At 34.8% G+C, this 72,089-nt stretch overlaps 3 protein-coding genes and 1 non-coding gene across 4 annotated transcripts; 3 read left to right on the top strand and 1 right to left on the bottom strand.

Moving 5' to 3' along the window:
- Positions 1–9,082: 9,082 nt before the first annotated feature.
- LOC133799900 (uncharacterized) lies at positions 9,083–9,733 on the bottom strand. The gene has a single exon (XM_062237890.1). It carries the CDS (start codon positions 9,731–9,733, stop codon positions 9,083–9,085), a length of 651 nt encoding a protein of 216 aa, XP_062093874.1.
- Positions 9,734–10,299: 566 nt separating this feature from the next.
- On the top strand, positions 10,300–52,358 carry LOC133799901 (FH protein interacting protein FIP2-like). Its single transcript, XM_062237891.1, has 7 exons — positions 10,300–10,400; positions 11,343–11,367; positions 50,639–50,704; positions 51,182–51,337; positions 51,555–51,638; positions 52,145–52,191; positions 52,301–52,358. Exons 1-7 carry the CDS (start codon positions 10,300–10,302, stop codon positions 52,338–52,340), a joined length of 519 nt encoding a protein of 172 aa, XP_062093875.1. The 3' UTR covers positions 52,341–52,358.
- Positions 10,852–10,958, top strand: LOC133803046 (small nucleolar RNA R71). Its single transcript, XR_009877777.1, has one exon. It is a non-coding gene; the product is annotated as a small nucleolar RNA R71 (small nucleolar RNA).
- Positions 52,359–54,775: 2,417 nt separating the features above from the next.
- On the top strand, positions 54,776–56,611 carry LOC133801776 (5'-3' exoribonuclease 4-like). The gene is made up of 5 exons (XM_062240029.1): positions 54,776–54,903; positions 55,117–55,221; positions 55,316–55,391; positions 56,184–56,266; positions 56,431–56,611. The coding sequence occupies exons 1-5, from the start codon at positions 54,776–54,778 to the stop codon at positions 56,432–56,434; spliced, it is 396 nt and encodes a 131-aa protein (XP_062096013.1). The 3' UTR covers positions 56,435–56,611.
- Positions 56,612–72,089: the final 15,478 nt, after the last annotated feature.

Here is a 72,089-nt window from a genome sequence, read left to right on the forward strand (position 1 = left end):
GTTAGCCTTGGGATTGCTTTTCCAGAACATGTAGAAGCACTAGAACGCTGCTCCTTCATATTTCTCCATGTTGCGCTCGTTGGCCTCCTCAAGGTCAGAAACCTCCTTGCGGCTAGTCTCCAACTCTGATTGAATCTTGTGGGCTTCTCGGCAGTAATTTTAGCAATAGAGTCCTCTTTCTTCTTCAACTCTTCCTCAAGTTTGGAAATCTTAGCCTCCACTTCTTGCAACCCCTTGGCATGCTTGGCCTCAGCTGCCTGGTGCTTCTCGACTAGCCTCCCCTTAACCGCCTTGATTTCTTCAGCCTATTTGGCAACCATCTCCTTTGAGCGACGCCAACCGGTGCTCACGGTTAGAATCCCCTGCGATCAAAAAATAAAAATAAAGAGTTTGTTAGTATCTATCAGAGGGATGAACAAATCAAACTGTAATGGAACCAACAACTTACAGTGAGTAGTTCGGACATCCCACGATTGAGGAGCTGGTCGACCAACATGGTGGGAGCGTTTCTGAAAGTCTCCAAACAATGCCGGTGTCTGGACAACTTCTTCAGTCAGTCACTGGCCGAAGTACAGGTGGAGCTCAAGATCACTTCAGCCACAGTTTTATCTGGTTGGGCGGCAGAGCTTGGGTTGGTAGCAACTGGAGGATTCTGATCGGTAGTTGCAGGGGGACTCTGGTCAGTAGGCCCTGGAGGGGGAGTTGTCTCTTTTGTAGGAGTTGGTGCAGGAGGGTCTTCCGTTTGAGCCCTCTTTATAGATGGGTCGCTGCAGCCTTCTCCATCCTTGCGCCTGTTCGACTTTTTCCTGCTCGCAGGCGTGGTGGTGGTAGGATTGGTGTACAGGTCGAAAGCTCTCTCAGCAGGCATGTTTGCAAGGAGGGAAACATACGAACAATAAAATGGTATAATTATAAGTGTTGGCTGAACCAAAGAAATGAAAGCAAAGGAATTATATGTAAAATACTTGAGCTACACCTACTGGTCGCTACAATATTTACTGTACTACTGCTACACTCACTCTCTGGCATGAAGAAGTTTGAATTTAAATTAGGTGTGTATTTAAAGTTGTCGTCCCCGTCAAATTAATGTCAGGGAATGGGCAAGCTATCTAAGAGTGAGAAGTCAGTATCGTTCTCATTTGAAGACTCAATAATGGGCGCGGGGTGTTCAGAAACCTTCTTTTTGCCCTTTCCTAAAGGAGCCGGAGCAGTGGTTGTTCGCGGGGCGCTGGTAGGTTCGTTGATGGTCACTCCTGTTGCCCTCCTCCTCGGGGGTTGTGACACATCTTGGTGTTGTTCGGTGGTTTCTCCACCAGTGGCACTACCCTCTGTTGATGCCCTCACATCTAGGTGAGGTGCCGAAAGGCCGACCAGCCATAAATTAGCCTCTATGACCAGCTCTTTGACGCTTTTTTCTATATCGGTCATGCTGGCCAAAGATGTTGCTCGTATCTCCATCTCTGGAGTAGGAGTTGTCGGTGCCATGGACTTGAAGGGTATGGAAGTTTTAAGGGAGATACAGAAGAGCTAAAAAAAATTGAATAACTAAGGAATAAATGATTTACCTCCTTATGTGAAGGCCAGGTTGTTGGCGACCAGGTCAGTTGTTAAAAAGTACTCCTGGAAGTACTTTCCTACGTTGGACTTCTAGGTAGTCTCACTTAGGAAGGTGCGAGCAGATTCCTAGTGGTAAAAATGGAAGAACCTCCCCACATATCGTGCATGAAAATCTGTGAGCAGAGAAGGGGGGATGAGAAACAACGGCCAAAAGACCAAGAAGTGTGAAAGTTGGAATAACGTTGCTCGTGTATAAAAGTTAAGCTTTTATAGGACCAACAACATTCTAGCAAAAACATTGAAATCTAAGCGAACAGTTTGGAGAACGTATTAAAATGCAGAGAAAAACTTTTCGACTCTGAAGGGGCGGGAAAAACCCAGTTTTTACTACAAGCTTAAAAATTTAATTTTTACTTCGATTTTACGCCCTAAATTAATAATCCTAACTACCAAACTGATTCCTAACCCCTGCAAAGTCTTATTTTCCTTATCATATTAGGCTCAGATCTACGTGCCCTTTTTACCTCAAATTATTTTTTTTCAAGAACAACAGATATGAAACAGATATTATATGGCATCTTAGTGACTGAAAGGTTTGAGAAACTTACTTGGATGAATGTTGGGGTAAATTTCTGAAACGCTAAGTCAAATGCCTAGGCGGAAGCTCCGTAAAAATGTGAAGGATATCTGAATTTCTGGGCTTTCCGTGTCTTGTTCTTCGGTGTTCTTGAGGAGAGAGTAAAAGGTAAAAAGTAATTTCGAAGGGGTACTTATTTTGAGCAAGGAACAGTTACCTAGGCAATCATAAGGGGTAACTTCCCAAGGCATGGGTAAGTGTAATAGTAGTCAGACCACTTTTGGGAAACTGCAATGATGTGATTGGTTGCCTAAGTTTACTTTATGCTGGTCGCAGTAAAATAAACTTGGGTCAAATGTTTACCCAAAAAATGGCTCCTGATGACATGGCAGGACTGGCTGGCACGCGGCGATTTTACCTAAAACGAATCCTGTTCCACGATCGACCATAGAATCATTAATTCGTCAAGTCTCACATTTAGGTGCGACCAATCTGGTTGCATGCTTTCATTTACTTCCTTTTGGATATGCAATCTTGTAATAATTGCATTAATTATATTTTCCTTTATTACCTTAATACGTGAATCTGATTGTAATTAAGGCCCATCGACCCATGTAACCTTCTTGAGTCTATAAATAAGGATGAAAGGACTCAAGGAAGGGACTTTTGAACTTTTAATCTTGGTACACAAAGAGAAGAATATAATGTGATTATTCGCCGAAATTGTAATCTTCCCAAGGCTTGTGAAACTCATGAACCCTAGTTCATTGATTACAGTGTTGGGATTTAATATCAATAAGAACACTAAGTGGACGTAGGTCATTGCCATCCATTGGGGCCGAACCACCATAAATTGTTTGTGTTGTTTGTTTTCCATTTGATTCTCTTCTTGTTTTCTGCTCATTTTCTATCGTTTATTTGACTCCGTGTCGTTCACCAATTTAAGGGTCAACACTACTAATTAATTAAATCCAATATAATTTCGAAAATAGATATTTAATTTATTATAATTTCGAAAATTATAAGTAATTAATTATTTAACTTAATTTCAAAATTAATTTAATTATTTAATATAATATTCAAAATTATATTATAATTAAATATTAATTACAACTAATTTGAAATAAATAAATTAATCACTATTATCATATAATTGCATATTTGGCCGAGGAACAAATTTCTTCTTAAATATGTCTTTTAACAATTTTTCCCTTTATATCAACTCTTGCCTTGAATAGTGTTGATAGAGTCGTTGTGGGGACTTATGGACCTACAATTCCAAGCTCCAATAAATTCGAGATTATTAATTAAACTCTTTAATTAAATAATCTTAATTTATTAATCTCATGATTACTCCACTATAAATATGAGACTGCACTATTATAATTATAGACATTTCATTTACTGAGTACTTTATAATGATAAAGCATCCATTGATATAATCTTTGCATACAAATTAACTCTCTAATAATGGTTCATAATTAACCAAGAATAAAATTACCGTTTTACCCTTTTAATTATATCTTATTTCCTTAAGTACCATCGACTTTTCTAGTGAAGGTTAATTCATAACCAAATTATGAATTTGAATTCAATAACCTTTCAGTCCCAAAAGTCAACCATTAAGAGAACCACTATTCAATCTCTTATGAGAAGGTATAGATTCCTTATCTGTATACTATGTCCCCAACCATTTACATTAATGAGTTCCGAAAAGAAAAGTTTCTAGCCTGATCATTCCGACAAACCCTAACGAGTGAATCAAAGAACTCATATAACATAAACAAAAGTTCATAGTAACTTTAGGATTAAGATGTATTTTTAAATGATCATCAGTTGATATATTTAATTAATACTTCGAAACAATATTTAACTAAGTATTAATAAACACATCTGGTCCAGTTCTATATATTCTTTAATATATAAAGTACCTCCACTAAAGTGTCCTACTACACTGGTGATCTGGATCTAGATCACATGTATTCATAATACTAGTGGACCGTACTTACAGTAATTAATCTATAGATTCCATAACCTTATTTTACTGCAAACTATTCAAGTTCATTTATCTCAAACACAATCCTCCCATACAATTACGTGTTTGAGATTACATATATGAACTTAGGAATTTTTCTGATATTTACGTAATATTATCATAGAATAATATAGTCCATAAAATATATGCATAAAAAATTCAATTTATTTATTTATTTCATAAAACAATGTCTACTACATATGCTTTCAAGGCACAATTCCCAACAATGTTGACATTCTTACCCGTCATCAGAGCATACATCAAAAGTACTCTATCCTTAGTCATGTCAGACACATGACTTATCAGCATAAACCGAGCAAACACAAAGAAAGCCCAGAACCTTTCCTCGATGCTCAACTTACACGAAGAAATACTCTTTGGCAAAGAACCAAAGATATTCCACGGAACTCCTTCAAAACATAACTTTTCAGCCACAGCATCATAGTCTATGTATCCTTTCAAAAATTGTGAATACTCCTCATCTTGCTCTCTTATATGTGGCACATTAAACACCTTATTAATTGATACAGTGGTGAATGGCACCTGCTTGCCTCTAACAAATACTTTATCATTGTGCTTAGCCTTCAAATTTGCATAAAATTCATAAACCAATGATATGTTCGCCTGGGCCAGTTTAGTAACAAATTTGTCCCACTTCCAAGCCGCTAGATTTTCTCTAACCAACTCAAAAATTTGATGATCAAAGGGTTCAGATTGAAATTCCACCCCTCTTTCAAGAATCAAAGTCTTTCTTACAAACCTCTCATAATGTTCTTGAGCTGAAAAATCAATAAATCTTGTTTCGTCAAACTCCTGCTATGGTATGTCCTCCCTTTATTGAGATGCAGTAGCTTTTCCTTTACCTTTATCCTTAGACTTCCGGTCCTTACTCTTAGGAGCCATAGTATCTATATACTCAACACCACAAAACCCAAAAAAAAATGTCAGCAGCACCTCCCCTTAAATTATATACTTTCCTTCTTCTAAATCACCCTATAAATCCAATATCATAGAACAAAATACCCAAACACCAGGGATCACAGCAGCAAAAACCAATTTCTACCCAAAGACAAGCAAAATTTGAACCCACCCCCAAATGTAGAAATAATCTTGAAACAAAAAGAAGTGAAAACACTTACTAGCCTTTGAAATAGCCTTCCACATGCTTGAATGACCAAAGTCCCTTGAAGATTTGAAATTTCTTCAAGAAATTTGAAATTTTGAATTTTAGGGTTCAAAACTTTGATTTGGAAATTGGTTTTGATGAAAAGGAATAGATTAATGGGTAATAGGGCTGAAAAAAGAGAAAGGATGAAGAAGAAAGATGGTAAAGTATGGTGAAATAGCTTGGTGTATGCTTTAATGGATGATAGATGGCGGCAGGGGTCAGTTTAAGTAGATAGAAAACGGAATGGGAGAAGAAGAAAATGCAGTTTGGGGAAAATTTTTGAAACCCTTACTTTTTTAAGTTTCTGAAGTGTTAGGGCGCTGTAGTGCCACTTGTATAGCACTGTAGCACTACTTGGCTATTTAATCATCTTGTGGGTTCTTGAAGTAGAGTCATAGCGCTGCCTTGATAGCGCTGTAGCGCTATCAATTCTGGAAACTTCAACAAATTAGCACGCCATAGCACTTGTTTTCAGCGCTGTAGCGCTATATCCTCGACAAATTGACCCCAGCCTCTGCTTGTAGTGCTTAGAATATGGCGCTGTAGCGCTACATGCTCCTCCACTTTAAACTTTTTTTCACGTTTTTCACGGTTTATAAGTTACATCAGAATTTTTCCAAATTAAAACTAAAAATAACTAAAACAAAATCCCTAAAAACATTGTTCCAAACAAAACAAAAACAAATAATATAAAATAAAAAAAAATTAAACATAGGAGTGCCTCCTAAGAGCGCTGTCTTTAACATCTTTTAGCCGGACTCTTGGTTTCTTTCAATTCAGAGTGGTTCCATAATCACCACTGACTTGCATTTTTCCATTGGGCCTTCCAAATATTGTTTCAATCTCTGACCATTCACCTTAAAGTGTCCTGTTTTCTCGCTATGAATTTGCACCATTCCAAATGGAAATGATGCAATAACTGTGTATGGTCCTGACCATCTCAACTTCAATTTATCGGGAAAGAGCTTAGGTCTATAATTAAATAGCAGTACTTTGTCTCCCGGTTGAAAATCCTTCCTAAGTATTCGCTTATCATGAAAGGCCTTTGACTTGCCTTTGTAAATCCTTGCATTCTCATAAGCTTCATTTTGAAATTCATCGAGCTCGTTCAACTCCATAAGCCTATTTTGTCCCACCATAAAGAGATCAACGTTTAACCTTTTCACAGCCTAGTAAGCTTTGTGCTCAAGTTCCACCGGTAAATGACGTGCCTTACCAAACACCAATCGATACGGTGACATACGGAACAAAGTTTTGAAGGCTGTGCGATATGCCCACAGTGAATCATCAAGCTTTTTCGATCAATCCTTCCTCGATGTATTTACAGTCTTTTCCAAGATGCTTTTAATCTCTTGATTTGACACTTTAGCTTGACCATTTGCAAGTGGATGGTAGAACAACGCCTTTCGATGATGAACTCTGTAACGAGCACATAGAGTAGTAAATGACTTGTTGCAAAAATGACTTCCTCTATCACTAATAATTTCTCTTGTAGTACCAAACCAGGTAAAAATATTTTTGTGAAGGAATTTAAGTACCTCTTTACCATCACAAGTAGGAGTTGTTGCAGCTTCTACCCATTTAGAAACATAGTCTACTGCAAGCAGAATGTACTTGTTATTATAAGATGACGGGAAAGGTCCCATAATGTCTATTCTCCACACATCAAACAACTCAACTTCCAGAATACCAGTCATTGGCATTTGATCTCTTCTTGATATATTACCGGTCCTTTGATAACGATCACCTCTCTTGACAAAGACATTAGCATCTTTAAATAACGTCAGCTAATAAAACCCACATTGCAGAACTTTTGCTGCTGTTCTTGTTCCTTCAAAATGACCTCCACAATGCAAAGTATGACAATGAGTAATAATGGAAATCTTTTCTTCTTCTGGGACACATCTTCTAATCACTTTGTCAGCACAATGATGAAAAAGAATGGGCTCATCCCAATAATAATGCTTAACTTCCGAATAGAACTTTTTAAGATGCTGCCTTGACATGTCAAGAGGCATAACCTTCGCTACCAAATAATTAACATAATCCGCAAACCATGGTAGCTTTTCTTCACTGTCTGTCAAAAACAATTGTTCATCCGGGAAGTTTTCATCAATTTATACGTTTTTCTTATTAGGATCTTCTTCTAATTCCAATCTAGATAAATGGTCTGCAACTAGATTTTCTGTCCCCTTTTTGTCGCGAATTTCCATATCAAACTCTTGCAATAATAGGACCCATCGAATCAAGCGGGGCTTTTCATCCTTCTTGGTGATAAGGTACTTAATTGCAGAATGGTCTGTGTAGACAATAACCTTATTACCAATTAAATATGGCCTGAACTTATCAAACGCAAAAACAATTGCAAGTAATTCCTTCTTAGTAGTTGCATAGTCTAATTGAGCATCATTCAAGGTCCTACTAGCATAATAAATTGTTTGGAATACCTTTTCAACTCGCTGTCCCAGAACCGCTCCAACTGCGTAATCACTCGCATCGCAAATCAATTCAAAGGGAAGTTCCCAATTCGGTGGTACCACAATCGATACAGTGATCAATTTCTCTTTCAAAGTATTGAATGCACTTTTACAAGCATCATCAAAATTAAATTGTGCTCCATTCATTAATAGTGCAGATAGGGGTTTAGAAATCTAGGAGGAATCTTTAATAAATTTTCGATAAAATCCAGCATGCCCAAGAAAACTCTGAACACCCTTAATTGAAATTGGAGGAGGCCAGTTCTCAATAGTTGATACCTTCGCACGATCTATTTCTATGCCTTTGCTCGAAATCTTATGGCCCAAAACAATTCCTTCACTCACCATAAAGTGACATTTTTCCTAATTCAGGACCAAATTAGATTCTTCGCATCTCTTTAACACCTTCTCCAAATTCTATAAACACATATCAAATGAAGGGCCAAAGACTGAGAAATCATCCAAAAATATTTCAATGCTCTTCTCTACCATATCAGAAAATAGTGATATCATGCATCACTGAAAAGTAGCAGGATCATTGCATAATCCAAATGGCATTCTACGAAAAGCAAACGTACCATAAGGACAAGTAAAAGTTGTTTTCTCTTGATCTTCGGGAGCAATAGGTATTTGGTGATAACCAGAATACCCATCTAAAAAACAACAGAAGTGATGGCCCGATAGTCTATCGAGCATTTGATCAATAAAAGGCAATAGGAAGTGATCTTTCCTTGTTGCCTTGTTTAGTTTCCTATAGTCAATACAAATTCTCCACCCCCTCACTATACGAGTTGGAATTATCTCATTATTCTCATTTTTGACTACTGTCAATCCCCCTTTTTTTGGAACCACTTGTACTGGGCTCACCCACGAACTATCCGAGATTGGATAAATAACACCAGCATCTAACCACTTCAAAATTTCTTTTCGAACCACCTCCTTCATAGCAGGATTTAGCCTCCTTTGAGCATCAATGCTAGCCTTACTGTCCTCCATGAGAATACGATGCATAACAGTAGAGGGGCTATTTCCTTTATATCAGCCATACTCCAACCAATGGAAAATTTATGAGCTCGAAGTATTCTTAATAATTTTTCCTCTTCAACAATAGATAATGAAGTATAAATTATAACAGGGAGAGTATCATTCTTACCCAAATAGGCGTATTTAAGATGTTCTGCTAAAGTTTTCAATTCAAGTACTGGTGGTTTCTTTATAGATGGTAGTGGTCTCTCCGGCCCTTGTCCAAGTTCCTCATATTTCTTCTTTTAAATAGGTCCAGCAGAATTTAGCCAATTTACATATTCAATAACCTCAATGCCATCACAGTCTTCCACTCCTTGTGAAATAAGGCTCATCTCAAGCGAATCTTCAATAAGTTTTCTCGTTGACAATTGTTCCTCAATTACATTCACACTAAAGAAACTATCACTTGCTCTAGGATACTTCAAAGCCTTGAACACATTAAATACAACATCATCACCCTGCACTCTTAGCCTCAACTCTCCTTTTTGAACATCTATCAAGGCTTGACTGGTGACTAAAAATGGTCTTTCCAAAATAATTGGAACATCTTCATCTTCCTCCATATCAAGAACAATAAAATCAGCAAGAAAGACGAATTTTCCCACTTTGACTAGAATGTCTTCGATAATCCCTCGGGGGTATGTCAATGAACGGTCGGACAGTTGTAGAGTAACCGTAGTGGGTCTAGCTTCCCCCAAACTGAGTCTTCTAAATATGAACAGTGGCATTAGATTAATGCTTGCACCTAGATCACATAAAGCCCTCTCACAATGAAAATTCCCAACGGTACAAGGTATAGTGAAGCTGCTTCGATTTCTCAACTTTTGAGGAAGTTTCTTTTGAATTATTGCACTGCACTCTTCTGTCAATGCCACAGTTTCATAATCCTCCATTTTTCTTTTATTAGACAATATCTCCTTCATAAACTTCACATAACTATGGATTTTTTCAAGAGCTTCTGCAAAAGGAATGTTAATGTGAAGTTTCTTAAATACTTCGAGAAATTTGGAGAATTGCTTGTCAAGATTTGCCTTTCGGAATCGCTGAGGGTAAGGAATCTTGGGTGTAGACTCGGTGTGTTTTGACTTCTCTGTATTTGGAAGGTCTTCAGTAGCCTCCTCTTGTACTGGATTAGTGACATGTTGATCTTCAATCTTCTTACACTTGTTTTCTACTGTAGGCCCCTCATACTTAGTCCCAATCCTCAAAGCTTGACATTGCTCCTTGGGATTCACCACAGTTGAGCTAGGTATAGCCCCTTGATTACAATTCGCCATTAACTTTACAAGTTGGCAAACTTGTATTTCTAAGATCAGAATAGAAGATCCGATTTCTGTCATAAATTGGCTCAATGAATCAACGGATACCTCTGGTTTAGTCATTTGAGGCGGTGGTTGTTGGTGTTTCAGTATTTGTGGCCTTTGAGTATCATAAAAGGGTCTTGGGTTTAGCCCATAAGATGGTCTATGTAGAGGATATTGAGGTGGATTTGGATGATGCTATGGTTGGTGCCCTTGATTATTACTCCACGAAAAATTCGAATGGTTCTTATATGCTGGAGTATAAGTGTTAGGGTATGGGTTGTTTCGATTGCATTGGGAAATTACCAATGGATTGAACCTCTTAAAGAGGGATATCATCTACTAAATAAGAACTCGTCGCTGGACATTGCTAAAAATGATGAGGGCCTCCACATATCTCACAAATGATAGGAGCGGGTTATAGTTGCATCGCTTGAGCTGAAATGTTGTTTTGTTGTTGCATTTGTTTCGTTAGCAAAGCAATTTGACCAGTGAGCATAGCAATATGATCAACTCCTAGAACTCCTACCAACTTCTTATTTTCTCGCTCAGATGGCCAATTATAATTAATCATGGCCATCTCCTCTAAAAGCTCATAAGCTTCGTTAGCGCTTTTGCTCATAAATGCTCCACCTGCTGCTGCATCAATTATTGTCCTTGTGTTTCCCCTTAGTCCATTATAGAAAGTATGCACCAAAATCCATTTCACTATACCATGATGTGGACATTTTTGAAGTAGCTCTTTAAACCTTTCCAAAGCGTCATATAACGATTCCCCCTCAAATTGACAGAAATTATTTATTTCACCTCTAATCCGGGCTGATTTAGCGGAAGGGAAATACTTAGTGAGAAATTTTTGAGAAAGATCTTCCCATGTCACAATGGATTGAAAGTATAACATAACTCCAAAATGTTGGTAATACGGAGGTTCAGATCCTCATTAAGTAGCCCCCCAAACTGAACGAAATTCTGAACCATTTGTATAATCGAAGGCTTGATCTCAAAATTGTTCGCCTACACAGTAGGTGGGTGAATACTAGAATGTACCCCTGTAACAGTAGGGAGTACATAGTCCCTCAGGGGTAAGTCTACCTCAGTTGCAGCGTTCCGCACATTACCCTAATTCAAATTGTTATTAGCAACATTATTGACGTTCTGGGCCATCTTTTCAAGTCTTTTCTTTTTTCGTTCGATTTTGCAGGTCTTCTAAATCTCAGGATCAACAGGTACTAGTATTTTCGAACCCTTACGTCGCATAAAATAGGTCACCTAAAATTGAGAAATTTAAAAGCAAATCGATTTAGAAAATGTTAAATTAAAACCAAAGTAGATTGAAAAACAATTATATTTGATATTGATTATTAGTGCCTAGCAACGGTTCCAAAAACTTGATCTGCAAATTCTACACGCAAGTATAAGTGGTCATGTCAAGTAATAAATTCTATAAGAATAGAGATCGTCCTACAGAGACTATTAACCAATTACAAATAATTGCATTTCAAATTCTATTTGGTGATTAAAATTAAGATGAATAATTGAAATTAAAATGAATAATTTTAAACTACAAACACAATTAAAATAATTATAAAAAGAACAATGAATCAACGAATTAAAAATCAATAATAAAAAGCCTATGAATTAATTTCATCAAATTTTCATTCTATTAATTTTACTAATCAATTCTAAATCTCTTGTTCCTATTCTAGTAGCAGGTTAACATAAATCGATTCCTATTCTTTTTAAAGATATAAGATCTCAGCCTATATGCAGGTTTTCTACATTTCTGTGATAAACTTAAACATATAGAAGGCATTAAGCATGGAAACCTAATTACTACACAAGTCATACAAGTACTTTCGTCCAATATGCAACCTATGTCTATATAATGATAGCATATTCAATTCTCATATTTTTAATTTTGAATCAAAACCATTAAGTCAAGTAAACAGTGATAAAGTATTTACTAGCTTTAAACAAACATCATATAGATTAGAACAGAGAAAAAGTATCAATAGAACATCATAATAAAATTAAATTGAAATTCAAGAGACTACATTAATCCCTAGATAAAGGATTTATTTCATAGATGACATGATGACAATAAAATTCAGATAATTGTTTATAGAAAATAACCTAAAGAATTTAGATGAAAAAGAAATCTGTGAAGTCATAAACAAGAAAAAGAAATCTAATTACAATAATCACAACAGTCTTTTCTAGATCTAAGGTTTATAAAACTAAAACTGCCTCCTAAATTCGCAGATTAATGTCCCTTAAATATTTTGCCAATGCTTCTAAGTGAAAAGACCGTTTTGTCCTTCTAAAAGTGGCATCAGATTTGAAAATCGCGTCGATAGTGCTGTAGCGCTAGGTTTTGAGCGCTGTTAACAGTGCCAAATTGCCTCAAAAATTGATGTACTAGCGCTAGGACGCTAATCTTCATAGTCTTCAAGCGTTGTACCACTAGTTTTGAAGCGTTGTCACGCTAATTACATAAACAAATGGCTTTAAAGTTGTCTTTCTTGCGCTGTAGCGCCATTATGATAGTGCTGTAGTGCTATTCACAAAAACATTACTTGGACTTCTTGCACCCAAATGACTCAATTTTCTCCAAAATAACTCCATTTTCTTCCACTTTTACTTCATTCCACTCTTTTCACCATCTTAGCATCAAAAACCTGAAATGTGAACAAACAAGCATAATTCTGCAAAAAAATAGCCCTAAACTAATGAAAACCTTCGTAAAAACTAGACCATAAACGAGCTTAATACTCGTTTATCACTCACATGTTTTAATTTCATGATTATTTGTTTAATATAAACTTCTATTAAGTCTTGAACATATAGATAATCATATTTATAGCGATGTAATCACAATGAAATATAAATATGATTATCTATTGAAACATAAGTTAGTCCTAAGATTAGTAAGTGCACAAGATTTACACTAACTTGCCAATCTACTATATGATCTACTTACACATTGTAGTGTTATGTTCTTTCCAGAACATTAGCAAAGTAGATAAGATTGGATGTATTTGTTACATCGGACTGGACCGATATTGATAGTAGATAGGATAAGTAAAGATATCGTTATTATCTATTCTAGTCATATCACATAGTTGACCATAGGTCAATTCAATCTCAAATCTGAGTGGTTAGTATTCTAACTGATTGTATTATTGGAGTTCTTTGACTTGTTCGTTACCTGCTTACCTTATGGACTAACCCATACTTACATCTTGGGAACTTGGTAGAACAATTGATTGGGAATGTTAATCATAGATATGAACATCTATAAATTCTAATGAAGAAGTAAAACGATGGTTTCCTTTTAGTTTGGTTTAAGGAGCTAAATGATAGAGATCTAATTTCAGTAATTAATATTAGTTTACTGAAAATATGATTTACAAGGAATTAAGTGTTTTAAGAATAAAATACAATGAGGGGTAAAACGGTATTTTTAGTCCCATCTCATTATAGACCGTCTATAGAGGAATGAGTGATAATTATGGTTGTAACAATTGATAACTAATAACATATCTATATTGGTTATAGAATGTTCTATGAATTCAAGAGTGCAATTCTGAGTCTTAAGTGGAATCACGAGGAATTAATAAGTTAATAAATTTATTTGTTGAATTTATGATAACTTATTCGAGCTTGATTTCATAGGCCCATGGTCCACACTGTACCTATGATAAAATCATCTAGATAGTCTAAATTAATTCATTTAATTATCAATTAGAATTATCAAAGTTGACCAGATCAATTTTGATAGTTTCACAGAGGTATAAAATCTAAAGAAGAAAAGAGATTTTAGGGCAGATTTATTAATTAAGACAAATTGGTTCCTAAATTAATAAATAAGTTTTAATCAAGGTTCATATTTTAAATAATTAATTTGATAAAAGATTAAAATAATTATTTAATTAAATAATCAATAGAAAATAATCCGGATCTTGTTTTTAAGTCGAACGAGCTTATAATTAAATGAGAAATTTCACGGGCCTAAATCCCATAATAATTTCGACCTAATGGCTGATATTATTTATTATTTTATGGATTTTTTAATTAAAATAAATGACTTAATTGAGCCTATAAAAGGAATGCTTTGTGAGAGTTGAAAACATTTGATTGAGCCGATATGACTGATGAAAAGAAGAACAGAATATCTATTCTTGATGCTCTGGGTTTTAGATTCTCTCTACAGCAAAAGTCCTTTTCTAAGCCTCTAAATTCTCTTCTCTTATTTTCTTTATATCTATCTCTTGTGTTGAGAATTGTCCACTCTAGTCTAGGTGATTTTAAGGATACTTTAGAAGGCTGTGAAGAAATTTGAAGATCGGTTCACTTTCTTGGTGATACCCTAAGAAAGAAAGGATACAATGGTTATAGAAACTAAAGGAAGGATTAATATATTCTGTTGCGTATATTATAAGTGTTCTTATCATTACCTTTATTTAAATTCAATTATAGAAACATGTTCTACGTTGTCTTATATTATTTGTTTAATATAAGATTTACATGAAAATAAACAAGATCATGTATAAGTTTTTCCCAACAACTAGCCTCAGAGCCTTCGGTAATCTTTATTTTCATGCATGAACATGATAAAATTGAATTATTTGATGTGTTGAGTAATTTGATGGATTTTTTGTTTTTTATGCTGCATATAAAATTTTATGTGATTATTAGCATATTTGGGTTATTTTGTTTTGTTTTCTTTGCAAATAATTGTTATATAAATACTTTATTTGATGTAAAACATCGTAATAATTATTTAGATAACGTGTATGTACTAAAAAATTACACAAAATTTTATAGAAAATTTGTTTGGGCTGTGGTCGCGACTTGTGTATCAACGACTAGTGCCCCGGCCACCATTAACCTTTTGGCCGCAGGCAGAACGCGAAAAATGCCCAAAATCATCCTGTGGTCGCGGCCACCAACTTTCACTGGCTGCGCCCTGTGATAAATTTTTTCTTAAAATTTGAATTTTGAATGTATTTTTTAATGGGTTAATACAAAAATATCATATTTTTTATATTATTTAAATATATCTCTTTTGTAATACGATATTTTTGTTGTTTGATCTTTAAAAAATAGATATTTTCAACAAAGATTCAAATTCAAATTTAAAAATAGGTTAACTAATTAATTTTACATAATTTAATATATTAAAATATTAGAATTAAGTTATTAGATATTAAAGATCTTTTTTAAATACTTGATATTCTTTGAAATCTTTTCTTTGAAAATAAAATATCTGATTACTCTTTTGATTTAAATATTTTGAAATTTGAAAATTTGTTGACTAGATATTTTTATGGATATTTAAATTTGTTTAATTGTTAAGATGTTTTTTCAAAAAGAGCTAGTGATATTTGTTGGAAATTTTATAACTAGTTAAATTTTTTAAAAATATCACGTTTTGCAAAGAAATTAATAAAATATATTTTTACTAAATGGGATTTAAATTAACTTTTGTAAATTGTGGATAAATTCTATTTAAATTAAAATAATATTTTTCAAAATGGCCTAAACTATGTTGGCTGTTCATAAATGAAATTTAAATTAACTTTGGTTAATTGTTGATAAACTTTATTTAAATTGACTTATTTATTTTTTGCAAAATTTAATTAATTCGAATTTTGGATAAAATCGAGAAAATTAATTGTGGTAATTTTGCAAATGAAATAAATTGTGGTATTTTTGCATAAATTCATGGGCTTGCTCATATAGTAACATGATTAGGCCCATCTAATTATAACATGTTTGTTTGCACTATGTGGTATTTTTTCAATTGGGGTTAAATGCATATAGTCGCCCATATGTTTGCTTAATATGTGGATTTTGCTAAATAAAACATTCATAAAATGATAGGATTTATTTGGGCCCATTAAAAAATGTAAAATTTAAATTCCTTTCTTGTGGGTGGTTCCACTTGTAAAGGCTTATTTGCTTTGCATGACTAAGTGGGCTTAATAAATTAATAGCAATTAATAAGATGAATGTTTAAATTTCTATCTTTTGGACCTTGTATGGTAGTATGGGGGCCTTAGTAGTGAGAACAACATACTGGACTCAGCCCTCCTTCATAGAAGCCTAATTGTTAAAGCCTATTTTCCTGAGTTGGACTTAATTGTATATGTTTATTATAATAGTTAAACCTAAATAGTGATTAGCAACAAATTAATTCTAATTTAATTGAATTTGTTTCAATGTGACCCTTTAGAATTAATAGAAAATTATAGGACTTTGGTTTTAAAAATTTAATTTTACAATTTTTTGGAGAATCATAGTCATTAATTTTAAAAAATTAATAATAAAATTACTATTTTTATAATGAGCTGATTTAAAAAAATTATATTCGATCTCCACCATTGGTTTAACAAGGTCAATAACTTAATGGGACCTAGAGACGTTTTGATTCGTCCCCCTGCGGAAGGTGTTCATTAGTTATTTTGACATGGTTAGATTTTGAAATATAGATAATTATAGGTCAAATTCTACTAGACTCACCCCTACGGTGACTACTAGGTTTAAATCTATGATTATCGAAAAGGTAGGTCTAGCTCATAAAATAAGAGATTCTTTTTCTTATTTTGATCAAATAGTAGGTTGTTAATAATGGTGTCCATTATTAAATGAGTTTACAACTATATTTAACTAATGGTATTTGTAAATGTGGAATTTTTTCCCTGTGAATTCTATTCACAAGTGAAGCTCTATACTACGAGACATCTTGAAAGGGCATCGCATGATGGTGAGGGAGTTGGGGTAAGAGAGTCACCCTCACTAGGCGAGGGACTTCGGCCACTTGCCAAGCTTCACCCTCGCTATGCGAAGGTCCCCAGCTGGCCATCCGCGTGCGCCCCATTCCAGCAGGCATCAAGCCTCGTCCACACTCGGAGGAAGAACGTCAGCCTCGCTATGCGAGGGTGAGGGCTGTGTTGAGGTGTCCGTGCTCCTAGCCTCGCGACGCTGCACCTCAGAGGAAGAACGTCAGCCTCGCTATGCGAGGGTGAGGGCTGTGTTGAGGTATCCGTGTTCCTAGCCTCGCGACGCTGCGCTCGGAAGGAGGAGAGGCAGCCTCGCTATGCGAGGGTGAGGGGTGTGTTGAGGTACCCGTGCTCCTAGCCTCGTGTCTATGCGATCCGCATAGGCCGGCCCTGACCCTCGGCACCTCGACTTCTCAGGACATGCATAGGATGAAGCCTCCTTGGCACAGGCATGAGATCACTTAGGGGAATCTTGTTGATATGCCAAACGAACATGGAGCATTGAACGGGAATTGATGAGGACCACCGAGTACGGAACACGTGCGCTGACACGGGGTGTACGGTTATGGAGAGAACAGAGGCACGACCCTATGATCTGCGTCTGAGGAGTAGTGGCAGTACGGACCTGTACGAAGAGTGGTGAGACCACTTGGACACCCCCGACCATGCGCCAGAGCCGACAATACTATGTCCAAGGCCACGACTCTGACACCATCAGGGTAGACACCACTATGCCCTGAGCCACTACTTTATCAGAGTACCTATGTACGTCCCAGTGGTCTGGGACTTGTTTGTATCCTGGGCCAATAGAGCCTCCCCTATAAATAGGCTCCAACCCCTCAGGCTAAGGGGTTGGAAAACTGAATGTAAAAATGAGACTTATGAAATATATGCTTCTGGTTCTCATGCTTTCCTGAGTTTTCTCCTGTTGTTTAGAGTGCTTTATATCTAATTCATAGCTTCTTATAGTATAAAGATTGAAGTTTTCTAGCCATCAATCGTTGACGAGTTCTTACCGTCAACAGTTTGGCGCCGTCCGTGGGAACGTAAGCACCAAGCTACTGTTCTGCCATTACTTCCAGCAAGGAAAAATGCCGAGACGTTCGAAGCATCTCAAGGAGCCTCGAGAGGTGGAGGTCCACCTTACCGGAGTCCAGCTGAAGGCCTCCATGAAGGATCCACCTCCACCCCGAGACGTAGACCCCCCAAGGGACCCTGAGGTTCACCAGAATGACAAGGAGGCCTCGTCTCCAGCCATCCCGCCCGGTGAGAATCCTCCAAGGACAACTACTGCACCACCCGGGAACGCCAACGAGTTCCCTCCTCCCAAACCACCGAAGGTACCGAACTCCGGCCGGCAAGACCCGGGCCCCTCAACGCACAGACGCGATAAGCAACCCCGGGTCCATTCCGTGAGCTCGAGTTCTAAATCTCGTTTCTATGAAGAGGAGATTCGTGAACTGCACTGTAAAAACCAAAGACTGGAGACTACCCTGGAGAACATGCAGGAGGTGCTGAATGACCTGTTGCAAGGTAAGTCAAACGTGACCCTGCCCAAGAGGAAAGAGAAGGGTCGGGAAACCACTGTCCCAGTAGACGACGGAAGAACCAGATACTCCACCAGTAACACCCCCAGGAGCCAAAGCAAGGGAACAATGGTGGCTCTCGCAACGACGTCGAGGTCACCTCAAAGAGGACGCCCTCAGACCTACGAGAGGAGCTCAGCAAGAAGAGGGCGAATAAGAGAACTACCCCTCCTACTGTCCCCCGGGACGGCAAAGGAAAGGAAGATGTCAACCCATCCATGTTGAGGGACTCCCTGAAGAAGAGGAGGCAAGACCTCGATACGGAGATGAAGAGCCTGCGGAGTAAGATTGTCACCGTGTCTGGAGGGCAGAGCCTTGAGGAAGAGTTCGACTATGAATCGCCTTTCACCAAAGAGATCCAAGCCATTCGACTCCCAGCCAACTTCAAGGAGCCTCATATGACCCCGTATGAAGGAAGCACCGACCCCAAGTACCATCTAGACGCATTCAATGACTTAATGAAGCTGAGGGGGATAAGTAGCGGGGCTAGATGCCACTGTTTCACAGTCACGTTGAAAGGGCCCGCATACAAATGGTTTAAGAGACTTCGACCGGGGTCCGTCAGGTCTTGGCAACAATTTTCAGACGAATTTCTCCAGCAGCATCATGCCGTCCGTGACTATACAATGCCAGGAACTAGCCTAGCCAATGTAAAACAGGGCGAAAATGAGAGCCTAAAAAACTATATCCATAGGTTCAATATGGAAGCGACCAAAGTGGGGAGCCTGACCCGCAGAGAGTTAAAAATGGACATCACCGCCGGGGTGCTTCCGGGAAGCAAGTTGTGGGATAATATGCTCAAGAGGGAAGTCACAGATCTAGATGACTTCTACGAGAGAGCGCAGAAGTATATTCGTGTAGAGGATGGTCACGCGAACTTAAAGGCGGGAATGGGCGAGTCCCCTGCACAGCCCCTAACCAATGAAGGGTCAAATGGCGCGGAACATCTAAGGAAATACTACTCGTAAGACTTCCACTCCCAACACAGGCAGTAGCTGTGTTTAGTTTGTCGCAGGATAGGCTATCTCAGTAGACGAGAATCAAAGAGGTTACCTACATAACCCCCAAGTAAATGTAAGCCCTCTATATGCATGTCGTTGTAATCTGATTACTATAAATGAAAATGTTCACAACTTCACATGTGATTTTTTTCTTTTTCATGCGAGCATCAACCGAACTGCCTGCTGAATTAAATCTCACCAAGCACTTGGGGGGTAGGACAGGAGGCATGAGCAAAAAAAAAAAATTCTCTCTTATATTCAAAAGGATTAGCTACCCTTATGAATATCAAAGGAACGGTCTAAAAGGATGACCTCTAACTAAAGGCCGACACCCCAAGAGGTGAGGCCGTAAGGAGGGAATCGCCCAATAAGTCTAGATCGGCCATTAAGCCGGCTAGCCAAAAAGGGTCTTACAAGTGACCCTTGGAAAAAATAGTACTATGTATAAGGATGAGAAGGACGCTTCTCGCAAAAAAATAACAAGCGCGCGCAATGAATATAAAAGGACCCCAACAGCCCAACGGGTTAATGTGTCCTTACAAGTATAATCAAGGTGCACCGGAAAGATTATCGCCATCAGATCAAAGAAAAATATGTGATCCATGAACAACGACAATAAGAGGGACCTACTAGAGCACCTCAAGAGCTTTGGAGGAGGATAGAACCCTTGAACTCGTGAAAATAAGTTGGAGAGCATGCCGCTAGGCTACGCAGATCTTGGTGTGGACAAGTGGCTTCGAAACTTGGGATCTGCGATTGAGGATGATTAGTCCTTACGCAACCTTAGGAACTTACGTGGATCCCCCAAGTATTAGGTGGCTATTGTGTTTCTTCAAACACTAAGAAGAAACACAACTCCAAGCCACACTTCGGGCTTCTTCGAGCGACGTTGGAAAAATTTCCAAGGCTAAGTCCCCCAAGGCTGGCCGTGCGTGTCAAGCAAGAAAAATAGAGAGAGTCTACAAACACACTTAAAAGTGTACTTATAGACTCGGGGGGAAGTGTAAATGTGGAATTTTTTCCCTGTGAATTCTATTCACAAGTGAAGCTCTATACTACGAGACATCTTGAAAGGGCATCGCATGATGGTGAGGGAGTTGGGGTAAGAGAGTCACCCTCACTAGGCGAGGGACTTCGGCCACTTGCCAAGCTTCACCCTCGCTATGCGAAGGTCCCCAGCTGGCCATCCGCGTGCGCCCCATTCCAGCAGGCATCAAGCCTCGTCCACACTCGGAGGAAGAACGTCAGCCTCGCTATGCGAGGGACCCTCGCTATGCGAGGGTGAGGGCTGTGTTGAGGTGTCCGTGCTCCTAGCCTCGCGACGCTGCACCTCAGAGGAAGAACGTCAGCCTCGCTATGCGAGGGTGAGGGCTGTGTTGAGGTATCCGTGTTCCTAGCCTCGCGACGCTGCGTTCGGAAGGAGGAGAGACAGCCTCGCTATGCGAGGGTGAGGGGTGTGTTGAGGTACCCGTGCTCCTAGCCTCGTGTCTATGCGATCCGCATAGGCCGGCCCTGACCCTCGGCACCTCGACTTCTCAGGGCATGCATAGGATGAAGCCTCCTTGGCACAGGCATGAGATCACTTAGGGGAATCTTGTTGATATGCCAAACGAACATGGAGCATTGAACGGGAATTGATGAGGACCACCGAGTACGGAACACGTACGCTGACACGGGGTGTACTGTTATGGAGAGAACAGAGGCACGACCCTATGATCTGCGTCTGAGGAGTAGTGGCGGTACGGACCTATACGAAGAGTGGTGAGACCACTTGGACACCCCCGACCATGCGCCAGAGCCGACAATACTATGTCCAAGGCCACGACTCTGACACCATCAGGGTAGACACCACTACGCCCTGAGCCACTACTTTATCAGAGTACCTATGTACGTCCCAGTGGTCTGGGACTTGTTTGTCTCCTGAGCCAATAGAGCCTCCCCTATAAATAGGCTCCAACCCCTCAGGCTAAGGGGTTGGAAAACTGAATGTAAAAATGAGACTTATGAAATATATGCTTCTGGTTCTCATGCTTTCCTGAGTTTTCTCCTGTTGTTTAGAGTGCTTTCTATCTAATTCATAGCTTCTTATAGTATAAAGATTGAAGTTTTCTAACCATCAATCGTTGACGAGTTCTTACCGTCAACAGTATTTTTGACTCTCGCCAACTAGGACAACGATATCATAGGATAGTTAAAAACCTAAAGAAATAAAGATATGATTATTTTGATATTTTTTCCATATCATACATATTTATGGTATATGCTGTGCTATTTCTAGAAATTAGAGTGAATAGAAGTTTAATTGAGCAAAAGTAATTTATTTCTATTTTATTGATAATTGGTAGTTTTAAGTATGGTTGTGTCTACTCCAATCATTTATTAACTTTCTATGGAGAAACTCACTGGAGAAAACTTCCTTATGTGGAAGCAGAATATCAACATAGTGTTGATTGGTGACAACGCCAAGTTCGTCATGACCGAGGAATACCCAGAAGTTCCAACTGAAAGAGCTCCTTAGTCTGTAAGAGATAAATAAGAGCGTTGGCAGGCGGCTAATCACAAGGCACGTCACTACATGTTGACTAGTATGTTCGAGACTGTCAAGACGACCTTCAAAATCATGGATCAGCTCCAAGACATGTTTGGTGCAAAGTCTGTGCAGACTTGTTTTGAGGCCATCAAGAAATATGCCAATGCTCAGATGGCACCGTCTCCACACGTTCGTGATCAACTCAACTATGGTCTGACGTAGTGATAAACGAGTTTTAGGCTCGTTTAGGATCTAGTTTTTAGGTAGGTTTTCATGAGTTTAGGGCTATTTTATTGTAGAATTATGCTCGTTTGTTCATGTTTCCGGGTTTCCATGCTAAGTTGGTGAAAAGAGAGGAATGAAGTGAAAGTGGAAGAAAATGGAGATAATTTGGAGAAAATCGTGTTTTTCGGGAGCAATATGTCAGAGGTGTGATAATGTCAATAGCGCTACAACGCTAGCAAAGAGGCTCTATAGCGCTAGGAAGGATGTGTTAAACTCTGATTGAATCTGCTAATAGCGCCACAGTGCTACAAAGCAAGCACTACAACGCTATCAAGACCAGAAGATCAGCGCTACAGCGCTAGTGAAACAATTTTTAGGGTATTTTGGCTCTGATTATAGCGCTACAACGCTCAAGACATAGCGCCACAACGCTATCAACGCATTTTTCATATTTTTAGCCACTTTTTGAAGGGCAAAACGGTATTTTCACTTGAGAACCTTGGAAAACTATTTAAGGAACATTATTCTGGGATTTTTGATAAGCAGTTTTAGTTTGAAAAACCCTAGATTTAGAAAAGGCTACTGTAATTGGATTTATTTTTCATCTGAATTCTTTAGGTTATTTTCTATGAATAATTATTTGAAGTTTATTTTCATCAAGTTATCTATGAACTAATTTCTTTTATCTAGGGATTAATGTAGTCACTAGGATTTCTATTTAATTTTATTATGATATTATATTGATACTTCTTCTGTATTCTAATCTATGTGATGTTTGTTTAATGCTGGTAAATACTTGATCACTATTTACTTGGTTTAATGGTTTTGATTCAAAATTCGAAATATGAGAATTTAATATGCTATCATTATATAGACATAGGTTGCATATTGGACGAAAGTACATGTATGACTTGTGTAATAATTATGTTTCTTTGCTTAATTCCTTCTATATGTTCAAGTTTATCACAAAAATGTAGAAAACTTGCATATAGACTGAGATCTTATATCTTCAAAAAGAATAGCTATCGATTATATTAACCTGTTATTAGAATAGGAAGAAGAGATTTATAATTGATTAGTAAAATTAATAGAATGAAAATTTGATGAAATTAATTCCTAGGCTTTTTAGTATATATTTTTAATTAGTTGATTTATTTCTTTGCTTATAGTTATTTAAATTATGTTCATAATTTAGAGTATTCATTTTAATTTTAATTATTCATTTAAGTTTAAATTCACCAAATAGAAAGTTAAAGAACCATTAGTGGTATTTGGAAAATTGTATTCGTGGGAACGATACTCTACTTATTATATACTACATGAATCAATCATGTATACTTGCGTGCTAATTTTCATAGATCAAGTTTTTGGCGCTGCTGCCGGGGATTTAATTTCCAATATCACAGTTAATTGTTGTTTGTTCTAATTTGGTTGTTTTATTTTATTTTATTTTTGTTTAACATTTATTTGGATTAAGGTTCTATTGTGTTTCATAAATTTTTGGTATATGCGAAGAAATAGACAAAATGAGATTATACCAATAGATGTGGAAATTGAAAATACGTGTAGACCGAAGCGAAGGGCAAAGAAAAGATTGGAGTTTACCATGGCTGACAATTTGGGAAATGGTGCTAATAATGTTACAGACGTTCCAAGGGAGCAAGGACCAAGAACTTTGAGAGATTATGTACTTCCTACTGTTACAGGAGTGCATTCATGCATCAAACCTCCAACCATTGCTGCAAATAATTTTGAGATTAAGCCAGCAATTCTTCAAATGGTCCAATCAACTGTTCAGTTCAGAGGTATGCCAACGGAGGACCCCAATTTACACATAGCTAATTTTTTGGAGTTATGTGCTACGTTCAAGATGAATGGGGTGAGCGATGATGCTATAAGATTGAGGCTATTCCCATTTTCACTAAAGGATAGGGCGAAGAGTTGGTTGATATCCTTACAGGCGAATTCTATCCCTACATGGGAGGAGTTAGCTCAGAAGTTCCTTGCTAATTTCTTTCCTCTGGCAAAGGCTGCAAAACTAAGGAAGAGCTCGCTTGAAGTTTGGAAATAAATATTTAATTTTGAAAGATGTATATTTTAATACGGATTTTAGTAGAAATTTAATTTCAGTTTCCATGTTGCAATTAGAACAATTTGTTATGACTTTCACAAGTTCTAATATATCTATTTCTTTCAATGGATCACTATTGTGTATCGCATGTTTGGAAAACAAGCTTTATATTCAGTGACCTAATGAACCCATCGCTCTTAATACTAAGTTTTTCAAAGTAGCGAAACCTAAGACCAATAAACTTTAAAAGAGCGATAATGATAATGTGATGTATTTATGGCATTTGAGACTAGGTCACTGGGTATGATAGAATTCAAAGACTTACAAAGGACGAGCCTTTGAGGGAACTCACCTTAGGTGAATTACTTGTCTATAAATCTTGTCCAAAAGGCAAACTGACCAAGCGTCCATTCTTTGCAAAGGGTAATTGGGCCAAAAAAACTACTTGGACTTATTCATTAAGATGTTTGTGGACCTTTGAATGTACAAGCCAGAGGTGGATTTAAGTATTTTGTCACTTTCATTGACGATTACTCTAGATGCTCATGTCTTTCCCTAATGCATAGGAAATTAGAAACATTTTCAAAGTTTCAGGAATTCCTAGCTATGGCTATAAACCAATTAGGTAAATCATTAAAGATCTTGTGATCTGATAGGGGTGGAGAATATTTGGATATGCAATTCTAAGATCATTTAATTTAACTTGGGATTTTATCACAACTTACTGCCCCAGGGACTCAGCAACAAAAGGGTGTAGCGGAACGCCAGAACAAAACTTTATTGGAAATGGTTAGATGCATGCTTAGTTACTCAACTTTGCCAACTTCATTCTAAGGACATGCAATTGAAACTACAAATGACATTCTAAATGTTGTACCATTCAAATCAATCCCCAAAACACCTTTAGAATGCTCGAATGGTCGTGAGCCTAGTTTATATCATTATAAAATCTGGGGGTGTCCCGCCCACGTCCTGAGGAAAAAGGAAGGAAAGCTAGAACCGCGAACCAAAGTTTGCATATTTTTTGGCTATCCTAAAGGCACTCGGGGTTGACTTTTCTATAATCATTCAAAAAAGAAAGTGTTTATTTCTACGAATGTTACTTTTCTGGAAAATGACTATGTCTGAAACATCAAATTGTGCAACAAAGTATTTTTAGAGGAGATGGTTGAAGAATTGACTCAAACCAATGTTTCATCAACCGACCGATGTCCAACCGATGTCCAACCGATGGTTGAAATTCCCACTCTTCATGTCCAACCGATGCAAGTCGATTTAAATGAAGAAAGTACCACTGTTCCTGAGCAAACAATCACAAAGCCTCGTCATAGTGGGAGTGTTTCTAAGAACCCAGTTCGTTATGGTTTCGATTGTGAAACAAATATGGTTGTTGGTGACACTAGTGGTGACGATCAATTGTCTTTCAAACAGGAAATTGCTAGCCTTGAAAAGGAGGTTTGGCTCGAAGCCATGAAATAGTAATTGGAGTCCATGTACTCAAATTCCGTCTAGGATTTTGTGGAAGCACCTAGTGACTTTAGGGTCATTGGGTGCAAGTGAATCTACAAGAAGAAACTAGGTGTTGATGGAAATATCGAAACTTATAAAGCTCGATTAGTTGTAAAGAGTTATACCCAAAGAGAAGGCGTGGACTATGAGAAACTTTTATTCCAATAGCCATGCTCAAGTCCATTTGCATCCTACTATCCATAGCAGCTACTCTCGACTATGAGATCTAGCAAATGGATGTCAAAACAACTTTTCTTAATGGGGATTTTGACGAAGTCATTTGTATGGATCAGCCAGAAGGATTTAAAGTAGCTAGACAAGAAGGAAAAGTTTGCCTGTTGAATAGGTTCATTTATGGACTTAAGCAAGCTTCTCGTTCCTGGAACCTTAGGTTTGATGAAATAATCAATACCTATGGCTTTGAACAATATATTGATGAGGCTTGTGTTTACCAACTGAAGGCAAATCAAATAATGGTATTCCTAGTTCTTTATGTAGATGATATCTTACTTATTGGAAACAATGTCAAGAAATTATGAGATGTGAAGAATTGGCTTAGCACTCAATTCCAGATGAAGGATTTGGGTAAAGCAAGTTATGTTCTTGGTATCCAGATCATTAGGGATAGAAAGAACAAACTTTTAGCTCTATCTCAAGCAACTTACATTGATAAAGTGCTTGAACATTTCTCAAATACAAATTGCAAGAAATGACGTTTACCGTCCCGCCATGGAATTCATCTTTTAAAGAAGCAGTCTCCACAGACTCTTGAATAGGAAGATGCAATGAGAAAATTTCCTTACGCATTTGCAGTTGGAATCTGATGTATGCTATGTTGTGTACTATACCAGATATTTGTTATGCAGGGGAGTAGTGAGCAGGTATTAGTCGAACCCAGGACCGGAACATTGGATAGCAGTTAAGAAGATTTTCTGATTGATGTTGATGATAGGAAGTCTACTTCTGGAATGGTGTTTACTCTTGGGGGTGGAACCGTGATATGAAGAAACATAAAGCAATTTGTGTTCTCAGATCCCACCATGGAGGCTGAGTACATAGCTGCGTCTGAAGCAACTAAGGGAATAGTCTGGCTAAAGAAGTTCTATTTAGATCTTGGTGTCATTCCAAATTTGGATAAATTGCTTTTGTTGTTTTGTGACAACACATGAGCGATAGCCAACTCGAAAGAACCTCGAAGTCACAAGAGGAGTAAGCATATAGAAAGAAAGTATCACATAATTTGAGAATATGTGGCCAGGGGAGATGTGAAGGTTATGAAGATTGCATTTGAAGACAATCTTGCGAATTTGTTTACAAAGACACTACCAGAAGCTACATTTGATAAGCATAACAAGTGAATGAGATTAGTAGAATTAAGACATTAGTTTCAATTAGTGCAAGTGGGAGTTTGTTGGGTTTTTATGCCCTAATTAAAACTCAATTTCTTTTAATCTCATTTTATTATCAATAAAAGAATATAAATTATTTTTTAACTTGGTCAATCACTTTGCCCACATGTTTTATTTTCATGATTATTTTTTTAATATAAGCTTCTATTAAATCCCGAGCATATAGCTAGTCATATTTATAGTGATGTAATCACAATGGAATATAAATATGATTATATGTTAAAACATAAGTTAGTCCTAAGATTAGTCAGTGCACAGGATTTACATTGACTTGCCAATCTACAATATGATCTACTTACACATTGTAGTTTTATGTTCTTTCCAGAACATTAGCAAAATAGATAAGATCATATGTATTTGTTACATAAGACTGGACCGATATTGATAGTTGATAGGATAAGTAAACATACCATTATTAACTATTCTAGTCATATCATATAGTTGACCATAGGTCAATTAAATCTCAGTTCTGAGTGGTTAGTATTCTAGCTAATTGTATTGTTTGGGTTAGCTTACCCTACAAACTAGCCCATACTTTCATCTTGGGCACTTGGTAGTATAATTGAGTGGGAGTGTTAATCATAGATATGAACATCTATATCTTCTAATGAAGAAGTAAAATGGTGGTTTCCTTTTAGTTTGGTTCAAGGTGTTAACTGATAGAGATCTCATTTTAGTAATTAATATTAGTTTACTGAAATATCATTTACAAGGAACTAAGTGTTTTAAGGATAAAATACAATCAGGGGTAAAACGGTATTTTTAGTCCCATCTCATTGTAGACCGTCTATAGAGGATTGAGTGATAATTATGGTAGTAACAATGGATAACTAATAACGTATCTATATTTTTTTATAGAGAATTCTATGAATTCAAGAGTGCAATTCTAAGTCTTTAGCGGAGTCACGAGGAAGTAATAAGTTGGCAAATTTATTTGTTAAATTTATGATAATTTATTGGAGCTTGATTTCATAGGCCCATGGTCCCCACTGTACCTTGGATAACATCATTTAGATAGTCTCAATTAATTGATTTAATTATCAATTAGAATTATCAAAATTGACCAGATCAATTTTGGATAGTTTCACAGAATTATACAATCTAGAGAAGAAAAGAGATTTTAGGGTAGATTTATTAATTAAGACAAATTGGTGTCTAAATTAATAAATAAGTTTAAATTATGGTTCAAATTATAAATAATTAATTTGATAAAGGATTTAAATAATTATTGAATTAATTAATCAATAGAAAATAATACGGACCTTGTTTTTAAGTCCAACTGACTTATAATTAAATTAGAAATTTCACGGACCTAAAGCCCAATACAATTTCGACCTAATGGATGATATTATCTATTATTTTATTGACTTTTTAATTAAAATAAATGACTTAATTGAACCTATAAAAGGAATGCTAAGTGAGAGTTGAAAACATATGATTGAGACAATCTGACATATGAAAAGAAGATTAGAATATCTATTCTTGATGCTCTAGGTTTTAGATTCTCTCTACAAAAGTCCTTTTCTATACCTCTAAATTATCTTCTCTTCTACTCTTTGTATCTATCTCATGTGTTGAGAATTGCACACTCTAGTCTTGGTGATTCTAAGGATACTTTGGAAGGTTGTGAAGAAATGTGAAGATCGGTTCAGTTTCTTGGTGATACCCTGCGACAGAAAGGATTCAAGGGTGAGAGAAACTAAAGGAAGGAGTAATACATTCCTTTACGTATAATGTAAGTGTTCTTATCATTATCTTTGTTTAAATTCAATTATAGAAACATGTTCTACATTTTCTTATATTAATTTGTTTAATATAAGATTTACATGAAAATAAACAAGATCATGTATAAGCTTTTCCCAACACTTAGCCTGAACATTCTGACAAACCTTAACGCATGAATCAAATGATCAGATGACATATATAGGAGTTCATAGGAACCTCGGGATTAAGATCATCGTGTATATGATCATCGTATGATGTGTTTGATTAATACTATGAAACGATGTTTAAACAAGTATTAACAAATCACATGTGGTCCAGTTCTATATATCAATATATATAAAGTACCTTCAGTAAAGTGTCCTACTACACTAGTGACCCGGATCTAGGTCACTTGTATTCATAGTACTAGTGAACCATACTAGCAGTAATTAATATAAAGATTCCATAACTTTCTTTTACTGCGAACTATTTTAAGTTTATTATCTTAATCTCGATCCCCTCATACCAATATGAGATTAGGACTACATAGATAAACTTTGGAATTTTATGATATTTACTAATATTATCAACATAATATCAGACATAGCCTATATATATAATAAATCAGTTCAATTATTTATTTCATTTAAAACATTTGTCAACTACAATTGCTTTAAGGGCACTATTCCCAACAATCTCTCACTTGCCCTAAAGTAAATTGAGGCATCTCTCTCAATGTGTCAATCACATTATCATGAAAGAATTTGTCTAACAAAGTCTTTGTAAACAGTTTTGTAAGAAACTGTTTTTTTTAAGTTATCTTCAAGATTATTACAACAATTATATAAAATTGTATTGAATTAAATGATATTTTATTTCATGTTCTTTACCCGCTCATGATTTCTAGTTCTTCTAGAATAGTTGTATATCCTTTGCTTTTGCAATTAGATACTAGTTGTTTATACTAGTTTGAAATCCTTTCTAGAATGATAAAGTACTCAACTAAAAAAAATAGCCTATTTAAATGCTCGTATATGTTACATTTCAACTTCTATGGTGAAACATATAAATCTGAAATGTCCAGTACATTTCCAGGTTAATGTGTTTCCTCCACAGTTATGGAAGTTAATTATGATATCAATCTTTGAATATTTCTATATGGTTCAAAATTAGTTCATCCTTTAGGATTTTAGGTCACTGCCTAAATGCACAATTGTATAATCTCTATCATATTCAAGATATTCAAAATTAGATCCTTACAATTATTAAATGACTCAATCCATTATTGGATTGATAACTGTTGAGTATTCCCAAATGTTAATTCATAACATAACATTTGATACATTAAATAGTTCATCACTGAGTTGTAGGAATATTGTCTCATGTCAATGGACATTATTATTTAGATAATACATCCTCCTGACTGGGAAGGAAAAAATTATTTCTTTGATTTTTGTAAACTAAAGTATTTAAGCTTCTTATCTATATAAATTACTTGAGACAGTAGCAAAAGATTGTTCTTTCAATCTCTATAGACTTGAATGTATAGAACATTCTTCACTTTTCTAAATCTAATATTTAGAAATGTTCAGCTAACCATTTCTTTTTTATTGATGATTTTTCTACATCATTCCCAATGATCATAACGTTATCAATATTAACAATAAGAATTACAACAGAATCTTTATGGTCGAGATCTTCAAACGGTTTTGTCGTGTTAGCCATTCAATAAAGACTACTTAGACATCCATTTAAATTAATCTCACAATCCATGCATAAAGCAAGGGATAAGAGTATGTTTACAAATTCAAGCATTGTTACAGTAGAAGGTATTTATTCATGTAATAAATTCTTCTTTCTGATTATAGCCTTAGGCTATTAACTTGACTTTGAAAAGTCTGTACTTTCCTCTACTCTCATCTTCATCTTGAATATCTTATTTCAAACTGATGTTTAATGAACTTTAGTTAAATGTTCAAGGATCCAGATGTCATAGAATTCTGAATTGCATTTCTAGATTAATGGTGTTTTATCCATTGTTTTCTGTTAAAAAGCTTTTCATTACATACTAGTATATGAATGAAATATAGTTAGATTGTGTTACACACAATTAACTAAACTTTATATTTGTAACAAAGTAGTTACTAACTAACGCTCCCACTACAATAATCCTTACAGAATTTGTGATATTCTTTTGTTTTATCATTGTTACTTAACAGTAACTTGCTTACATGACTTGCTGTCGTTATTTCTAGTACAAGTTAACTAGAAAAATATAGTGAGTATAATAATCATGCTTCATTAAAGTAGCATTTAAGAGATACAAACTTCTTTTGTAATTTTTTACGAATATTAAATTTTTTCACTAAATGACTTCATGGAAAAACTTTCAATTTATTCACATAACCACTTGTGAATCCCAACTTTTAAGTCGTTGATGTTGTACAATCAAACATGTACAGAGTATAACAAGTGCTAAAATTATAGGGATAATAAAGATGATAATGATCACTCATTATCAATTTAATCTTATAAAAAATGATTATATTCCATTTCTAAAATACAAATTTTGCTTAGCATTCTAGTTGTATGTGAGTTGGGTTTGAATTCCAAGTTCACATGCAAATTACTTGAATTCCAAATTCGAGTTTGGACTTCCTTTTTTATTAGATAAAACAAGTCTTTAAGTGACTTTACTTTGAATGTTGCATGAAAAATTCTAGAAATTTTCATTGCATTCACCAAAAATAAACATATCTTAAATAAATGTCCATCAATATTGACTTACCATTTATTATCTCTTTTAGCTTTGAACATTAAAAGGTTCAACATACATCTCTATGTATTAGCTAAAAAATTATGTGATTTTTGAGCCTTTATTAGAGAAAGGTCATTTGGTTAACTTTAATTAATAGACTATATAAATAGGGAGAGAACCAATGAATGGTTCCAATAAAAGACTATCTTTTATTTGTTTTATGAGTCTAATTAATTACAAGTCAATCTAAAAAATTATTCACATATATGTTTAACTTAATTGTTGTTTGCATAATATGTCTTATTTATTAAATCTATGATTTGCACAATAATGAATAATTCATAACTATCATTCATACTCATTGATGAAATAGGTGGAACAAATATATTTAAAAAATAACAACTGAATTTATTATTCAAAAGAAATATCAAACTTGTTCACTCATCAAATAAAGAAATCTAACAATATAGTTTCTAGAAAGAATTCTAGAACTAATTTAAAGAAAGAACTTATTAGTTTCATTTATAATGAAAATAAATTATTTCAAAATGACAAAAATTTAAATTGTTTTTAAACTAAACAAAATAAATTTCTAAACTAATCTTTTCTTTATTCAATCGTCTTCATCATTTCTTCTTGGCTTTGGTTTCAATACAATTACCCTTTTTATTAAAAGATTTCTGCATCCCCGAAGACAAGAACAAATGAAAAATAATATTAGTGGCATAAGTTTTAATCAACCATTCAAAATATTAAAGAAGAGTTTTTGAGTAAATCAAATTTACCCCGTGTTGGCCACGATTTTGGCCAACTGCGAGTAGATGCAAAACCGAAAATAAACCTTGAATAGAAAATAAAAAACAGAAGTAATTTTATAGTGGTTCAACCTCCTTTTGTTGGTAATAGCCTAATCCACTTAGAGTTGCGATATATGTAACATTTACTCAAGATCAGATGAACCTTAGTCAACTGAGTTTCACAAGTATAAGTAGAAAAATACCGTGTTTCTCTCTCTGAACTCTCAGAAAATGCTCCTAGAATGCTCCACGTGATGGTCCCCAAGTCTCCAAACTAGAGAGCTTTCTTTCAATCCCCAGATCTCAGATCCCCTTAAATGATGTCATGAGCCCTTTATTTATAGGCTCATGGATCGTACATGAGAAATATCCTGTTTGACGGGGTCCTTGGTTGTTCTAACCAACTTTAATTAATAAAATATAAATAAATTCAAATTACAACAATATATCTATTACTCCAGGATATCTGAGAGATTTCCGCGGCAGTTACGAATGATTCGGGTTGAAGCTGTTACTGAGGCTTTACTGAAGAGTCACTAGACGGTTAACTCCTGAGATTCGGATCTGTTGATCGACCAAATCCATTCCACAAAGTGACTGGTCGGCCAAGACACCTCACTGGTCGGCCAAAGCACACCACTGATCCGCCGATCAACCAAATCCATTCCCCAAAGTGACTAGTCGGCCAAGACACCTCACTGGTCGGCAAAAGCACACCACTGGTCGGGCATGGCACACCACTAGTCGGGCATGGCACATCACTGGTTGGCCATTGCATATCACTGGTCATCCATGGCATGTCTCCAGTCGGGAAAATCACTCCTGACCAGCTAAATTTATTTCCTGACCAGTAATATGACAACTCCCCAGGTCAACTCTCAACCTTTTTACTTTTTTAAATAACACATTTATTGACCATGCCTTTCCACTTGTCTATCCGATTGCCACGTCATTGAACAAAATTTTTGGGATAACATTTGCCCCCCAAGCTTATTATATGATTTTCTTATATGATAAACTTTTTCTCTAGATGATAGTTATTCACGTCTTCCAAAAGCTTCCACCCAGTCAGTAACTTTCACTAATAACAATAACCTGGCCAGTTAAATCTCTAAAAATTGAATAGCAAATCAGAAATTCAGAGAATATCCTATCAGTTGCCTCCATGTGATGACTCAACAACAACTTTAATATTCTCTGCGTCCCACAATTCCAAAAAATGAGTTTCTCTATTCGCCCGCCTTTTGAAGTAAACCCACGATTGAACTTTTCATTCCATGAAAACGGTAGTTACCAGTTTCCCATCTTCCATTGTACTTTCGAGTTCATGGGTTTGTATGAACCTTGAAGTTTTCATGAAATTTTTTGAAACCCTTGAAGTTCCCTTCTTGATATTATTTTTGTGCCCCAAGATTTGGAAATTGTGTTTTTGAATTATTTTTTTACATTGTCAGCACTAGGGTTGTTGCCATAGAGAGGCAAGAAATTCCATCAGTTCGAGTAGATCAGACTTGGTTTGTGCTTAGAATTTATTTAAATACAGTTTGGGCTCGCCTCTCGTGGTCGAAACCCACGCCTATCTGATCGGGTAGGCCTTATTCTCGTAGACCGCTCCTAGCTGCCCGGGTCTTCACATAACTCCTTTGAATGTCTTAGCTACTTGGATCTGGCAATTCACCTTGTGTAATGACCCACTAATCTAGACTCTTGGACCATTATCGAACTATCACATACAAATTCTTACTAAAACATACATTTGCGAAAATACCATAATTTATTATAAACTTGTAGAAACAAATGTTACTTTCATAAAATTAAGTAGGATATGGGTACCCATTGTCTTTAAAAAAAAATAACTTAAAGTGAAAAGAGTTACATAGAAAATGCGGAAAATACATGTAAAACCATAAAAAAGGTAAAATGAGACTACATCCTCGAATCGAATAACGCTCGGCCCCTTGACTCCATTCACCATCGATACACATCCTCTAAGCGTCACGAATCTTACCGCCTCTAAAGCTATTTTCCTGCACATAAAACAAAAAGGAATGAGCCTAATGCCCAGCAAGGAAAATCTAACACATAGTCATAAACATAAATTTCATAATAAACGTAAAGACATATCATAACACTTAATACATACACTTATTATAATGGCCATTATTACTTGGGGTCCCATAGACTAAACAAGCTTATGCCCATGAGATTAGTGGGGTCCTACTAGCTAAGTAGGCATATGCCCATAATCTTTTTGGGGTCTTGTTAGTCAAACAGGGCATAAGCCCAAGCCTACAAACATACACATACATAACATATTCATAACATATCATATTTCATAACATAACATATAAGATAACATAAGCAATACACATATAGATTCTATCCTATTTTCCTTACCAAAGTTACCGGGATATGATGGACTGAGTTGGGACTTTTGGAACACTCCTAAAACCATATGAGAAAGAGTGAGTCTTATGAAGAAGAAGAAATGAAAATGAATAGGAAGACTAAACCATTGAGAAATATGCTTACCGAAACTTATGTGCTTAAGAACTTGGATTCCCTAACCAAAATAAGAATGAGGTTAGGGGACTGAGTAGAAGGCTTTGAGAAAGAAAATAACATGAAACAAATGAAATAGAGTTTCGGGTTTACCTCAAAGACTTGCAAGACCAATCTAACCACAACCGAAATACTATAGAACCTCACTTCCCAAAGTGTTTGATAAGCTTATGATGTTTAAGCTTATGATTTTCCCAAACCAGGTGTTTACACTCTCACACTCACTTAACACTAGCAGCTTCTGAACTTAGAGCAAAAGGTGAATAATGGCTGGGTACTAGGTCCTATTTATAGAGTTTGGGAATGAAAGTATCTTGATTTTACTTGAATAAAAATAATGGCTTTTTAGGTGAAAAATATTTGAATAATCGTTCAGCAGAGGCTGAAGACTCGTTCAAAAGATGCTGGACTTATGAAGGAGTTTGAATGGCTGAAAGGAAAAGAATTCAAAAGTGTTTGAATTTATGCTGGAGGAGGCGATATATCGCCCCCTGTAGGCGATATATCGCCTGGGCCAGTATGCCCGAGGCGACCGTGCATCGTCTCGTATTTTCCGTATCTACGTGCTGCGATATATCGCCCCCTATAGCTGCGATATATCGGCACACGCTGAATATTTAAACACGAAATTACACATTTTTAGCTAAGTTTGAATGGAGTAAACAGCCTTGACTAAGCCCTCAACGTATTCAAAGCTGCTGACTGACCCTATAACATTCAAACTTTACTCCTTATTAAATTTAATCCTAAAAAATACTTAATCCTTAATTACCCATTCATAACATGTGCTTAAATTCCTATTGGTTGATATCTAAACCTTATAGTATAATAAATATTATCCTTAATATCAGTCATATAATCAAACCTTAGGTTATACTTAATATTCTTAAACTATAGATTAAACTTAGAAAATCTATAAGTACTACTATGAGTGTCCAAATAATTCCCGGTCTGAACCAAAAATCCACAGTAACAAAGATAACACTAAACATACTATAATACTACTAAACAATTAGCTAAGTAAAGTTCTTGGACTCTACACCTTGCATGGTCGGAACCCACACCTAGCTGGTTGGGTGAACCTTAGCCCCTCAGATCCCTTATAGCTGCTCGGGCACTGCGGTTTGCCTTGGCTCTTCGAAACCCAAATAATCTCTTAGCCGCTCAGACCCCTGCTTGGCCCTCAGGTACGCCTCCTAACTGCTCGGACATGCCTCCCAACTCTTTGGACATGCTCCTTGCTCCTCAGACACGGCCGATCCTCGGACACGCCCAGCTCCTTGGACACGCCCAGCTCCTCGAACACGCCAGCTCCTTGGACACGCCCAGCTCCTCGGACACAGCAGCTCCTTAGACACGCCCAGTACCTCGGACACGCCAGCTCCTCGGACACGCCCCAACACGTCAGACACACCCCAAGATGCCCAGCACCTCGGACATGCTCTTAGCAACTCGGGCACCACACAACATTTGAAATAATTTTCTTGTCTTTTCTGTGAATCTCTCAAAATTATTATTATTTCCCAAAAAATGTCTTTATCTGGGGTAAGTGGATTTCTCTTCTCAAAGAAATTTTTTCACTGTGTAGTGAATATTTTTGCGTTGCACTCATTTTCTGTTTGGTTTACTCCAGGGACTCATCACTGTAAGTCATGCTCAACGCCAAGCATGTAATGACCCAACTATTCTAAGACCTTGGATCATTAGAACTACTAAACATAGCTATTACTTGGAATAACATATACATAAGAAATAATAATAAATTTATTAAGACTTCAACATAATATTGTGGAAATTACAAAGTAAATAGAATTTTGGTATAGGTACCCATTGTTTAAAACATAAAACATAATTTTAAACTAAATAAGAATATTTACGATACTAAATGCAAAAAATACATAGAAATATAATTAAAACAAAACTAAAAATAACGTCATCCTCGAACGACTCGCAGCCCATTCATTCCATTCATTCTCAATACACAAGTCAAGCCACCAAGAATCCTCCCGCCTCTGTATCTAGTTTCTTGCATCACACTAAAAGAAAAAGGAGTGAGCCTAATGCCCAGGAAGGAAAATATACTAACACATATAACATAAAACATAAACATACGACTATAACAAAAATATATACTATAAAACATATATCACAATTCTAACCCATGTACATGGTAAACATTGGGGTTTACTAGCTAAGCAACTATAAGTCTCAAAATACATTGAGGTTTGCTAGCTAAGCAACTATAAGCCCCAAGAAACATAAAAGTATTGGGGTTTGCTATTTAAGCAACTATAAGCCCGAAAAACATATATATCATAACATAACAAATTATAGCATAATTATAACATATAAGCATATAAAAAATATCCTATTTTCCTTACCAAAACTGGGATATTTGAGAACAAATGCAAGACTTGGATCACTCCTAAAACCAACGATAAGAATGGTGAGTATTTCTAAAGAGTAAAGAATAAATGTGGAAAATAATCCATCAAGAAGAAACTTACCAAGAAAAATATTTAAGTTTCAAGAACCTAATCAAGAATCAATAACAAAAGTTAGGATCTGAATAAAAGAAACTAAAGAAAACTAAAGAATTTTAAAGAACTGGACTTAAAGAATAGGAATACCTTAGTTGTCCTTATGGATTGGTCTAACTCCAATACCGAAATACACTAAACCTTACTTCCCAAGTATTTTGTAAAGCTTAAGAATGACAAAGTTTTTATCCCAAACCCAAGTGTATCTCTCTATACTAACACTAGCACCTTGGAAGCTCTGATCAAGTACTAGAAGAATGAAGAAAATGGCTGAGCACCAGGTCCTATTTATAGAGTTTGAGGAGTTAAATTATCCTATTAAAAAAATACTTAAATCCTTAAATAAACATGATTATGACAAGTGTCATGCCCTTAGTGGTTCTGGAAGATTCTAGAGTTTCTAGAACTTTCTTTTATAATTAAATCCTTAAATAAACATGATTATGACAAGTGTCATGCTCTTAATGGTTCTTGGAAGGTTCTAGAGTTTCTAGATCTTTCTTTTATTAAAAAAAATACTTAATTTCAGTCTAACTATAATCTAAATTTAAATTTAAATAAAATAGAATCTTAACTTCTAACTTCCTAAATCTCGTAACTCTAAACTTATTTGTAGTAAAATAAACATAACTGGAGTTGTAGGATTCAGATTTAGACCATCTTTATTCCGTTAGAAATCTAATTTAATTATCTATAACTTTCTAGAAATACTTTTTTTCGAAATTCATAATATAACTGGGTCAAAAATAGGTCAGAAGTTAAAGTACCCTAAAGATACGAAAAATCTATTTAATTATCTAAATAACAACCTAATCCACAAATATCTTAACTAACCATAAAATAACAAAGTCTAATTCCCTAGCATGATTTCGAATTTACTAAGCCCAAAATCTTATTGGGCTTTTGGGCTTTATGTAGGCTCGATCCATAATACTTTTTAATAATATCATATATAATTTATTCTTATGCAATCACCCCTTTTTCCACAAACAAGACTACTAATATCATAAACATATACTATACTATAATAATCATAACTACTAAAAAAATTAAACCTTATGTTATCATTAATATTCTTAAACTATAGGTTAAAATTATAAAATTCATAACTGTTGCTACGAGTTTCCAACTAAGTCCCGATTTGAACCAAAATCCACGGAATCTAACATACTACAAACTAATACTAACTACTACTACTACTACTACTACTACTACTATCTAGCTAGTTAAGTAAATATTCTGGGACTCTACAAAGCAGTCAACTATAAGGAGCTGGTCAAGATCTTGAATGAACAATTGGTGGACGCCCAGGCAAAGATTGAAAGTCTGACTAAGTCTGAGAAAGATCTCCAAGAAAAGACTGAGCAGGCTGAGAAAATAATTGTTGCCTAAGATAGATCGTTGAAGGAGTTGGTTGATGAGAACAACAAGAAAGTCTAGGCCAATAAGACATTGACCGACCAGCTGAAGAAGAAGACTCAAGAGAATGAAGAGTTGAAACAGGATAAGGAAATTGAAGCCTCTCAACCTTGAATTTATCTCTGAAGAATCCTAGGCCAAAGAACTCGCCAAATGCGAAGCCAAGGCCACTGAGGAGGCATCTTTTCTAGCTGACACTGTGTCTGCCTCTCGTGCTCTATCATTCCAACCAGAGGAGGTCCTAGATGTTGACGATGGTGTTGACCAGCCAGGGACTAGTTTACCCGACTAGTAGACACTCTTAGCCGACCTGAGAGCTTCTTATCCAACAAAAGAGTTTCCTACTCGACCAGTGATACATGCTCAACCAACCAAGGAAGTTGTATCTGCTCTCCCGACCAGGAAAACTTTGCACCTGACCAGCTAAACTTTGTACCTAGCCAGTAGTTTACTCTTTTTTCTTATACTTTTGTGAAGACAATTGCTGCTTAGCAGCTTTGATATTTCTCTCGTACAGCTGACCTGTTGGCATTTATACTTTACTTTTCTTTGTTAACTTGAAACATTCTAAGTCTTTTTAGACTTAAAACATTATAAGTTTTTTGTGAATAGTAAAGTCACTCTGATGTATGCCTTATATTTTTGCATGAGTACTTAGTTTTCTAACTTAGAAATTTTAGACATTTCATAAGTCCCTACTAAGTATACTTTCTCACGCTCTTATTGCTCTAAAATTTTATGAGCATAATGTTTATTGTCACACGAATATTTGCTTCTAACTTGAAATTTTGAAAAATTCCAAGTAACTTAAGCTTTGTCAAACAAGTTAGCTTAATGGCCTTTTTTTACTTCAAAAATCTACAAGTCACCCTAAAAACAGATATCTTAACTCGTGCTCTTATTGCCTGTGTTAAATTATATACCAGTATACCCCATGTGCGCCCCCAGTGATCGGGGGTTGAAAGATCCTTGGTCTCTTGCTACTTGACCGAATCTGTTCGAGCAGTTAATTACTAGTGAAACACATAGAATATATTGAAAATATTCGAGCAGTTGAACACTGCTTGAACGTACCGAGAGTTGAACACTATCTGATTTTACCGATCAGTTGAACACTGTTCGAAAAATTAACACACATGCATATTTGTAGCAAGAATCGACCACGCTGCGCGTAGTCTCTTTTATTACTCGTAAATTAAAAAAAAAAAGGAAAAAATGTGTCTAATAATGAGTCTTAAACAACAAAAATTGTTCACAAATAAAGGACTGGTTAGCAAATAACCAGCTCATAAATCAAACTTAAATAACAAGTTAAACAACTTGAAATTAAGCTACCACTATGAAGGCGGTATTTAGTGATAATATATCCATAGACGCTCGCCATTCTAGTTGTTCCTGATCAAGCTTCGTTCACTCAATCTAATTCTAGCACTCCAGCTCATGTCGAAGTGTCCAGGCATACCTCTCCCTTGCTTTGTTACTATCTCCAGCCAACTGTGGACCTCCACATATAGTGTCTAAGGTAATTTCCACAGGCTCGGGTTGCAAGGGTGGAGATCGCTGTCGTTTAAACCCAAGATTGTTGTTGCCTCCTTCTCCTTGGGGTTTCTCTGCCTGGTACTTTTTCAACTTGCCCGACCAGAGAAGAAATTCTATCTCGTCCTTGAGGTGATTGCATTCATTCGTTTCATAACCATAATCTCCATGGAAACAACAAAACTTATTCATGTCTCTCTTACTCATCTCGTTCCTGATGGGTGGGAACCTCTTCATGACTAGCAAGATATATTTCCTCCCGGCTGGCCGAGAGACTGGTGTAATTAGTGAACTGAGGCTCATACTTGGTTGGATTTTTGTTTGAACTCGACTTAGCCTTCTTTTCTTCATGGTGGCCAAACCTGTTATTCCCACGTTTCTTTCCACCATTCTGGCCGTTTCCACCATTCTTAAGAGGGTCAGTCGACCCGCTTGGATTATTTATGCCATTCTCCTCTTTTTTGATTGCATCATCCAATTTCATATACTTGTCCGCTCAGTCAAGAAATTGTTGAAGTGTTGAAATTGGATTCTATGTATACTATCCCACAAAGGGCTCCGTGTAGTGCACCAAAAAAATTTTTAGATTATTTAAATTTTGTGATTTATTTTATTTAAATGTTAAGTGTGATGAATTGTTTTATTTAAGTGTTGTTATTTTATTTAGTTGTTGTTTGTTTTATTTGATTGTTTATTATTTTATTTAATTGTTAGAATTGTTTGGTATAATCTTTTGAATTTAAATTTGTTAATTGTTTGTTTGGTTAATTAATTTAATAAGTGAATAATTGTGTAACATGTTTATTTTACTATTAGTGTTACATTTTAAATAAGTGTGACAATTGAGGTAATTATGTGAGTTATGGTTGAATGCACTAAGGTGCATGGTAGATAGTGATGCACTCTAGTATTTTAGTGTGTGCTAGTACATGGTAATAAGGTGCACATGTGTGGATTTTCTACACATTTTATAATTGCCTTTTATTTGATATTTTTGTGTAGTTTTATTTAATTGTTAGAAAAATAAATAAAATGGAAGAAAAGGGCAAGTAGGTGGCGTGAAGGATATTAGGGGATTGATTGATATTTTTCCATTTTTCTTTTAAGAGAATAAAGTTAAATTGGAAGAGGATAGCTATTATGGGTAAGAGAATTTTGACATTTTATTCAATTAAAATACTCTTTATTGTAAGGGATTTGTAGGCTGAATTAGGTGAGTGGATTGGGAAACTTACCATTTATTTTGGTGAGGCTTTATGAGGGAATTATGATTAAAAGGAAAGAAAATAAGGAAGAGAGGCCATTTTGCAAGCTTGTGCTGTGACCTAGAGAGAGAATAGAGAGAGAGAGGGTGGCGAGCTAGAGAGAGAGAAAGGAAGGGCTGCCATATTTTTCTAGAGAAGAAGAAGAAAAAAAGAAAGAGAAGGAGAAGAAGAAGAGGGTTTCGAACCCTAGGTAAGAATCTATCAACTAGTGTTTCACATATGTGCATTTGGATCTTCCCCTCTTCTCTAATCTAAGGTTGATTTTGTGGTTTCTTTCTTTGGGTGTATGGTGTTTGGAAATCATCTATAGGTGACAAGAGGTTTTCTTGCTATTGTGTTCTTGATCTTACAATCAAGAGAGGTAATGGTCTTTCTTAGCCTATATATTGGTTTTGATGGGTTTGTCTTTGAGGTTTTTGATGGTGATGCTAATGTTTGATTATTGTAAGATTGATGATTATGATTTGTATATTTTTGAGAATATGAATTGTTTAAAAGGGGTTCATGGGTATGATTGAGGGAATTGATTTGATAGGGTTTATAATGAGGATATATGTTATGTTTATATTGCTATGGTTATCTTTTAATCTTTGATTTATGTAAAATGGTAAATGATGATTTTAGAAATATGATAAGATATACGTTAGGATTTTTATAAGGCATGTTTATGAGATATGGTGTTCATGAATTTATGTATGTTATTGCCATTGTTATTGTTGTTGGATTTCATTTGTAGATTCAATGGAATAGAAAAAAATTGGTTTTATAAGATTTCATGTGAATATGTTAGTAATATTCTTAGAATTGTGTATATAACAAGAGTATGATGATATTTTGGACATGTATGATTTTATGTGAAATTTTTGGGATAAAAGATGAATCTCTTGAGGAATTAAGCTTGCTGATTTTTGTAAATAATTGGGTAAAAGTTTGATAAAAAAATGATTTGCATGCATAAGTAATGTCCTTGATGTTATGTTAATTTTATGAAATAAAAAGGGGTATTTTAAATCCCATTAAAATGATATTTTACTCAAATAATTACCTACATAATTTTTATTGAATTTTTGAGAAAATATTAGCTTTTAAATTGAATATGGTGATTTTTAATGATAAAAATAGTTGCCGGAATTTTTGGAAGAAAATATGAAGTGAGTTTCACTAAAATGAATTTGATGAGTTCTTGGAACAAATTTTTTTCCTAAGTTATGGTAATATTGAAAAATGGAATTTTTAATGGTATGAATGCATATTTTGATAAGTTAGGATTTTCCTTTATTTTGATTGAGAAAAATATTTAGATTCTTTTTATTTGTGATTTTTGAAGAAAATAAATGGTGGCTGAAAGTTTGTTTTAAAAAGGTTAAAAATGGTTATTTAATTGTCACATATGGATTTATGTTACATAAAACTAAGCCTTAAATAATTTAAATAAAAATAAATTTTCCACACTTAAAAATATATTTTCTCACATCATTTATGTAACACAATCATAAAATTTATTTTTCTAAAGAAACATATTAAAAATAGGTATTTTAATTAATTCCAAGTTTTTGGTTAATTCTTTGTCATTTGAGATTAATGAATGAAATTGTCACATATTTTATTTTTAAGCTAAATCAAATTATTTTATAAAATAAAATAATGTTTTGAGAAATTTAATCAACTTAGAAATTTTAAGAAAGATAAAGCATGTTATATGTCTATTATTTTTAAAACAATAAAAGTAAGAAATGTAGAATTATCGTTTTTGAAAACGTCTCTATTACGCAATGTTCCCACGTATGCATGTTACATGCAACTCCACTTTTACGTCCAAAATTATGTTTATTATTCAACTAAGTGGTTTTTATAAAAAGATAATGCATGTAAAATAAGTAAAACGAGCATTATTCTTTTATGGCTTTATGTGTAGTTAAGAATAATTGCATGTTATGTGTAACTGTTATTATGTGTGCATGGCCCATGCACACATGAGTTGTATGGAAGGGCAAAATAGTAATTTTATGAACCTAAGAAATGTTATTTTGATTATGATATAGGCTCGTTGAAAGATTGTGAAATTTCTTAGCTTGGACCTGAGGTAAGGAAGTTAGATAGATTCTATGATTTTATGCTATGTATGGTAAGACTGTTGTATGAATGAATTGTTATGAAAGATGAATGCCGTAATGTGATGATATGTTGAATGTGATATGTGTATGGATGTTAGATACATCAAACCAGTTACGATGTTAGATACATCAAACAGATTACGATGTTAGATACATCGAACGAGTTACTAAGGACATTGAGACGTAACTCCTAGGGCGGACGTGCCGAGGTTATTCAAGGGCCAAAGATCTCCTGTTTACCTCATAGGGTGACATGGACAACTAGCGATCCATGCTCATCATGTATGTTGTATGTTTGTGAAATGATGATATGTTACAATTATGTTATGATATGATGATATGTTACAATTGTGTTATGCAATGATGATATGTTACGATTATGTTTTGATATTCCATGATGTTGTAAATGAACGTTAGTGTTTGTATTTGTTGTATTCTTACTTGCTTATTTGTTTGTACTTCCTTACTGGGCTTTTAGCTCACCCCCTTACTTTCCTTCCAGGTAGCAAATAGGATTTCTTTATGGCACGCGTGGTGACGTGAGGAGTTCTTTCATCATGGGGTGTATGACGTGTGGTAATCCTATGGACGGAAAAACGATCATCGTAGAACGCCATTTAAATTATGTTTTGTTTAAGAGACTTTCCTAAATTATCAGTGGGACTCAGTTATTTTATTTTGTTTCTTTTAAACTTTGCATAAAAATTCATGTTTTCTTTTAAAACTAATGGCGCCAACTTGCATGGTTTTAAGCAAGTCCCCACTGAAACTTTGATAATGAGTGGTATTCTTTTACAAACTTTGATATGCGAATGTTTTATAAGTATTAGCTTAGGGCGTTCTTTACACTCCGGTAAGTGATTCCAAAGGATATGGAAACCATCTTCCCCTCATCTCCTACAACAGTTGCTCTATTGGCTTATCTCATGAATCTCTGTATATAATTCTTTAGAGACTCATCCTTTCCTTGTTTGATCTGCCAAGTGGTTGGCATAAACTGGTGGATTCCGAGCAGCGCTGAATTGTCTACAAAACTACTTTTTGAATGTTTCCCAAGAGGTAATGGAATTCGCCTTAAACTTCCAATACCACTCCTAGGCAGTATTTGACAATGTAGTTGGGAAAAATCTACACTGATAATCGTCACTTACCCCGAGCAGTTTCATCTGGTCCTCAAATTTCCCAACATGTCTGATGGGATCTGCCTTTTCTGTATATACCGACAACACCGATGCTTTATATTTTGCTGGCGGCTGGGCTGCTCTGATTCGGGCACAAAATGGACTGCCACTCCTGTGGTCTACCGCATCCATCCTGGAAGGTCGTTTTGATATACCTTGCACTGCAACTGTTAGTGCATCAAGCTGGGCTTGGATGGCTAGTGCAACTGATGAGGCTCCAAAATTTTGACCTCCCGATTGGGCATTTCCATCTGGTGCAGTCTCGTCAAGTATTTCTACTTGATTGGTAGGGCGGGTCAGATCTTGCCCTTCGACCAGGATGGCCTTCCTCTTGTTGGTGATAATGTCCCTTAGATCCTTTCAGGAAGCATGTTCTTCTAGCCAATCAAACACCGTACTCTTCGATTTTTCAGATGGCTTACTACGCGGGACCTGCTCTCTCCCACTATGCTGCTGGACAGGATGTAGTGGCAGCTTCTCAACACGGCCTGGGCAATCCTTTCCTCCTTCTTGTTGGTCATTGCCTTCTATTTCTTTTGACCGGTCGGTTTGATGACTATCAGCCTCATCCCAACCATACTCATCTTTATACTTTGAAGTTTTCTTGTCTCGAGGAGTTTTGGTCTGATTATGTCTAGGTAGAGTCTTCTTACTACCCGACCGGTGACTTCTTGATCTAGAAGTTTCTGACTGGTGGCTTCTGGAAGGGGTTCTAGAATTCTCCCTTTGCGTCGATGGAGTCCCAGAGCGGACCCCATCATCTGCCCGACCAGTGTGATTACTTCTACTTCTGTCTGGACCCCAAGAATCGGCTCTACTAGCGATCCTTTGACCAGCACTATTATTCCTTGCTCCCTGGGCAGCTGCTCGTGCTGTGGTTTGGGCATTGGCTTGGGCCAATTAAATAACTGCTTCTAGAGCAAGTGCTACCTCGCGATGTCATTGATCGGACTCTTCTTTTCGTTGCCTGATCTCTTCGCTTCTAGCATCCATTTCCTGTTTCTACTGCTTGAATGCGCTTTCTGCCTAGCCATTCCCTCAACAAAAGACTCGTGCCGAGCATAGAATTGCATCATCTCTTCCTGGAAGGCCCCCATGGCCTTCTGGAGTTGTACGACCTCTGGAGTTGTCTCCTCGAGAAAGACCCTGGGCTCAGTGTCAAGGTTCTCAGGTGCAGGACCTTCTAGTCTATAGTTTCTTTTGCAATTGACGTATCGGGCTTCCTGGGTGCCATATTGGTAGGATAGTAGTGTGTTTCTTCTATTCAATATCTCAATCAAAGAGTTAAAAAATTTTGACCACGATTTTGGCCAACTGCGAGTGGACGCAAAAGTGATAATAAACCTTGAATAGAAAATAAATAACACTAGTAATTTTATAGAGGTTCAGCCCCAATTTTTTTGTAATAGCCTAATCCAGTTAGAGTTGTGATATATGTAACCTATACTAAAGATCAGATGAACCTTAGTCAACTAAGTTTCTCAAGTATAAGTGGGAAAATACAGTTTTTCTCTCTCTGAACTCTCAGAAAATTCTCCTAGAATGCCCCAAGTGATGGTCCCAAAGTCTCCAAACTAGAGAGTTTTCTTTTAATCCCCAGATCTCAGATCCCCTTAAATGATGCCATGAGCCCTTTATTTATCGGCTCATGGATCGTACATGAGAAATATCTCATTTGAGAGGGTCCTTGGTTGTTCCGACCAACTTTAATTAATAAAATATAAATAAATTCAAATTGCAACAATATATCTATTACTCCAGGATATCTGAGAGATTTTCGCAGCAGTTACGAATGATTCCAGTTTAAGCTGTTACTGAGGCTTTACTGAAGAGTCATTGGACGGTTAACTCCTGAGATTCTGATCCGTTGATCGACCAAATCCATTCCCCGAACTGGTCGGCCAAGACACCTCACTGGTCAGCCAAAGCACACCACTAGTCGTGCATGGCACATCACTGGTCGGGCATGGCACACCACTGTTCGAGCATGGCACATCACTGGTCAGCCATTGCATATCACTAGTCAGGCATGGCGTATCTCCGGTCGGGCAAATCACTCCTGCCCAGCTAAATTTATTTACTGACCATAAATATCACAACTCCCTAGGTCAACTCTCAACATTTTTACTTCTTTAAATAACACATTTATTGACTATTAATGTGTCATTTACTGACCATAAATTGCCACTTGTCTATCCGTGTAGTGCACCAAATTTTATTTTTTTTATTAAAATTTTTGTGTTTTATTTTATTTAAGTGTTAAGTGTGGTGAATTTTTTTTTATTTTTAAATGTTTGTTTATTTTATTTAATTATTTGTTTGCTTTATTTAATTGTTTGTTATTTTATTTAATTGATAGAATTGTTGGTAGAATTTTTGTGAAATTAGTTGTTATATGATAATTATTTATTTTTATTTTAAAATGTGATTATGTGAATTTTGTTTATATGCACTAAGGTGCATTGTAGGTAGTGGTGCACCCTAGTGATTTAGTGTGTGCAAGTGCATGGTAGCATGGTGCACATGTGTAGAATTTTCCACACACTTGACACTTTCCTTATATTATATTTTATTTAATTAATTGAGGAATAAAATAATAAAATAAATAAAATAAGAAAGGGAAATAAGATGGTGGACGTGTGGCTTAGAGTGGGAAAGGAAGAGGTTTATTTCTATATATTTTATTATTCAAATAGGGAGAATTTGGTCATTATGGGAGAATTTGGATAAAGAGAGAATGGAAGAGGGGGAGAGCATTATGCTCAATCAACCCCACGGCTAGAGAGAGAGAGAGAGAGAGGCGTGAAAGAGAGAGGAAGAGGAGAAAGGAAGAAGAAGAAGAAGAAGAAGAAGAAGAGGTCAAGCTTGGGTATGACTCTTATGTTTATTTTATGATTCCTCCTTTTAATTCTAGTATGATCATTAGGGTTGTTTCTAATTGTTAGTGTTCATCTTCTTCTCCATCTTGATTCTTGAAAAAAAAACTAGGGTATTCAAGAGAGGTTGCTTTTTGGGTGTTGGTTCTTGTGTTCTCTCAAGGAAGGTATTAGATTCCTCTCTCTACATATGTATTGGTCTTGATTTCTTGGGGATTAAGAGTTTATGAATTGTAATAAAAGGTTGTGAGTGTTCCTATTATTTTGTTGGTGGTGTGTTATTGTGATCATGCATGAAGGCTTTTTTTTGTGGTTTAATTCATGAAGGGGATTTAGAGTTGTTTTGCCATGTATGATGATTTATGATATTTCATGATAGTGTTCATGTGGGTTTCGGCCTATGCATGTCTATGGGTTCCCCATGTTTTATGTTTTTGAGATTTTCAATATGTTAGATCCATGTTCTAGGACCTATGTAATTTTGGTGTGATAATACCTATGTAATTTTGGTGTGATAATAATTTCGACTTCTGATGGTTGGATCCATGAAATTTGATAAGGGTGTATATGAGATTATGTATCAATAAATTATGGTATGATTGAAAAATGATAGGAACATGTTAGCTTTAATATAAAGGCATATATGAATATTGGTGTTTATGTTATTAATGCATGTTGTTATTATTATTTTGTTGGGTTGCATGTATGAACTCATTGGAAATAGAATAAGGGTTTGTAAGGTTGTAATTGAACATGAGTTAGTTATTTTTCTTTGAATTATTTGTATAATAAGAGCATGTTAGGATTTGTGATTTATTTGTGTTAATTAGACATGTATGACTTTGTATGAATTTTGTGAGGCATGAGGTAAAAGATAAAATTCATGATGATTTATGCTTGCTGATTTTGTGATCAATTGATGAAAAGAATGATGAAATAATGGTACGCATGCATAACAAATGTCTCTAATGATATGTGGTATTTGTGATAATAAAATAGTCTTTTAATTCACACTTAAAATGATAATTTTGCACAAATAATTACCTTCAGTTTTTTTTATATATATTTTGATGAAAATATGAGTTTTAAAAATGAAGGAATGGTAATTTTATGATAAATTTGATTGTTTGAATTTTGGTTAAAAAAATGTAAAGTGTGTTTCAATAAAAGGAATTTGATTAGTATTTTGAAATAAATTAATACCCTAAACTATGGTAAAATTAAAAGTGGTATTTTTAATAGAATATGAGTGGTTATTTTACAAGTTATGATTTTTCTTTAATTTAATTAAGAAAAATGTTGAATTTAATTCACATGCGATGTTTAAATAAATTGAATGGTGGCTAAAAGTTTAGTTTAATAAGTTTAAAATAATTATTTGATTTTCACATATGAATTTATATTACATAAAATTAAGTCTTAAAATAATTCAAGCAAAATATATTTTTCCCACACCTAAAACTTATATTTTTCTCACATCAATTATGTAATTCTATCAACTTAATTAAATTGTTATTTTCTAAGGAAACATGATAATTTTAAGTATTTTATATAATTTCAAACCTTTGTTATTTCTTTGTAATTTGAAAATAATAAATTGGTTTATTATATATTTTTAATGGCTAAATAAAATTATTTTTATAAAATAAAAATAATGTCTTGGGAGATTTAATCAACCTAGTAATTTTAAGAAGATAAATAATGGTAAACAAAACATGCTACAAGTTTATTATTTTGAATACGATAGAAGTAAGACGCTTAGAATTATCATTTTAAACGCCATATTTACGCAACGTTCCCACGTATGCATGTTGCATGCAAATTCACTTTTACGTCCAAAATTATGTCTATTATACAACCATGTAGTTTTTATAGAAAAACCATGCATGCAACACTACAACAATATTTAGTATATATTACATTAAAGAATAGCATATATTTAGAAGTGCTATTATTAAGTGGGAGATTAAAACACACGGATCTGAGTAGTGGGGATTAAAAACCCACGGGTCTGATTTTGGCGCCATATGACTAAAAACTCAGGCGCCAAAATGAATTTCTGCCAAATTCCCTTTCTCTCAGCCTTTCTCTCAGCCTTTCTCTAAGTTACCCTTTCTCTCAGCCTCCATCTCTCACTCACGAAGCCCTCTCCGCCCTCACGAAGACTCACCGCCCTCACTGCCCTCACCGCCCTCACGAAGACTCACCGCCCTCACGAGGTCTCTCCGCCCTCAACTCATCTCTGCCTCACCGCCCTCACGAAGTCTCTCCGCCCTCAACTCATCTCTGCTTCACGAAGACTCGCTCCAGAGTCGAGCTCTTTCTCCGCCTCACAAAGTCACGCTCCAGAGTGGAGCTTCTCTGCCTCACGAGTTCTCTGCCTCACGCCCACTATCTCAGGTTCGTTTCTCTCATCCCTGATAATATAAATGGTTGGCTGAATGTTGTAGATTGATATGATAAAAAAACCATCTTTGATAGAAACTAGATTGATATGAAAGATAACTGTTGTGAAAGAACTTTCTAAGAGTTGTTGACAGAATAAGAGCTGAACTTTGAGGAAGATAACTATTGTGAAAGAACACCACAGATCTTGAAAATATTGATAACAGTTGGCTGAATGTTGTAGATTGATATGTCACAGCTATTTTCCCAGAACACCACAGATCTTGAAAATATGGCTTTTAAGAAGTTAGTAAATTGAAAAGCTTGAAACATTATTAAGCATTAAATGTTTGTTAAATGCGTTAACTTTATGAAAAACTGATAGGACAAAGATTTTATGCTCTACTAAATGTTTGTAGCTTGCAGCCATAATCATGGACAAAGAACAATCAAACAGCATAAACAAAGTTACCAGAACGAAAATAGAAATAGGACAATTCTTTGGAGGGCGGCAGTGTTGTTTTTTTTTTTTTTGGTATTGATATTACATTATTGTTTCATCAATTTGTTTTTTATTTTCAAATATCAGCTAGATAATTCTTGATTGAAAACTTATAAATGTTTTTTTTTTGTCATACATAAATTGTTGAACTACTAAGTTTAGCTAATGCAGGAGCTTCGTGTGTTTACTTATGTAAGATGATATAATATATCTGATTTTCCATGTTTCATCTTCTTGTTACTCATCATAAGTGACTGCTGGCCAACCATAAATTATTGATCGCAGGGACTTAAGGAGGAAATCAATGCTGTCTTAAGTAGAAAGGAGGATGAAGAAGATTTAACTAATGAACTAACACGAATTGATATCATCAAATGTATACAGTCGGAAAAAGTTAGATTTCGAGATGTTAAACTTTCTGGCCTTGATCTTTCAAAACTGGTAATTTTTCACAACCTTGTGCTTGCAACAACAGTTTTGGTTTTATAAGAAAAATAATGAAAGTCTTGCAGTAGAATTTCACATTTTGGTTAGCCAAGATATGGTTTCTAGAGCAATATTTCTTCATTGAAAGAAGGAAAGCTTCATTTAATAAAGACAACACTCTTGCTTACTTTGTTTTTGAAGTTTCACTTAATATGTTTCTGTGGAGTTGTAGGATTTGTCTTATGTGGACTTCAGCCATGCTTGTCTTAGAGATGTATTCTTCTCACGTGCAAACCTACAGTGTGCCAAGTTCCGAGTAGGTATTGCTTTAAAGTAATGCATCTATTTACGATATAATAGTTTTTGAAACATTAATAATATTACATTATTGCTGTGTACTAATTCAGTACACAAGATATTGCTGGAAATGAATTAGAAGTTTTTTTAGGATGTTGAAGCTACCAGGGAAACTCTTTGGGTTAAGTTTGAATTTTGGGTAGCAAAATTGGTGTATAATGTTAAAAGTTTAAGGTAGTATTGTTCTCTGGTTTTGCCAGGGATTGGAATTGTGTTTTGTAATTTGTTAATTTACAATCCCCAAGTGTTTTGCATATTGTGCTTATTCATACCACATTTTCCTTGTATTAGCTTTACAATAAATACAAGTTTATTTCTTTTGAAAAATAAATAAATAATAAAGGATTAAAGCTTGTTTATGTCTGTCTTGAAAACAGATTATTAATTTCCATGACCACTTGAAATTTTTATTCTGATCTTCTTATTTTGTTTTGCTTTTTGGGCTGGTATCTAATTTTGCCTTAGAATGTGGATGCTGAGGGTGCGATCTTTCATAATGCAATTTTGCAAGAGTAAGAAAGTTAAAGAGCTACTCTCTTTCAGTTCCTTATTCTCATATCTATTTTACTGAAGAAAAAAAAAACCAAAAAAAATTAAATGATCTTATTTTCTTTTGAAAAGATGTGAATTTACAGGGCCAATCTGCGTGGAGCTTTATTAGCTGGTGCTAATCTTAAGAGTGCAAACCTACAAGGAAAACTCTCTACACTCTGATAATCATTACGTAACTTTCATTAAACACATCATCTTGATCTTAAACAAAGTTTCGTTTCTTATCAAAAACCAAAAATGTCATATATACAATTTGGCTCCACTCATGTATTTTCCTGTTGCATCATCTTGTATTTCTTGGTAATTTCATGTCTTTTTAATGTAAACTCTACTTTCATACAGATCCACCCTTTTTTCTTACTGTGATAAGAATAATCTTGAAAATCCCTTACCTTGTTACCATTTTATTTGGTTTTATTTGTTATGGTGTCATGGGGATATAAAAACTCTATACTACTTACTGTAAGGGAGATTGGATATATTAAATTTCACAAACTCTTCAGTGTTTTCTCTCATTTTTGGGGTTTCTCTCCTTTGGCCATGGATTTAGCTTGATTTTATCTTTTATTTCCAATTTCACTGTGATGAAAGTGAAAACACCACAACATCAGATTTCAGCTATCCTTTGGCTTAATACTATTATAGATCTCTGCATTGTTTATTATATTCTTTATATTGATCTTGGGTCAGAGTAACTGTAAACATCTTGTGTCACTTCTAAAAAAGTGTTCACAATTTATTTAAAAGATGATAATTTTCTTTGATATAAAAGATGTGGAGGATTTGTCCTACTTCATTTGCCTTCTTTTTATGATTGTTAATTTCCTATCCTAAGTAGTACTATCAATTTTTTTAGTACTCCTTGCCAACTTTTTTGTTTGAATAGTTTTCTTTTTTAGTTATTTTAATTTTAATTGCATAGTTTATCTAAGTTTGTAGAGTTTTCTTTTGCAGATGCATGTTTAATTGGTAGTAGTTTCTGCCAGGCTGACCTCCGATCTGCACACTTACAGGTATAAGATTTTAAATTATATTACTTCTTCCTTTTTTTTCTCTTTTTCTTATATAAGATGCATCTACAAGATACTTGAACTCGGTATCATTCGCACACTCATCCACCCAACCACTCGAGCTAGCTGCTAATATAATCCATTATCCTTTTTGTTTTTACCATCTCAACTATATATTGATGAATGAGAGAATTTTATAATAGAAGAGCTTCCTAGGTATTCTTTTTAAGTTTACTTTAGCCTATAAGTAATCAACGAAAGTAAAATGACATGGAGAAGATCATCCTAAAACCAAGCAAAATGTTTAAAGTTTTCTTTTTGGGGTTTTATTTATTTTTCCTCTCTCAGAATGCCGATCTTACTAATGCCAATTTAGAAGGAGCTATACTAGAAGGAGCCAACTTGAAGGTAAATATTAATAGCTTTAAGGTAAATATTATTAAACTGTGTTTGTATTTATGCATTTTGGCTTTCATATATTAGTCATATGACATTTACCCTCTTGTGCATGTACAGTGCACACGCTCTTCCAGTGTCTTATAGGAAGCTTATGACTGATGCATTATCACCTTTTTTGGCTTTCTATCCCACAGGTAATTAAAAATTTAAGTAAGCTTTATCTTTTGGATTTATTGTTAAATTTTGTAATCTGTCATTTAAATGAAGAATATTCTTGCAGATGTTGAGTTGGATATGAATGGGAAACAGTTTTCTTGGCAAGTATGTTCAATTCTGAATTCTTTATATCTGAGTATAAGATAAATTTTGTATCTTGTCATGATCAAATAATAAACGAAGTTTTATCATAATTTTTTTTATGTAACTTGCAGATATTGATTATATTTTTGGGTAGTTGATGTTCAATTCATGTATATATGGTGAAGTGGTGGTTGATTACATCACTGATAGGGAACTTCTTTGATAAGATGCCTCTGTTAATATGTTCTTGTTTGTTTATTCCTTTTTAAGATGTTTATAGAAAACAATTCTTTTGCCCATTTTTGAAACTGTTTTCTATACCTTTTTCCTTTGACCTTTTTTTACCTGTAAAAGGCTAAAGGTATAAGAAACAATTTTTGCTTTTTACCTGTTTTTGAAAACTGTTTTCTTTAATCATCTTAAAATGTATATTTTTGAGTTAAAATATATTTTAGTTTCATAAATGGCAATTCTATAGGTTGAGCTTGTGCTAACAATTTGATGACTTTGTATTGCTTGGAACTCAGGCTATCTGCAAACTTCCATTTATCGAAGAAACCAGCCTTCTCTCAGAAGTTGCCAGAGTAGAAAACACATTGACGGTATTCTTTTAAATTGCAACACTATTGTTTCTTTACGAACTAATCTAGGTCATCAAGTGCCATATAAAAAGAAAGGTGCTTACCTGTTAGGATTATAACCATATAAAGTTAACTATTTCACCACTTTCTCATTTTATTTTCCTATATAAGTATGTGATGGGTTTTGTCTTCTGAGGTTTCTTATTGGGTATCTATGTATGTAGGATGAGGAGAGTCAGAGGAACAAATCGGGTATGGATGTGCTATTTGTTCATGTGACTTATCCTTTAGCAAAAAAGATAGTTTCTTTCTATAGAAGTAATATTGATCATCCGAACTTGATCAGTACTCAAGTCAAACAAGACATTGATCCAGAATCCAGGTATTTTGTCCGTTGTTTCTTTTTTATTTTCAAGATTTGGTGAAAATGTAGAGGTTCCCACATAGACATCCAGTATATTCTGTGAACATGAAAAATCTTTTCTCTAAATCAGAAGTCATTTTTACAAGATGACAAGCAATTTTGAATTAGTTCTTTCGTGCGAGCTTTTCACAATTTTAGTGCTAACCTTGCTGTATATCCGTAATCTTGCAGTGGTGGGATGAATGGTTACATTTTTGTTTCTAATAGACCAGTGCAGCCTGCGCAAATAGATTCACCAATTAGTGGCATGGATATGATTGCTGATAATAAAGTCTTGTAAGTTGCATGTTACTTCCTCATCACGTCTGGACGTATACAAATGAGAATCTTTGCTATCATATTTGATAAATCTTTGTTTCTGTTTATTTAGGTCAGTGTTCTACAAGTGTCTAGCCTTCCATGTACACATTCCTAGACCACCAAGTGGAGTTCATTATCCAAATAAGGTACAATGGTTTGTATTTTTTATAGCAGTTAATATTCTAAATCTTGGAAGTTTAATGCAACATAATTCTATGCGGGACTTGAAAAGAGTTCTGAAATTTTACTAGATAAGGATATACAACTTTCTTCTATAGCATGTGCTTCCAAACAATTCTCATTGGAACTAATGAAAATAAATTTTGGTAAGGAAACCTTTGAAAATATTTTAATCTGAACTAGTTAATTTGGTGGTAGTAACTCAAGAGGGGTAGCTCAAATGGTGAGGCATGTAATTTACTCCAACAAGATCTGTTGTTCAAATTTTTCTTGGGCACCTACATAGCAATTGCTATGGTTTCTTGTTCAATTTTTTTATGTGGAGAGCCTAGTTAAAAAAAAAAAAAATTGGTGGTAGTAACTTTCATTACCAATGATTTATTTTTGTGTTTATGAATCAGTTTATTAACCTTGTTTGTTAGTTTTAGTCTGGACTCTAGAGTAATTGTTTGTGTGGCATTAATGATGCCTGGCATCTCAGCTTTTCCAATTAAATTGTGTGATTGGATTGGAAAACAAACATTTGGTTTTGAGCACCAATGGCACCTTTTAACTTTTAAATGACCCGATTTTTACACCTACCTTTTAATTTGAGACAAAGTGTTGATGGAAACTTTTCAATGAGAAAACTTACTTTATTTGATGCTCCCAGTTTCTCTTGCTTTGATTATAAACGCGTGTATATAATACACACACACACACACAAACACAAATATATAATTTGGGTCAAGCTGATTTTTGGTATTATGTTTATGCAGTCTATCCTCAAGAAGCATGTTAAACCCACACCATTTTTTTGGCATGAGAAGTCTGCTGTTGTTGGACGGTTGCATTCTTTAAGGTGAGAAGGCCCTAATATTATCTTTTTATAGAGCAGATTTTGCTTGTAGTATAATTGCATGGCCAGCTGATAAAGTTATAATTAGGTAATTAACTTTTTTTACGTACTCTTTTAGTTTACTATAACTTTAAGTTGAAGCATTACTTATTTAAATTTTGTTGTAGCTAAACAAATGGACTCACAACAAAGACAAGTGCACAAAGGATGATGAATTGAAGGATGGAGCAAGTTTCACGCATGGTTTACTTTTGTGTATCTTGTAATGTTTCTATTTTTCATTTTTGAAGTAAAAATTGTTCAAGATTATAAAACTTTATTATGTTATGCTTTCAAACTTAAGTTAGAACTAAGATCTCATGAAGTAGACACATTCATGGTTTGAATTAGTTATTGTTTAATGTAATACTTATGGTTTATCAATCTATTGAGAATTACATTTTATGATTAATTTTGAATTTTTTTTATCAAAATACAATAATGAAAATCTTTTAATTAAAAAAAAAACCATATAAGTATACTTATCAAAATAAAATTTAAAATTTTATTACTATATGTTATGATTTAAAAACATATTATAAGCGTAAAATCGTTATGGTTTATATAATATAACAAACTAAAAATGTTATCAAAATAATCAAATGTAACAGTTGAAAAGTGTTATGAAAAAAGTACAAGATTAAACTTCAAATTTATAACCAAAAACTCTATCTAAATTTTATTATTTGAATATTATAGCACCTAAAAATGTGTTATTGAATAGTTTAAGATAACACCGAACATAACATTCAAAAACTGTTATAGAAAAGACTGAACTTTTAATAACAGGGGCTATGTTAGCATTTTCAGAAGTGCTATCAATAGTCCCGGTTAGCAGTTTTTAAGTGTTATGAATACTGTTTTTTCTTGTAGTGCAATATAATTAGAATATGCATTATTCTTTTATGACCTTATGCGTAACTATGCATATTTGTATGTTGTGAGTAACTCTCACCATGTGTGCATGGCCCATGCACACATGACTTATATGAATGGGCAAAATAGTGTCTATGTGAAGCTAAGGAATGTTATTTTGATATAGGCTCGTTGAGAAGTTGTCGTTTTACTTAGCTTGGACCTGAGACAAGGAAGTTAGATAGAATTTTTCTTGTTAATGCTATGAATGGTAAGATTGTTTGTATGAAAGTGTTATGATGCTTTGCGCTATGAATTATGAAATGCTTTATTATGATGATGTGATTTGAATGTATGATTGTTGTATGCTATGAATGGATGTTAGCGTGATGAACGTGACGTATCAAAAAGGGGTTGCTAAGGATATGAAGACGTAACCCAAGTTACCAAGGATATAAAGACGTAGCTCAAAGGGCGGACGCGCTGAGGTTATTCAAGGACCAGAGATCTTGTTTACCTCAAAGGGTGACATGGACAAGTTAGCGGGCCATGTTCACAAGGAAATGTTTATGATGATGTTATGATGTTTTGTTTATGATGATGTTATGATGTTTTGTTATGATGATGCTATGATGTTTATGATATGATGATGTTATGGTGTTTATGGTATGATCATGGTGTTAATGATGACGTGAATACATTTATGTTTATGATATTGATGCCATATTAACGATAATGTTATGATATACAAAGATGAATGAAGGTGTTTGTGATTTGTTGTATCTTACTTGCTTGTTGTTTGTACTTCCTTACTGGGCTTTTAGCTCACCCCCTTACTTTCCCTTCCAGGTAGCAAATATGTTTCTCTATGGCAAGCGTGGTGATGTGGGGAGTTCTATCGTCGTGGTGTGTATGGCGTGGGGGCATCCTATGGAGGAGAAACGATCAATTAAAACGCCATTTATCTTTTAATAATGTTATGTTTAATGAGACTTTTCAAACTTATCAGTGGGACTTGAACTTTTGGTTGTTTTAGAACTTTGCATGAAAACTGATATTTTCTTATAAAACTATTGGGCCCAACTTGCATCTTTTTAGCAAGACCCCACTGAGATTTTATATTAAGTGACTTTTCTCTCATAAACCTATGAACATGTGAATGTTTTACAAAACATTAGACTAGGGCGTTTTACAATCCAATTGTCACGTCATTGAATAAATTTTGGGGATAAGACCCTGTATTTGAAAATTGAGCATGTGTTATAGAATCACTCTTTATCATAGCCCACATCTCGTATGTAGTTTCTATAACCATATATCTTTCTTTAATGTCGCCATGCGTGGTCGATAACATGCATTGACATGCTAGATGATTCAATCTCATCCATTCACCATATTTTTCATGTTCATCAAAGCTGGATGAAAAGCTTGGAACCTCTAGAGGTAGATCATAGGTTGCTCCATACAAGTTTTATGCTCCGAATACAATGTGAATCCCTTCATACCATCTTCTTATGTGGTTAATACTAAATGGAATCATTTTCAAGAGTTTGTCAATGAGGTGTGTTTGATTTCCCAAGTTTCAAGTACTTGATCATGATTAAGAGAATTAACCATTGTTGCTGGAAATAAATAAATAAAATATAATGAATTAAAACATATAATAAATAATATGTTTTATTTGGAAAAGTAAACATGATGCATGAATGCAACATATAAAAACACATAAAAACTTATACATTTCCACAATAAATTAATTTTAAAATTAATGAACTGCCTTGGGGTAGGTCAGACTAACTTCAAATTAATTTTAAGACAAATCATAATTCTATAGCATTTTTCTCTTTTGACTTATGAACTACTGCTAGTTTGGTCAAGATGCATTAGTCATGCTCGAAAGCCTAGATACACCTTTGGAGTGTAACCCACTATTTTCAATCAATGACTTAACACAAGAGTGTGCATAGGGACAGTCAAACTAGAAATACATCACTAATTATATTCTCGTAAGAGAAGTCAACCTTGAGATAAAATAAACATATTCAGAAGCCTTTCCTTAGGGAGGCCCCAAACGGAGGCGACGCGAGGCCCTTTCTATGCCTATGGTGGTCAACCAATAAGGGAGATCATGACACTTATTGTCATAACTCCTTCTCCCACTCACTATTTTGAAAAAGTGTGTTTTTCACAAAATCAATATTTTTTAATTTATTTGTAAAAATAAATTTAATTATTTTTACAAAATGATATTCTAATAATTACTAATCCACTACAAGAAAAAAGGGCTTTTACTTCAGTTTTTAAGCTTGATTTACTTCGGTTTTCGCTAAAATTCGCAACTACAGTAGTTCGGAGCGAAGTAAAAAGTAGTTAAAAACCGAAGTAGAATCCCCACTTTCTACTTCAGTTTTTACATAATAACCGAAATAGAAAGTGGGGCACGCTTCCCTCCTGGGCACTTTCTACTTCAGTTTTTAGGTAAAAACTGAAGTAAAATGTGCACTTTCCACTTCGATTTTTATCTAAAAACCGAAGTAGAAAGTGCCCCCTTTTTTTTAATAATTATTTCTGATTATTTTAAAATGGTCCAATTTTATTTATATATATATATTGGCCTAATTTTATTTAAATGGTCTAATTATATATATATTTTGGCCTAATTTTTTTTCAACGGTCTAATTATATGAATTTATAGTTATATATATTTTTACAATTGGAATTGGTTAAGAATTTTTTTTGAATGAAAATATGCTAACTTTCATTAATTAAAAATGTCATACATAAGCATATAAAACACAAGTACTTAAGTAAGATAGCTAGCCTTAACATTAATACATTTACATAAAACTAAACTTACAACTAAACGAAATCTTATAAACAAAATAGGCTTATTGATAAATGTATGTCATCACCTAACCATTCGTGTTGGATTGGCAAGAGGTCTGCAATCTCACAATATTGCTTCTTCCCATCAAACTATAAAATTATAGATTATCGATACCAAAATAAGTTATAAAAAATGAACTTACTTTTTCTTTTAAGGTTTCTATTGCATTTGATGCCCGTACAAGATCTCTAATGTACTTCAACACATAAAAACCATATTCATGACTTCGTAGTTGTCTTGGACATGAAACATTGAATATCTTTGTAGGATTGCCGAGTAATTCATTGGAAGAAGCCTTATAATATGCACTATTTAAAAAGAAAATTAACAAAAGTTATTAAAATGTAGTAACATGTAATAGTTGTTGCATATTAAGAAATATTTTTAAAAATTTAAAACTTACCTCATTATCATTGAATCAATTTCTTCAGGACGTTTGTGTGCTTTCAGTGGATCCAAGAACACGATTTTTCCTTTTGGCATAGCAATCACCAACATCCAATGTTCCCTAAAATAATAAGCGTGTTAAATAAAATAATTAAAATTTTAATATATGAATAATCAAATAAGAAAAGTTTATAGTATTTCTTACCGTATGTTCCAAGGTATAAAGTATAGTTGACCAACTCTATCCATGGTCATCAACCAATTTGCCAAGTCAATGGTTGATCGTTCTACATCGTTAACATTATTAATGTTAAGACGCTCAATGTCAAAAAACTTGTAAAAGACACGCTGATTTGGAAATAGGGACTCCCAAATGCATCTGCAAAAAAATTTTAAGTGTTAAATATTTTTGAAAAATTTCGGCAGAGCTTCCCCTATAAATAGAACTACCCAAACATGTAAGCATTCAATTTACTATGAAAATTTGCAACAGATCACAAAGCATTACGCATAACCATTCTAAATTTCATATCATTCCAAATAATTAGTTGAAGGGATACCTTAATCCGAATATCATTGCTGAGCCTCCAATCATATGCAAAGTACAACTTGTTCCACATCCTCTGAAGTTATAAAGATTGACTCGCGATTCATGAATAATGGGTCCACTGGAATTGAGACGACTGTGTTTATTACCTTAACTCTGCAAAATTCTCTCCCAATAAACTGAAGGCTAACATGGATGCGATTCATGATGTGATCGAAAAATGGTTGGCCTTCGATCAGAGTGTTTTCTAGATTGACGTGAGACCCAGCTGATGGCAGATGTGAGCTAGTCAGAGAATTACAGTTCGTCTTATCCTTGGATGGGCTTTCTGACATAGGAGGTTTCTTTTTTAGAGGACCCTACGCAACATCAAGTAAAAATAATATTAAAATAATGGACCAACAAATATTTTAATAGATAACAAATTAAAGAATTCTTTTATACCTGATCAGTCATAACTAATTCTTGTGGCCAAGGAATGAATACGTCATAAGTATCTTGAACATAGCGTATCTCCCCAACAGAACATGGGATTTCAGCATCCTCTTATAACATTTTGGTGACTCGCACCCTCCCGTATTTGTCTGTCAGTTGAACACCATGAATAGTCAGTGAACCCACCCCATCAATGATAACACCCTCTGCCACCACATTATGAATATTAGCTGAACAAAGTAACACATCCTGCATGTATGGTGTGTGATATTTTTCGTCTTTCTGCATGTACGGTGTGTCATCTCGCATGTACGGTGTGTGATATTCTTCGTCATTCTGCTCGTCATCGTTGTCGTGTTCATCCATATCATCTATCCCACCTGCTTGTTTAGCTCTTTCTTCCTCTAAAGCTTTAAGTTCTGCTCTGAGCCTCGCAATTTCTGCATCTTTCTTACTAACAACATCAGCCATTCCTTTTGCTATTTTTGGTTTTCTTCTGAAGACGGACGAAATCTTCGCAAATGACCTACAATAATCAACCCAATTTATTTAAAAACTAAAATATTGTAGAAGGAAGTTAAATGCAACAAATCAAAAATAATATCATACCCAAGTGCTCTAACACGGCCTGGGTGCTCAGGTGTCCCTAAAGCTTGTGTTAATATGTCATTCCGACCCTTTGCAATGATTTCTCCACTACTAATTTTTCTTTCAGCTCATTCTGTTAAACAAACCAGTGATCGCTTATATTAGTAACTTATAAGAACTTCATCATTCCTACATTACTTTAAAATACTTTCTTGAAACCACTTACAATTCTTGCTTCAATTTTTTTGTCCTAATCTGTGACAAGAACCTTCTTCTTTTCTCGTGCTCTTATCCAAACTTGGTACAGTTCTACATCTACCACACCTAGTTCATTTTTCTACAACATACAACAATTAATTAAAGTTGTTGAGTGCAATATTCTTCATAACAGGTTGACAGTTGTAAAATAGTGATGTGAATTACTTACCAAGTCCTCTCTAACATTGGCAAGCCCTCTACGAGATGTACGATGCCTCAAAGTATATTTGAGAGCTCTTTCACGTTGTGCTTCCCGCAAAGCCTACATAAAATAAGTAACAGTAAGTTTTTAAGCAATTATTAATACTTCAAAACTAATAACTTATATACGTAATAGATATACATAATAGTACCATAAACTCAGGAGATAAACGGTGGCTAACAAAGGTCCTCCAATCTTCTAGGTTAAGTTCTGGATATTTCTTAGGAAGGATTCAGAGTTCATCTATCAGACCGTCTTTTGCCAAATGGTAGATGTAGTCACTAGTGAAGTTGGTCATAAAATCTCTCATCATTCTTCCCGCACATTTAATTAATTCTGGTTTCCAATTTTCTGGAATGTTAAAGCGACCCTAAAATAGAAAGAAAATGATTAATGAAATGCAAAGTAATTCATGAAAATGATCAATATATTAAAGTAGTTAAAATATTTTCTTACATATACATCCTCCCATATTCTATTCTTCAATTCTTGTGGGACTTGTCTCTAATCCTTATAATTGAGAGAGACTGTTCTCCTAGTTTTAACTCCAAGGTACGATTGCATCTCACTATATGCTTTCCCTATAGGTTGACCTTTATCATTAAACTTATTATTTCTCTTTATTCCCTTAGCTTTTTTATTATTGATATTGTTCTTCTTTGTTAGGCCTCACCTATTTGGTGTGTTCTCCCCTTCAGAATTTGTCATCTGCACATAAACAAGAATTAACGTTACAATTATGACATAAATAAATACATATTTAACATAAAAATGAATACATTACTCACTAGACACATTTTCTTTTCTTGGTTGATTCACAATCTACCCATATTCCGTCTCTAATATCATTTCTAATGTATTCCCCATCATCATCATCTTCATTGAAATCATGGATTTGCTCAACTTGCTCGTGTATTGGTTGTCCAACAATAAAATTATCATGAAACAAATCATCATTTTCTTTGTCATTTTCATCTTCTATAAACTTCCTTTCCGGGGTTCGTAAAACAACTGACCATTTATCATCAATAGGATCAGTTATGTAAAACACTTGTTTTGATTAGGTAGCCATGATGAAAGGATCATTCTTGTGACCTTTCTTACTTAAATCAACCAAAGTGAATCCAAGTTCATCAATTCTAACCCCAACATTGTTGTCCACCCAAGAACACTTGAGAAGGGTAATTTGAAATAAGGAATAATCAAGCTCCCATATTTCTTCAACAACCCCATAATATGTCATAGTACCAGCTAATGGATTATTGTCTTTTGCACTAGCGAAATGCATTGCTTTTGCAACAATACTTACTCCACTATTTTGAACCATTCGAGCATCATCTTTTGACTTTGTGTGAAATCTTTTTCCTCCAACAATGTAAGCATGGTGCTTTATTACATGAACACTTGCTCCAAATGATATGCTTTTTAACTCTGTCGACACTCCATGGTTTTCTTCTCCCAACCTTGCTAGAATAGTATTTTTCAACCATCGACTAAATGTTTTATGATGCTCATCTATAATCCATTTCTGTTTATTTTTAACCTTGTTTGGAGTCATTAATTGTAATAACTCCATATGCTCAATGCAAATACAAAGTACAACATTAAAATTTCAATTATACATAAAAATGAGCATAATGTTTATTAAATTTATAACTTACTTTATATATGGTTGAACCTCAGGATTGTTTTCCAACACAACTAAATGAGCTTGATCTAATTCTACACAAGATATGGTCACTACTGTTCCTTTCCCTCGTAATCCTCTATCAACTCCATCTGAGTTATTCCGATTGTGTCGATTCCAACCATGTACTCTCAACAAAATTCCACAGCTTCTTCTACTAAATAACACTAAACCATACAAGCTTCAGGGCGATGGTTATTACGTACATATCCTTTCAACACCTTCATATTCCTTTCAAATGGATACATCCATCTCGCCCAAACTGGCCCACACAACATCGCTTCTCTTACTAAATGGACCATCAAATGTATCATGATGTCAAAAAAAGATGGTGGAAAATATTTTTCAAGCTTGCATAAAGTTTCAACTATTTCATCATGCAATGCATTCAACTTCTCCATTTCCAATTCTTTTCTGCATAGTTGATTAAAGAAGATGCACACACTTGTCACACTATCTCGAACTCTTTTTGGTAAAACTGACTGAATGGAAATTGGAAGTAATTGTTGCATTAATATATGACAATCATGTGATTTCATTCCAATTAACTTCAAATCTTGCATAGACACCGATTTTCGAACATTCGATGAATAACCATCAGGCACTTTCATCTCTGCCAATGATTAACATACAGCTTGCTTCTCTTCTTTAGACAATGTAAAACAAGCAGGAGGCAAATATGTGCGTTTACCTTTTTCTTCAGGTGCCAAGCGGTGTCTTATACCCATCTCAACAAGATCTAAACGACTAGACAAACCATCTTTGGTTTTATCTGGGATATCAAGTAATGTACTGATTATACTTTCACATACATTTTTTTGTATGTGCATGACATCCAAGCAATGTCTAACAAGTAAATCTTTCCAGTAAGGAAGTTGAAAGAAAATTGATTTTCTTTGAAAACACCCATTGACTTTTTTGTTTTTATTCTTCTTCCCATACCTAAAGTCAACTTTTTCTACTTCCTTAAGAATTTTCTCACCTGACAATGGCAAAGGAGCAAGGTCTCGTTCCACAGTACCGTCAAATGCTTTTTCTTTAATTCTGTCAGGATGACTTAAATGCAAATATCGTCTATGACCCAAATAACACATTTTGCATCCATTTGACAAGTGATGGGCCCTTGTGTTGGTGCAACAAATTGGACAAGTTTGGTAACCTTTTGTGCTCAAACCTAATAGGTTACCATTGTTGGGGTTTTATGCCCTAATTAAAACCCAAATTCTTTGTAATCTCATTTTATTATCAATAAAAGAATAGAAATAATTTTTTGACATGGTTAATCACTTTGCTCACATGTTTTATTTTCATGATTATTTGTTTAATATAAAATTCTATTAAATCCCGAGCATATAGCTAATCTTATTTATAGTGACGTAATCATAGTGGAATATGAATATGATTATATGTTCAAAAATAAGTTAGTCCTAAGATTAGTCAGTGCACCGGATTTACACTGACTTGCCAATCTACGATATGATCTACTTACACATTACAATGTTATGTTCTTTCCAGAACATTAGTAAAGTAGATAAGATCGGATGTATTTGTTACATCGGACAAGACCGATATTGACAGTTGATAAGATAAGTAAACATACCGTTATTATCTATTCTAGTCATATCATATAGTTGACCATAGGTCAATTCAATCTCAATTCTAAGTGGTTAGTATTCTAACTGATTGTATTATTTGAGTTCTTTGACTTGTTCGTTACCAGCTTACCCTACGGACTAGCCCATACTTACATCTTGGGAACTCGGTAGTATAATTGAGTGGGAGTGTTAATCATAGATATGAACATCTATAGCTTCTGATGAAGAAGTGAAACGATGGTTTCCTTTTAGTTTGGTTCATGGTGTTAAATGATAGAGATCTCATTTCAGTAATTAAATTAGTTTACTGAAATATCATTTACAAGGAACTAAATGTTTTAAGGATAAAATACAATGAGGGGTAAAACGGTATTTTAGTCCTATCTCATTGTAGACTGTCTATAAAGGATTGAGTGAAAATTATGGTTGTAACAATGGATAATTAATAGCGTATCTATATTTGTTATAGAGCGTTCTATGAATTCAAGAGTGCAATTCCAAGTCTATAGTGGAGTCACGAGGAATTAATAAGTTAGTAAATTTATTTGTTAGATTTATGATAACTTATTGGAGCTTGATTTCATAGGCCCATTGTCCCCATTGTACCTTGGATAAAATCATCTAGATAGTCTCAATTAATTGATTTAATTATCAATTAGAATTATTAAAGTTGACAAGGTCAATTTTGGATAGTTTTACAGAGTTATGTAATTTTGAGAAGAAAAGAGAAATTATGGCAGATTTATTAATTAAGATAAATTGGTATCTAAATTAATAAATAAATTTAAATCAAGGTTCAAATTATAAATAATTAATTTGATAAAGGATTTAAATAATGATTTAATTAATTAAATCAATAGAAAATAATACAGGCCTTGATTTTAAGTCCAATGGGCTTATAATCAAATGGGAAATTTCACAGGCCTATAGCCCATGATAATTTCGACCTAGGGCTTCAAAATAGCTATTATTTTATTGATTTTTTAATTAAATTAAATGACCTAATTGAGTCTATAAAAGGAGTGCTTAAAGAGAAGATTTCAGAGACGGCAGATAAGTCACAAGTCAGATTTTCTGATAGTTTTATATTCTCTCTAAACACAAGTCCTTTTCTAAGCCACTTTGTTATTTTCTCTTCTTCTCTCTATATCTATCTCATGTGTTGAGAATTGCCCACACTAGTCTAGGTGGTTCTAAGGATACATTGGAAGATCGTGAAGAAAATAGAAGATCGGTTCAGTTTCTTGATAATACTCTGCGACAGAGAGGATACAAGAGTTAGAGAAACTGAAGGAAGGACTCTTAATTCCGCTGCGTATACTGTAAGTATTATATTATTTGTTTCTCTTTGAATTCAATTTTAGAAACATGTTTTAGGCTATCTCGTATTAATTTGTTTAATATTAGATATACATGAAAATAAATAAAGATCATGTATAAGCTTTTTCGAACAACCATATGCTGGAAAATCATTAACAGTCCATAACAACACCACTTTCAAATTAAAAACTTCTTTTTTAAAACCATCATATGTCTCAACACCATTTTCATACAACTATTTCAAATCATCAATTAATGGTGCCAAATAAACACCGATATCGTGTCCTGGTTGTTTTGGGCCGGAAATCATTAATGAAAGCATCATAAACTTCCTTTTCATGACCAACCAAGGAGGAAGATTGTACATAACCAGGAAGACATGCCATGAACTATGCCTACAATTAAGAGATCTATGCGGGTTTACTCCATCAGCAGCTAAACCGAGACAAAGATGTCTTGGTACATTTTTGAATTTTGGATTGATATAATCTACCTTCTTCCAGGCTTGTGAATCTGTAGGATCCTGGAGTTTACCATCTTTCACTCGTCCAATCTCATGCCATATTAAGTTCTTAGAGTGTTCTGCACTTCGATATAATCGCTTCAGCCTCGAAGTCAAAGGTAAGTACCATAGCACTTTCTGAGGAATAAGTTTCCTAATCTCCTTACTTTTGTTAGGTTTGTACCGTGATAAACCACATTCTGGGCAAGTGTCCATGTCTGCATACTCCTTACAATATAAAATACAATCATTCGGACATGCATGAATCTTCTCATACTTCAACCCTATAAAACTTAATGTTTTCTTTACTTAATATGTAGACTCCAGAAAATAATTTTCTAGCGGCAAAATCTCCTTGAAAGCAACTAAAAATTGACTAAAACACTTATCACTAACTCCATTTTCTGCTTTTATGTTATAAGATTTAACCATTGTTGACAATCTTAGTTTATTGCAACCACTAAACAATTGTCTATCTGCATCTCTAACCACACTATCAAATTTTTCTGGATTATGAAAAAACTCTTCTTGTGCTTCATCAAGCAATTCTATAGGATGATCATCAAAATAATTACTTTCAAAATCATCTATACCTCGCCTACCTAATGGATATGGGTCATCATTTAATAATTCTCCATGGCAATACCATTTATGTAACGACCCCAAATTCGCTAAGGAAGCTTAACGACCTTGATTAGTGTGCCGGGAGGGCAAAATTGGATTTGATGTGATTTGAATGATTTTATAGATTTAAATGCATAATTATATGATTAATAATGCTTGTATGATTATATTGGTATTAATGTGATATGTATATATGGTAATTGTGAGAACCACATTATTATGTGGGTAGGTCTGCAGAGCACGACTCGAGGCGATCCTAGGGCTAGTTAGCGGGGAAAAGTCACAATAGGGCTAAACAGTTGACTTTGGATAAGTCAGGGGTATTTAAGGTATCAGATAGTTTTTTTTTTACTATCAGGTTATGAAAATAAATATATGGAGATATATTCGAGGTTACGAAGTCCAGGCGGGAATATTGGGGGATTTTACCGTTTTGCCCTCGGGGGCGTTTTCGGCACCCCGAGCCTTGGGATTAACTTAAAGAATAAGACAAAATTAAGGAAACCCGTAGAAATAAATAAACCAACTTTATTTCTTAGCTTATTCTCTTCTCTCTCAAGGAAAACTAGGTGAAAACCACTAAGGGAAAACAAGGAAATTTTGGGATTTTAAGCTGGGAATTCAGTGGGGATTTGAAGCTAAGCTCAGAGATTATCCAGGAGATATTTAATCAAGGCAAAGGTAAGGATCAAACTATGTTTTTGAAGTTTCAATTCAGAGTTTTTAGCTGGGTATTGAGGTGATTTCAATTTTGATGTTTAAGGTGGAATTTGAGCTGGAAAGCTTTGGAAATTAGCTGGGTTTTGGTTAGGGAAAGGATTCCATTGAAGAGGTAAGCTTTAATTTATAAATTAGAGGTTTAAATCTAAGCTTTGACTGGTTGGTTTTGGGTGTTTATGCTCTTAAGTTTCAGGAATTAAAAGCATGATTTCTATGAGTTTAAGCTGAGTTTTTCTGTTGAATTGTGTGGCTTAACTTGTTCTGAAAGTGTTGGCATTGTTGGGTGTTGAAATGGGAAGCCTTGGGATGGCTTTGGATGAGGTTTAGATGTTGGAAATGGTTGGAATTCTGGGTTCGAAGGGAAGGGTCGCGACTCTGTTCTAGAGCGCTGCGGCCCTAGGTTGAAGAAGAGCCAAGGAGGCTCGACCAAAGGTGAGCGCCGCGGTGCCCAATGCAAGGGTCGAGGCGCGTGTCTTTGTCTAGGGCTATCCTTGGTTTTTTTTTTGAGGCTAGGGCCGCAACCCTTAGTTGTGAACTTGAATGTTTAGGGCTTTTAAGGTCGGAAATTGAGCCTACAGCGCTCGGGATCAATTTCACCACCAAGCTTGGTGGGATTCGATTTCCCGGAAGTTAGTTTTGTACCCAAAAACCTATATTTGGATATTAATGAAATCTAATACTTTGGTTGTGACTAGGTGATAAAAGCTTATGCTTGGGAATAGATCGTGCTTGAGGAGTGTTGCTCGTAAACAATAACAGCAAAGATTAAAGGTAAGAAAACTGCACCTGGTTGGATATCTGTGATGGGACTAAGGGTTCCATATTGTGTATGCTTGAAAATATGGTACTATGCCATGCAAGCTAATTAGTGAACCAACGGCCTAAGGGTGCCAAGGGTTACACTAGCGCACAGGGCGCGGCTTGGCCAATGGTAGCCAAGGACAACTTAATATGCACTGAGCTCGGTTTAAGTGGGCCGGAGTCAGTGGGGTAAACAGAGGGTGCGGCCTAAGTTGTCGGCCCTGATTATTATGTGATATGAATGTTATAAGTGTTTGATTGCATCCATGATTCTGAACTTATGTTGAATGATTAATGTGGATTATATGATAAGAGTTTATGCTTAGTGAGTATGTTATATGTTATTACTGCTTATGTTGCACATCATGTTTTCTTGCTGGGCCTTGGCTCACAGGTGCTACGTGGTGCAGGTAAAGGCAAGGGAAAACTTGACCAACCTTGATCAGGAGAGCTCTGCAAGCGGAATGTACATGGCCAACTGCTCAACTGCCACGGTTGAGGTTTAGGCAGGGACGCGAGACCCAAAGATTGTCTATTTTGCCTTAGTATGGCTAATAATTGTTTGTGTACTTTTGGAAGTCTGTAAACCTACTTTAACCTTTGTTTCTTTTGGGATCCCGTGTATATAACAGTTTAATTATATAAAATGAAACTTTTGAGACCAAAAACTTTTTAACCTTAGCTCATACTTGTTTAGTGACACGTTTTTAAATTAATGACTTGATTAGCAAGTCTTGCACCTTTATAAGTACACAGTGTAGCGGTCTTGGCTATCCAGGGCGTTACAATTTACTATAACTTATATCAAATCCCTGACAAAATACATGATCATTTATCATTGTAATATTCTCATTTACTCCATTACCACAATCGATACAAGGACAATGAATTTTTTGTGGATCACTACAATTCTTTAGGGAAAACTCTAAAAATTTGTTGAATCCATCTTGAAATTGTGATGTTTCTCTCCTCTCAAGCATCCATGATGTATCCATACTAATAACAATATTAAATTCCTAATAAGTTAGAAAAAAAAACTTATATTAGGTTCTAGTCTTATAAAATTTTTAAAAAATTCGACAGAGTTTCCTCTGTTTCTATAGCATACCGTAATTTCATAATTACCTATAAAACCAATACAAAAAAACACAATAATCAAGCATAGATGAATCCATCATTATTAGGTTCTAGTCTTATAAAATTCGGCAAAGTAATCCTCTGTTTCTATAGCATACCTCAATTTCAAAATTTCCTATAAAAACAACACAAACAAACACAATAATCAAGCATAAATGAATACATCCTTATATCACCACAACACACAAATTTCCCAGAGCCTACTTCACTAATGTTCAAACATAACTTTCACTAAATCCAATATGCATGATTTAATTAGCCTTATCTTTATACATAAATCTTGTAGTAATATAAATAAAAATAAAAAATAACTAACCTTCAATATTACTCTTCAATTCACCCGAAATGAACAACAAAGTTCACCACTCAATCAACGACCCTACTAAAACATTACTTACATAATTAGTAAACTACATAATTAATTATCAAACCAATAAAAAAAATCAAACTAGTTAAAGAAACTAATGAACAACACTTTGATCATCTTCAAGCTATTTATTTTTTTTCAAATATTTAAAAAGAAAATTTATCTATTGTCACAATTTCTAAAATTTACTAATATACATATATATATTTATAATAAACCAAATTTTTATCACATTATTTAACCTAACAAAATAAACAAATAATTAGAAAAGTTAACAAAATATTAATAATTTTAATTATAAAATTCGGAATAATAAAAAAAATAAAAAACATATAAAAAACAAAATTATCATCAAAACAATATTTTAGTAATCCATACATGTTTTGAAGATCAAAAACACCTTGCAATGACAAAATTCCAGTCAAAATCCGACAAGAAACACCAAGAAACCATGAGAGATAATACCCACGGCCAAATGTATTTTTTTTTTCTAGAAAACAAAAAAAAAAAGATTTTGGGGCTATATTTTCGGTTTATAATGAAGAAAAGTAGTAAGAAATAAAGAAAAAACAAAAAAAAAAGTTTGGGGAATGAAAATGGGTGTTGGCTCACAGTTGTTAATGGAGGTTTTGGGGTTTTTTTGTACAGAGGAGAGGGAGGGATATGACTGTTCGGGGTGGGGGAGAGGGTTATATAACCCTTTTACTTCAGTTTTTAGGTAAAAACCGAAGTAGAAAATGCACTTTCTACTTCGGTTTTTACCTAAACACTAAAGTAAAAGGGGCTGAGGTAATTTGGGTTGTGCACCTTTTACTTCGGTTTTTAGGTAAAAATCAAAGTGGAAAGTACACTTTCTACTTCGGTTTTTACCTAAA

Source organism: Humulus lupulus, chromosome 9 (assembly GCF_963169125.1).
Source record: "Humulus lupulus chromosome 9, drHumLupu1.1, whole genome shotgun sequence".
Lineage (NCBI taxonomy): Eukaryota > Viridiplantae > Streptophyta > Magnoliopsida > Rosales > Cannabaceae > Humulus > Humulus lupulus.

Bases quoted from the DNA above. Each gene is read 5' to 3' on its own strand.
- LOC133799900 (XM_062237890.1), bottom strand. From the start codon at position 9,733: ATGGAGGATTATGAAACTGTGGCATTGACAGAAGAGTGCAGTGCAATA.
- LOC133799901 (XM_062237891.1), top strand. From the start codon at position 10,300: ATGGTCTATGTAGAGGATATTGAGGTGGATTTGGATGATGCTATGGTT. The intron at 10,401-11,342 runs GTATAAGTGTTA...TCGATTTTGCAG, and splicing joins AATGGTTCTTATATGCTGGA to GTCTTCTAAATCTCAGGATC. The intron at 51,639-52,144 runs GTAGGTATTGCT...ATTTTGCCTTAG, and splicing joins TACAGTGTGCCAAGTTCCGA to AATGTGGATGCTGAGGGTGC.
- LOC133801776 (XM_062240029.1), top strand. From the start codon at position 54,776: ATGGATGTGCTATTTGTTCATGTGACTTATCCTTTAGCAAAAAAGATA. The intron at 55,222-55,315 runs GTAAGTTGCATG...CTGTTTATTTAG, and splicing joins ATTGCTGATAATAAAGTCTT to GTCAGTGTTCTACAAGTGTC. The intron at 55,392-56,183 runs GTACAATGGTTT...ATGTTTATGCAG, and splicing joins GAGTTCATTATCCAAATAAG to TCTATCCTCAAGAAGCATGT.